The 72,089-nt window shown below is 37.6% G+C and overlaps 3 annotated features.

Moving 5' to 3' along the window:
• Positions 42,142-42,643: an enhancer, noted in NCBI's record as "NANOG-H3K4me1 hESC enhancer chr2:126918657-126919158 (GRCh37/hg19 assembly coordinates)". NCBI's record gives its function as "activates a minimal SCP1, AML or CMV promoter by ChIP-STARR-seq in naive H9 embryonic stem cells {active_cell/tissue: H9 hESC(naive)}" and the evidence as "EXISTENCE:reporter gene assay evidence [ECO:0000049][PMID:30033119]".
• Positions 42,644-43,143: an enhancer, noted in NCBI's record as "NANOG-H3K4me1 hESC enhancer chr2:126919159-126919658 (GRCh37/hg19 assembly coordinates)". NCBI's record gives its function as "activates a minimal SCP1, AML or CMV promoter by ChIP-STARR-seq in naive H9 embryonic stem cells {active_cell/tissue: H9 hESC(naive)}" and the evidence as "EXISTENCE:reporter gene assay evidence [ECO:0000049][PMID:30033119]".
• Positions 64,237-64,782: an enhancer, noted in NCBI's record as "H3K27ac-H3K4me1 hESC enhancer chr2:126940752-126941297 (GRCh37/hg19 assembly coordinates)". NCBI's record gives its function as "activates a minimal SCP1, AML or CMV promoter by ChIP-STARR-seq in naive and primed H9 embryonic stem cells {active_cell/tissue: H9 hESC(naive and primed)}" and the evidence as "EXISTENCE:reporter gene assay evidence [ECO:0000049][PMID:30033119]".

Genomic DNA, 72,089 nt, shown 5'->3' on the forward strand with positions numbered 1-72,089 from the left:
TATGTTGAATAGGAGTGGTGAGAGAGGGCATCCCTGTCTTGTGCCAGTTTTCAAAGGGAATGCTTCCAGTTTTTGCCCATTCAGTATGATATTGGCTGTGGGTTTGTCATAGATAGCTCTTATTATTTTGAGATACATCCCATCAATACCTAATTTATTGAGAGTTTTTAGCATGAAGGGTTGTTGAATTTTGTCAAAGGCCTTTTCTGCATCTATTGAGATAATCATGTGGTTTTTGTCTTTGGTTCTGTTTATATGCTGGATTACATTTATTGATTTGCATATATTGAACCAGCCTTGCATCCCAGGGATGAAGCCCACTTGATCATGGTGGATAAGGCTTTAAAAAAAAAAAAATACAAGTCAAGTGATCCATAGTATCTTGACAGTTTTTAAAAGTAAAGATTTGCTATAATTTAAAAGTCTAACAATAGCTATTTGGTTAACTAAATTATTAGGCGGTCATAGAATAAACTAAAATAGGAGTATCAAATCATGTTATTATTTTTAGCTAATTTTTATTGACTACTATGTACCATAAGTTGTCATAAACATATGATGATTTTTATGTAATTATTTATATATTTTATTATTTGAGCATCTCAATAATCCTATAAGGAATGTATTACTCAAGCTACTATTTTAAAATGAGAAAAATGAAATCAATTTAATTAGAATTTTGTCTAAATCAGATAAAATGTACATGTGAAAGACTCACACTCAAAATCACATTCCTTGTTCCCATGTAGTCTACTATAACAAGAACTTGTTATAGTATAGAGGAAGTATTTAGCTTTAATAAATAGGAAAAATGGCTTTAAACCAGAATTATCATAATTATACAGTACATATATGGAGTATAGAGAAACTCTATAAGGAAATAACCTTAAATGTTAACACATTGTTTTTGATGATAGGATTAAGAATATTTTTTCTCCCTACCTTTTCCCAACACTAAAAAGGTGTTAATTTGTTTTAGTGGGAGAACATTTGAAAGAATTTCTGTGAACTCTTGAAACTGTACAATGTCTTCTACACATTCCAAATAGGTGCTTTGGTTCATGCTGAGCCATTAAGACCAAGGGATACATTTTCCGTTTTCTACTCTATCTTTCTGAGATTTTGAAGCATTCTGCCCTCCATTTGCCCCAATATTTCTTTCTTTTCTTATTGCCAATCACTAACGTAAAGACCCAGGCTCTGCCCTTGTCAAAGACACTCATCTCTGAGCATCTTTGGGCAGCCAAGGGTCTTTTGCCTCTTCAGTGAGTGAAAAGATTAATTCGTTTTCAGAATTCTGGATCAAAATAGGAGCTCCGGCTCAAAATAGGAGATTCTTTCCACTTGCGAGATCAAACCCCACATTCCTCCTCCTTTCATTCTATTATGACTGAAGCCTTTCAAGGTCATGGGATTAAACATGGCTGGAGAAAAGTTGATAGTGTCACAGAATGGAAAATGTATTATGTTTTTAATCATGTGTGGAACAGGAAAGGATTGCCTTGCTGTTGATGTGTGTATATTTGTTTGTGTCTTTTTCCCCTTTGCAACAAGGCCATCTCCAGAAAGCAATGGAAGTTAGATGAAATGGATTTTACTTGAGAAAACCATACTAGAAATAAACAATTTTTTTTTTACTATGGAAAGGATTTATTTCATTTGCCTTCAGAATCTAAAACTTCTAAAAGATATATATATATATGTGTGTGTGTGTGTGTGTGTGCGCGCGTATGTGTATGTACATATGTGTTTATATAGATGCAGATATAGAAATAAAAATAGTAATAGATGAAGATACATGTGTATATATTAGGGGAACACACACACACACACACACACACACACACACACACACACACGGACCTAAACACATAGCTATCTTTTAAATGAGTAATGTATAATGCACTTGTGCAATTAAATTTGTGAGTCTCAGTGGGAAATGAGTAGCATCTTGAATGGCAGCCTTCCCTGAATCTAGAAGACAATTGTGAACTTGGGAGTAATTAACTTGCTGTAGAAGTCACTTTAGGATCAGGACTACCAAAAAGAGTGTAGGCCCCACAGGGTCAGCAATGCTGACAGGGTGAGTGGTTACATGGTATTCCCAGAGAAAGCCTATATCCAGGCTAGGGCACCCAACTTTCATAAGGATGACCTTGACCTGGGTTATACTTTTACAAAAGTATAAGAGACCACGTGGACATGTATATGGGGTAAGTGAACAGTCACTAGTGGAGCAAGACTAGAGAGGTCATTCTGAATGTCACGTGCAGCCTGAGACCACGGAGATCTTCCCATTGACTTTGGACTTCCCATCTGTTCAATAATCTTAGACATTGACAATATATTTGATACTATGTAGTGCAGTGGTTTTCAAACCATGACGCATAGAATTGCAGGGACTCTGTAAAGTACATCAGCAGCTGGAGCTAATTACGCAGGAGGCAGAAAACCCCAATAGAAGGTGGCCACCTTCTATGCAGGCCCCTACACTTGCTTGCACACACCCAGACTTAGTAAAAACGTGATTCATTTTATGTGTTATAAAGGCTAGGATTTTTTTCTCCAAAAATATGATCTTTCATATTTTCCTTAATCACAAAACTATAGATGTTTATTTTAATAATTTAAGCCATATAAAAATATATAAAGAAAAACAGTAGTCCTTTCCTTAATAAGTTTATCCCTGAGGAAACCAGTGTCAATAGTCTGGGGTGTGTCCACTTATACAAATATGTACACATATAATTTTCTGTTTTCTGTCTTTTTCTTTAGATCAGAAATTGAGTCTCATTATTTGTATTACTTTGCAATTTACTTCTTTTATTTATTAATATATCAGATATTTTTCAGATGTATAGAAATGTATTTCAATTGTTCTTTTCTTTTACTCCAATAAATTTTTAAAACTACAATACATTGTTATTAACTATAGTCACCATGTGTACGTAAGCTATTAAACTTATGTCTCCTATTTAACTGCAATTGTGTATGCTTTGACTATCTCTGGGATCTCACCCCACCACCATTCTACTCTTTGTTTCTATGAGAAATTATTATTTTAATTGAATGCTTTATTTTGATAGAATTGTCAATTCACATGCAGGTAGAAAAATAATGTAAGTATCCCATTAGCACTTTATCCTGTTTTCTCAATGTTAACATCTTGCAAAACTATAGTATACCATCATGCTCCCAATGGTAACGTTGACAGATTCAACAAACAGAATATTTTCATCGCCACAAGGATTCCTCATGTTGCTCTTCTATATCTGCATCACTTCCTTCTTGCTTAAACATGCCACTCAATCTTCTAGTAACCACTAATCTTCTCCATTTCTATAATTTTGCCATTTTAAGAACATTATACAAGTGGAATAATATAGTTTGTAACCTTTTTGGCTTTTTTTAAAAAACTCAGCGTAATTCTCTTGAGAATCCTGCAGGTTGTTGCTTGTATTAGTAGCTCACTTCCTTTTATTTCTGAGTAATATTCCTTGTTATGAACATACCCATTTGTTAGCCATTTACCTATTAAAGGTATCAGTGTTGTTTCCCATTTTTTGCTAATGTGAATAAAGATTCTATAAACAGTTTTTTTGTGTGAGTGTAAGTTTTTATTTCTCTGGTAATAATTCCCAAGAATACAACTGTTGGATTTTATGAAGCTGCATGTTGATTTTTGTAAGATACTGTCAAACTGCCTTTTAGGGTTGCTCTGCCATTTCACATTTTCACCAGCAATAGATGAAGCATAAGTTATCCCTGGATGCTTGGTGCTGCCATTAATTTTCAACTTAACCATTCTTATAGGTGTGTCATGATATCTCATTGTGGTTTTAATCAGTTCTTTTTTTTTCCCCTGATGACTGATGATCATTCCATGGGATTATTTTCCACCTATATATTCTCTTTGGTGAAGTGACTCTTCATGTCTTTTTTGTATTTTCTAATTTGATTGCTTTTTAATGTTGAATTTTGTGAGTTATTGATTCTACACACTAGTCTTTTATTAGATAAGCACTATTGTACTTTTTTTTTTTGAGATGGAGTCTTGCTCTGTCTCCCAGGCTGGAGTGCAGTGAAGCCATCTCAGCTTACCACAACCTCTGCCTCCCAGGTTCAAGCGATTCTCCTGTCTCAGCCTCTCAAATAGCTGGGATTACAGGTGTGCATCCCCACACCCGGCTAATTTTTGTATTTTTAGTAGAGACAGGGTTTCACCATGTTGGCTAGGTTGGTCTTGAACTCCTGACCTTGTGATTCACCCGACTCAACTTCCCAAAGTGCTGGGATTAGCCATTGTGCCTGGCATAAGCCACTGCGTCTGGCCACACTATTGTATTCTAGTCTGTAGGTTTACTTCATCCCTTTAACAGGAACTTGCATAACACAAAAAAATTTTTAATTTTAATAAAGTCCAATTTATCAATTTCTCTTTTTATGGTCACACTTTTGGTGTGAAGTCTGAGAACTTTTTACCTAATGCTAAATTTCAAAAACTTTCTTCTATGTTCTTTCCTAAAAGTGTTATAGTTTTATGATTTATGGTTAAGTCCATGATCAATTTTGAGTTAATGTTTGTATAAGCTATGAAACTTATGCTATGACTACCGTTGTGTCCTCATATTCCTCCCAGTGATATTTTTTTTCCCAATCCACTGGGTTCATTGACTGAGGTAAGCCCCCGTGGACATTTAGTGACAATCTCAGATACTACTTATCCTAACTAATAGGAGTATTTTAATCACATTTGGGAAGAAAATTGCTAATACCTAGAAATAACAGAGTTCACATAAAGGATATTCTTTTAAGAATTTTCCCTTTATCTTCACTACCACCCCTCTACTTCTATAGTTATAGACATTATTTCTTCTTGCTCAGCGCATGGTAATTTCCCTTTTCTTTTTGGTAGTACCACATACATTTTTTTCATTCCTATTCTCCTCCCCCGCCCAAATTATCTATCCTTTTTTTTTATTAGCCATCATATTCAACTTTTTGAAACACTGATGTATTATTGTTTTTTATTTTTCTTAAGATAAAATAAAATATTTATCCTGGGGACAATAAAATGAAATTACATTTTTATTTATTTTTTAATTTTAAAATTTTTTTATTTTTATAGATTTAGAGGTTACAAGTGCAGTTTTCTTTTCTTTTTTTTTTTTTCATCACTGGCCATCAGAGAAATGCAAATCAAAACCACAATGAAATTACATTTTTAAAAGGAACCTCAGAAGGCTCTCGTACTCAGCTTCATCTTTCACTACCTACCTTAGGTCTTTGTGCTTCAGCCTTCCTGTCCTGCTTCTGTATCCCAGTAATCCACCCACCGAGGTCATTGGCCTCTTCAGGTACAATTCAATTATCTTGAATACTTCTCAAGCCCTCACACATTCATCCATTTTCCTAGGTAATTTGCTCACTTTCTACGTAGCAGTTAAAGTATCATTTCCTAAGGATGACTTCTTTAACTGCATATTCCTTTTTGCTGTGGAATCATATTCTTTCTTTCACGGCACTTATCTTAGGTGTCATTTTACCTTCATGGGTGTAATAGTTTATGTTCATTTCCTCCACTTTAGGTTCAGCTCCACTGAAATGTTCCAGAGAGGATTTCGCTCCCCATTCAATCTTTATCAACTAATCCAGTGTCCCATATGTAATCCATGTTCAGTAAATGTTGCTTAAATTATTTGGGGAAAGTGGGAATCAAACAAGAAAGAAGAGAAAGAAGGAAAAACAGAGGGTCCAAGAGGAAAGGTGGGAAAAACAAAAACGATAAGAAGGACATGTTATAGTGACCTGTTTTTCAAACATAGTTCTGTTACCATTTACCTGTTAATAAATTAGGTCTCATAGGTCTGTTATGAGGATGATATGAAGTAGCCATTTAAAACACCCATGACAGAGCCTGGAACATTTAATAGTGATACTTAGTCAATGTTAGGTTACTTGCCTCTGTACCTAACATTAGCTGGTAGATTTTCTCTTAGATGATCTTGAATTCAGTGTGATTTTTTTTGTTTAATTTGGGGCCTCATTCATCACACTGAATATTAAATTGTTATACCTTGATAATTTACTACTGCTAAAGCCATTTGATTTTTCATTGACAACAGGCAATACAGTAACGTAACTAAGGGGTGAGCATAAAAATTTTTAGAGGCCCTCAAAGTCTTTAATTATAAAATGATGTGCAATTTTATTTTCAGCTCACTTTCAAAAGTTGAGAAAACATAACCCCCATTTTGTAGGCATCGCACTAAATCTCATGAAATACTGCTTTGATTTTATAATCATTGCCATTAGCAGTTAAGTGTTTATATTATTTTGCTCCCTGATAGTTAGAAAACTTGTTAAATCATTATTTTCTGTGGCTGTGTTCTGCCCCAAGATTTGTTGTCCCTCAAGCATCTCTAAGTTTCAGCAGGTATACTTCTTAGTGTTGACATTTTACTCTGAAAAATTTTTTGGAGTAACACACCTGTCATTGCAGATTTGCTTTTCCAGGCTTATAGTTGCATACACATAATCATTTCACTGGACACAGATAGTGTTGTGTTAAATTAGAGATGCCCAGGCTTTAAGTCCAGACAATCAGGGCTTGAATACCAGATGCATCTCCTTACTGGAGGTATAATCTAGGGAAAATTGTTTTACCTATCAAACCTTCATTTGCTTATTACAATTCCTATTACCCAGGATTATTTTGAGAATCAAGCAAGAAATATATCTAATTTATATTATTTGTGAGATATTTTTCTAAGTGCTAGATACTTATTAGGTCATTTAATCTTTGTCAAAACCCTGAAAGGTTGAAGCTATTATTCTCATTGTACACATGGGACAGTTGTGCGTAGAAGTAACTTGCCACACAATTAGAAAGTGGTCACACAGGACTTGAACTCAGACAGTGGGACTCCAGAGGTTGTAATGCTATTGGCTGTGCTATTGCACCTCTAGAGTACGGACCTCTTATGCACTCGCATGGCCCAGGGCTGCCATAAAATCCTTATGGCCTCCTAGTCCTGCTCTCATACCTGGCATTGGTAAGAGTAATGTGTGAGTGGTGCTTCCTGTCACTGCACATGTCTCAGATTTGGTAGGAGCCAGTGCCCAAGGGCATATCTTTGTATTCTGGCTGAACTTTCATCTGAATGGTGGTGGATATACTTGTACATGCTACAACAATGCACTTTTGTTTGGGTTAGGATGAATTAAGCACTTACAGAATCAGACAACAGTAAAAGGATCAAATATAAAGATCACAATCAAGATAGAATCATGAAGTCTAAGAACTGGATGAGACCATGCAGATAGTAACTGGCAATTATTTCAGTTTTAAGATGAATAACATGCATTTCAAAGACATTTCAAGTGTCTTAGCCCTCATTGCACTTTCCAGGTAGTGAAAGTGTTTTTATTCACATTTTATCATCACAACAGCCCTTTCAGGAAGGCATTGCTAGACTCATTTTAGAGTTGAAAACACTGAGGTCCTTAGAGATTACAAAATTTGACTGAGGATACAGGTAGTAACAGCAAAACTTGGGTTTGAGATCTGGAATTTTCTTCTTCTTCACTGGAGATACATTGTCTTAACAATGCATCCATTTCTCATTATGCCTTTTTTCCTGTGTGTATTCAGGGTGATATAGTGGAGCAGAAAGAGATGACACTTTGGTGCAAAAGAGAGCTGGGGTGAAATACAGAGATATTTCACTGACTTGTCACTTGGCTTAATATCTTCATTTCTCTAGGCCTTAGGATCTTCAGTTCATGAAGTAGAGCCTAACTCAGAGAAATGTGCAGAGCATCTGTGGAACCTCTGCAAAGCAGCTCAGCAAGCAGTACTTTCATTTTTATTTGCATTTATTTACTTACTTTGAAATTTATCCATTACCTTATCTCTCAGAAACTCTGGATGTGACTCTAGACCTCAGAGCTGGAGGCCACAGAGAAAGTGTCTAGAAAGAGCCCCAACTGAAGATGAGCCACAACAAACAGCCCATTCAAATAGCACACAGAGAGAAAGAAACGTGTCTTCTACCAAGGCACGGATAAGTAATGTCTTCCTCAACATTGGAAGCTATGAGGCAAAATAAATGATAATGTAATAATGGGACTTACACACAGGTTTAATGAAAGGTACAGACCTTCTTCAACGGTCCATGCTACCCAAGAAAAGAATCTGAGTATATGCAAGTGGGGTGTGAGGGTAGAAAGATGGGCATGCTCTTATCATGAGAGGCTGTCAAAGGTTTGTTTCCAAGTTTTTTATTTGTTTGCTTATCTTTCCAAAGTAGATAAGATTATCTAATCACTGCCAGAAGACCTGGGCAGGAAACACATATCCCCAATCCCATCAGCTTTCCAAGCGGAAGAAAGGATGGAAGGAAACGCGGGAGCCTAAAGAATCAGAGGCAGGTGCCCATAGAAGATGAGACCATAAGGAAGGCAGTACACCCTTGTGCAAAATACCCAAGCATTTGCTTAAAGCCATTATCTCCCTGCTCAGATGAAAAACTAAAGAGTTCTCTATTTTCATATGCCAAATGAGGTGACATTTTTTCTCTTCTAAATAGATAAAATATTGGGCAAAGCAGTTGACCAGAAGGGAAAATTAGCAGAATCTTTCCAAAGCTAAGAAAGACACAACCACAATGGAAAATAGGCTAGAAAGACAATCTTAATTTTTGAAGGGGGCAAAGGAAATACTGTGTTCTTTAAAAGCTACCTTTAAGGAAATGTCTGCATGTGTGCTTTAGCCCAAAACCTTCTAGGGCTGAATTTGCTGTAGGTGGCACTTAAATACTTTGATTCTTACAGTGGGAAAAAAAAATAAAATGAAGTCTATGATCAATGAAGAAAACCAGGTCAAAGGCCAGGAGACCTCATTCCAATCCTGGCACAAAATAGCTACATAACTATTTACCCAACGGATAAATATCCTCAGCTAGGCACTAGATGCCGTTTATAAATTCTTGATTATAATACTGTCTTTTCTACCTCACAGGGCTATTGAAAAGATCAAATTATATCCAAATACAGCTGTGTAATAATAATGATAATAACAATGGTAATAACAATGCCTGCCATTAGTTTTAATTGTATTTTCAATAACTTCTCAATTAACATGCACATGGAATTGTCATGATACAATATCCAATTTCAGAAAATGACTGAGATGAAACCACCTTAATATATTATGAGAAGGGTTGGAAACAAAAGCCTTTAACAAATATTCATAATACAAGCTGAATAAAAAATCATATGATAATGCAGGTTTGGATTTAAATACAGAATAGTGAGTATCTTTTTTTGGATTTCAAATTTAGTTCATAATAACTGACTTTAACATAAATTCTCAGAGGGGAGTGCTCTCTCTCTGTCTTTGAAACATAGCCCACATGATTATTTTAACTTAATTAGAACTATGTTGGGGCTGAGTAGAAAGTTCCCAGAGACCAATATGGGCATAATTTCCAACTTGTTTATGTATGATTCTTCAATTCTGGGTCTAAATGTCATCAATGAGCAAATAAAAAGTGGATCTGTCAGTCAAATACCTGGTATTTTTAAACCACTTTGCATATAAGTGATTCAAATGAGTGTTTAGTCGTCCCGTTATCCATATGCACATATGAAGACACACACACAGAATAATAACATTGGGTAGTTTCTGTGGACAGAGCTCAGGATGTGTGTATGTGTAGGTGGGTACATGATACTAAGGTTATGGAGGAAGGGTAGGAAGCTCGTCCAGAAACAGCCTTGTACACCAGTCTGAGGACTTTCTCTCTCCCCATGCCTCTTTTCAAACAATGATGCCCCAAAGACACCAAATATTTTTTGATGCCGTGACCGAAAGGAAAAGGATCCCCCTCATGAAGGATAAGACACTGACTGGGATGTGGGTAATAAGGAGGACTATAACACATAGCTATTTGAAGGCTGTTCACTGCCATCCTCACCTTTATGACTTTATTGTTCTCTTTTTATCTTATCTGATTAATCAATTAACCCTCAAGTTCTGGCAAAGCAGTGTCTTAATAGTTGCTGTTTCTTACAGTGGTTTCAGCAAGCTGCCAGGAGCATGCCTGGTGTACAGCAGGCACTCACAACATATGTGTGGAAAAAAAGATGAAGGCAATATCAGGGAAGAAGCATGTTGACTATCAAGTTGTGTTTGAAACACCAAGTACTCTTTCTGATCAGCCATAGACCCAATCCATGCTAGACAATAAGTGCAGTGGGGAATGGAACGTTTTAGGAAAAAATATATAATGCCTGCTCTCAAGAAAGAAAGGCAGGGAAAAAAAGAGGACTCATGGAATTCATACATTCTGCCAGGAACTCAGCTAATGAGTTTTCATATAGTGTCTCATTTAATCCTTGTAACCATTCCATTTGGTGGACATTTTTAACTCCATCTCACAGATGAGGAAAATGAAACTAGAAAGATGAAGTAACTTGCCTAAGATCCAACAGTTAAGAAGTATTAGAGGGAAAATTCTATTTTTGGTCTTTCTGAGTTTAAATCCAACACTCCTTTTTTATAATACCATTTTAATTTTTGAAAGAAGTCAAAATAATTTGGGTAACAAGAGCAACAGGAAATAATTAGAAAACTTCATTATAGAATATAATAAAGGGCCACGTATTTTAGACTAAGAATTGATTCTTGACGCAGTGAGAAGCAGAGAGAACAAGCATTTGTACTGACATGTTTTATTCTACAACACCCCATCAGGTGATAATTCCTGAGGAACAGAAAACTTAAGAAATCTCCACAGTCAAAAGAGTCAAACTCGAGATTAGAGTGACAAAATCCCTGCCACTTACACTCCATTGTGAAGTTTCTGTGTAAACTATGATAAATGTTAGAAATATCAAAATTGTTAGAAATAGATAATGGGTGCTGCAAAAAAAAGTCAGCACGGAGACAAAAGATCTCTCAGCAAGGCCATCTTTGCTTTCAGCAGGAAGGGTGCTCAATTGCAGATGGAAGAATGGCAAGAGCACACCTGAACAAAGGAAAAGCAGATGTATTTATCTCTTACACATTTCGGTAGTCCTTACTGCTGTGTCCTGCGTCCATTGGCTACAGCGGGACCTCATACTCTCAAACTGACACCGAATTTGCTAATATCCTAAAACTTTCCTAAATAGGTAAGTGCAAGGAAGAGCAAAGAAGTTGCTTATGAAAGGTTTAAGGAAGCAGTAACATTTCCAAATAAGGAAGGGGCATAGGCTGTGAGCTGGAATGTACCTGTGAGCATGTCCAACAGTTACATAGGATAGGGCTTAGCAAAGAGTTATTAGCACAAAGCAAGGAAGCTTGAAGAAAGTTCGTCTTTAAAAGAAACTATTATTTCTAACACTTATGATTTATTCTTTAACAAGAAGGGGAACTTTGAAAAGGAAACTTTTTACTTTCTACAGTAAAGAAGGTAACATTGTGATAAATCAGCATATTTGTTAAATAAATCCTTACACAGATGATTCAATGATTAGCATAAAATTAAACACCGTGATAAAGCCTTCCTTGTTTCTTAGTGAGAGGATAGAAATAATTCACCAGATACCACAAAAGATGTATAGTAAGCATGGTTCAATATTGCAACATGGAAATATATTACTATATACAATGAATGAATGAATAAGTAAACACACATACGAACAACAAAAAAAGCTGGCTGAGAATTGCATTAGGATTTTTTAAATGCCTTTACATTATGCTTTCAATTGATTTCTGTTCTTTCAAACTCCCTATCAGATGTTTCATTGTATCTGTGAGCCAATAACAGCAACAAATTACATTGTATTCTGGTTACTACAGCAGACCTTAAAATCCCTAAGTAAACTTATTTTTTAAATGGAGCATCTCTTCATAATTAGAATGCCAAATAATTCTCATTTCAAATAGTTAAACAGATTTAAATAGTTCCTTATCTTTGGTGCTTTCTTTCTCTGTGAAATGTATTCAAAGTCTTATTTATTTATGCATGGATTATTATATCTTTGGGCTAGATGCATAAATTTTTAACAGCTGATTTACTCGTGAAAAAGCTACATACATAAATATGAATAAACATGCACACAAAACTATCAAGTTCTATGACATTTGTACTCATCTTCTAAATATCTTTACCATTTTTTTGGTTTATCTGCTCATTATTGCAAATGAAAACTTGTCAAAAGAAATCTGCTTTTCAAAAATAAAATCATGAGCTAAAGACTTTAAATTACTCAGCACGTATAAATTTTAACTTTACTGTTTTCCCCAAATTAATTAATAGTATTCTAGCACATGTAAGACAGTTCTAAAGTAGTTTCTGTTTTCTGACCGATTGCCTTATTAATTAATGATAGCGTGGGACTTTAGATCTTGTTTTAAAAAGAGTCAGAAATAATCTGAAATACAGTTGTTACAAAGGTAATTTACTGGTTGTGATGAACCAAATCTTTTGAGTTTAACATTAAAGACCAGATAGGCAGTTCACTAATTTAGTCAACAAATGGTCTGTCAGATGCCTCTGGTAGCTTACTACAGAAACTGACCCAAAACTTGTGATGAGGACACTTGGAAAAACTATACTAAGTAAATAATTAAGTAAATAAATATATAAATATAGACAAATATTACTGCATAGAATTCAGGAAAAGAGAAATGGAGAGATACGCCATTATTTGGAATCTCTTTAAGTTTGGAGGCGTTTGTCAAACCTGAAAAAGGCTACTGAGAGTGAGATGATGTTACAAGTTAAACAGAACTTTCAAGAAAAACTCATGAGAAAGGTACATATAATCCAGGAACTCCACTACTAGGTAAATATCTAATACAAAAGTTAACACATGTGAAACAAAACTGAAAATAATGAAAAATTAATTTACCTGTACATTTATGATTTGTGCACTTTTCTTTGCTTATGTAGTTTAATAAGAAAATATTTATTTAAAATTATTGCAATATATATCACATAATAAAATAAAATAAAGGATAAAGTATTAATAGATGCAAAGACATTTAATACATACAAAATACATTTTGAAGAATTTTAAACTAAGAAGGACACAATTTTCTTAAATCTGATACCAGGTAACACTTAGAGCAAGCATATTACTTCAAGGTGAAATACTATGGTTTTCTCTCTGAGTTTGGAAGACTATAAAACAATTACACTCTCAGGTTCTATTCACTATTATGCTGAGAGTGTTCTAATGAGTGCAATCAGGCATGAAATAATAAAACTACCAACATTTTGAGTAACTAGGTTGTTAAAAAAAAAGAGAGAGATAGACACATATTAGTCGACATAACAAGTGAATTTTTAAATGTTACCTGATTAAAAGTCAACCACATATCTGTATTTCAGCAACAATTAGAAGCTGAGATTTAGAAAATAAAAATATTTAATGAAAAGCACTAAATACCTAAGAATAAATAAAAGTTGTGCTAATCCTCTACACAAAAAAATCAAAAGTCGTTATCAAGATACATTGAAAAACACTGAAATTTTCTTTTTTCAATAAATGCTGTGGAGTCTCTTGCAAATCTGTATTAAAAAAACAGCCATTGACAATCTACTTCCTGCCATACATATAAATAAATTCCAGAGGGACTGTATATTTAATTATGAAATAAAAAATACAATAAATTATTTACAAAATAACATAGGATAATAGCTTCATGCCTTGGAGGCAGAGACTTCTTTAACATGATATAAAGAACACTCATGCTAAAAGGAAGTAATTGATAAATTTTCCTACATTAAAATAAGAAACTTTTAATGAAAGCACAATTAGGAAAGTGCAAAGGCCAAGTCATAGAGTATGTATTTAAAACAGACATAATTAATGTGGGGTACGTACATTGAATATATAATTAACCACCATGAAAAACAATAAAAAAAACCCAACAAACCAAAAGGAAAAGGAACAATTTCAACAGATATTTCCCAAAAGCAGATACCAAAATGGTCAATACATACATAAAAGAATGTTTTCTATTATTAAAAATCAGGGAGGCAAAAATTAATTCCGCAGTGAGATATAATAAAAACTCAGCAGAATTGCTAACATTGATGAATTATGTAATATGAAAATTTAATGAAGATATGGAGCTATAAAAACTATCTTTTACTGATGATAGAAATAAAGACTCCTATCTTAGAAAATCTATTTGTCAAAATCTACTAACACTGAATACCAACCCTACGATTTTATTCTTAGGTATGCACCCAATATATATTTGCATTTATGCCCCTAAATCAACAAAAATCTACATAACTTTATCATAATAGTTTAAACTATCCTTTTAAACTATATATTACATTTAAGCAACTATGTTTAAAACTTTTGCATTTAAAACTATTAGGTTTTAAACTTTTAAGTTTTAAACTATTACGTTTTAAAACTTGAAACAACCCAAATGCCCCATCGGCATTATAATGAATACATAAAACAATGTTTTATTTACGCAATTGAAAACTTTACAGAAATTAAAATGAACACACCAGAGCTGTTCATTGTATTTCCTTTGCTCCTTTGTCAAAAGTCAGTTGGCTATATATATGTAAGTCTATTTCTAAGCTATCTATTATGTTGCATTCATCCACTTGCCTTTTCTTTCACCAATATTATACAGTTTTAATTACTGTAGCTTTATAGTAAGTCTTGATGTCAAATAGTGTCAGTCTTCTGACTTTGTTCTTCTCCTACAATATTGTGTTGGCTATTCTGGCTCTTCTGCCTCTTCAGATAAATTTTAGAATCAATTTATCACGATCCAGAAAGTAAAAGGTTGAGACTTTGATTGGAGCTGCCTTGAATTAATAAAGAAAGTGGGAAAGAGCTGCATTTTGTTGATATTAAATTTTTCTATACATGAACATGGATACCTCTCCATTTATTTAGTTTTTCTATGATTCGCTTCATCCAAGTTTAGTTTTCCTCATATAGATATTCCACATATTTTATTAGACATGCCTAAGTATTAAATTGTGAGAGTGCTAATGTAAATACTATTGCGGTTTTAATGTCACATTCTACTTGTTCATTGCTGGTATATAGGAAAGTGATTGACTTTTGTATTTTAATTTTGTATCTGACAACCTTGCTATAATCACTTACTAGTTTCAAGAATTTTTTATTGATTTTTTCAGACTGTCTACATAAACAATTATGTCATCTACTATCAAACGTAGTTTTATTTCTTCTTCTTAATCTGGATATATTCTATTTTCTTTTTCTTTTCTTACTGCATATTTAGGACTTCCAGTATGATGCTGAAAGGGTTTGGTGAGATGACAAAACATTTTTGAAAGAAATGAATGAAGACCTATATGTATGAAGGAGTGCACCATGGTCATGTTTTTCAAGGCAAGTTGTTGTAAGAATAAAAATTTATCTTAAATTAACTTACAGATTCAGTGAAATCCTAATCAATAACCCAGGCATTACTTTTATGTGTACAAAAAAGTGTGATAATTAAAAAGCTGACCACGTATGTATATTTTAATACAAAAAAAGGAACACCACATTAAGACTTATTATACAGTTATAGTAATTAAGACAGTATAATATTGGGAGTACAATAGAGATATATGCAATAGAACAAAAAGAATGAGCTAGAAACAATTATATATATATGGACATTTGATTTATGACATTGTTGATTCTATAAAAATAGTAAAGAAAAGATAATATTTTCAATGTATGGTATAATTTTTATATAAATATGAAAAAAATTTGACATGCACACCACAATATACGTGAAGCAGTTCCAGTGGTATTGTAGATTAAACTATAAAAGCCTAAACAATAAAATGTTTATAAAATAAAGTAAAAAAAATACATTCAAAAATTTGGTATGTGGAAGGATTTTTTAAAATAAGACAAAAACAGTAAATAAGTAAACGTATTGTTACATTTGGCAAAAAAGAATTAGAAAGGTCCTATTATCAAAAAAGAGGGAGAAAAAATACCATAGAATAGAAAACATATTTGAAACACATAAATTGAAAGTGATGTACATTAAAAATATAGAAATATTCTTACAAAAACAGGTAACCTAACTTAAAAATGGGCAAGAAACTTGAATGGTCATCTTTCAAAAAGAAGATGGGCACTTGGCAGTTCAACCTATAAAAAAGTCCTTATTTTATTAGCAATCAGGGAAATAAGAATTATCCACCATGAAATACTAATAGGCACACACTAGTCTGGGTAATCATAAAAAGACTGAGAGTAAAAACCTGTGAGTGAGGAAAGGGAGCAATGAGCAACTCTTCTTTTGCTGGTGAAGACATAAACTAGTCAATCCGTTTTGGAATATGGTTTACTAAAAATGAGCAGTCATATACTAAATAATTCTATAATTTCTCTGCTGTGAAATATTCAACAATAGCACACGCACAAATATACAATAAATGTACAAGAATGTTCGTTATTTGTAATATAAACACTGGAAAAACTGTATCATTGTTAGGATAGATTATCAATAGTAAATTTACTCTTTTTTAACTATAGTTTTTTAAAAATAATGTGATTAAATTTCATAAAAATACTACTAACGGAAAGAAGATATACATCAATAAGTAAATCTAGTAAAATCTCACTTATATAGATTTCAAAAACGGCCACATCTACTTTACTCGGCTAGATTCGAAGTAAGGATGGGCAGTATCTTTGGGAATATGGAAAGAAATAGCAATCGGATTAGAAAATAGGTGTCTTCTAGAGTGCTATTTATTGATCTCTATGGTTGTTACACTGTACAATTATGTTTATATGCTCCTCTTTATGTGTTTTCCTTCAACTAAATAATTCAAAAAATGAATTAGTCTAATTGAGCTAACATGTTTGTTGAAATTTTCTCTCTAGTTCATGGATTACAATCTGATTGGTTATTATAGGAAACGATTTTTTTAATTGCAATAAAAACACAATCTCTAATATATAGTAAGATAAAGGAAACTTGATCTCTGGGCCTCACTTTTCTGAAATAAGGAAGAAAGGAGTTGTATTAAAGAAACTTCAAAGTTCTTCCTTTTGTGTAAGTGTCTATGGAGGACTCATCACTTTGAAATATGTTTGTTTCAAAGTGTTGGATCTCAGTGATCTAATTTCTTCTTTATTCATAGTATAGAAGTATCTGCTTTATATTATTTATTTTAAAATTAAGTTCAGATTTAAATACAGTGAAAGGGTCACACCAATCAAAATATAGAACATTTTTATTACCCCAGAATATTTTCTTATGTCTTGTCCAGGCAATCCCTACTCACTGGAGCTACCACTGCTGCAATTGTTATAATATACATTTGTTTTGCCTCACTATGAATCTGTTATTAATAGAATTAAACAATATGTATACTTTTGTGTCTGACTTATTTCACTGAAAATAAAGTTTTTGAGATGCATCCATGCTATGTATTATATCAGTATTTTATTTTGCTTAATTGATAAGTAGTGCCCATTGTTTAAATATAGCACACAGTGTTTTTCAAGCCGCCTAATGATAGACATTTGGGTTGCTTCCAGTCTGGAGCTGTTATGAATAAAGTTGTTTCATATTTCTCTTGAGCAAATACCTGAGTAGAATTTCTGTATCAAAAGGTAGGAATGTTTAATTTTATAAGAAAAAATTTCAAAGAGATTTTCTAAGTATTTTTACAATTTCGCATTCTTGCCAGGAATATATGATTTCTTTTACTAATACATGAAATAATCAGAATAGGTAAATCCATAGAGACAGAAAGCAGATTAGTGGTTAGGGCTAACAAAAGGAGGGAATGTACCTTAGTGGCTACAGGGTCTCCTTCGGGGTCGATGAAATGCTTCTGAACTAGATGGAGGAAATGGTTGCACAACATTGTGACTGTATTAAACGACACTGAATTTCACGTTAAAATGGTTAATTTTCTGTTATGTGAGTTTTTTGGTCAATGTAGAAGAATTGGAGATAAAAATTAACAATAATAATGAAAAAAGAAAAAATCATGCTGAAACATTATGTATATTTCATTAATTTCCCTATTGCCTCTTAGCTTATACTTCTTTGTATTTTTATATCAGTTGCCATAGGAATTACAATAAGCATACTTACCAAAGTTTACTTACAATTACTATTGTATCACTTCATTTAACATATTTGCTTGACCAGTAAATTTCCATATTCCATCTAGATATTTTTGTATTTTGCATAATTTATTTTCACTGATAAATCTCATAATACAGTATTGTTATTTTATTTTTAATGGTCAGTTGCTTTTAAAGTGGTAGAGAGTACAAGCTCACAAATCTTAGTTACCCACATATTTACTACTTCTGGTGCTCTTTATTTCTTTTTGCAGATCCAAATTTCCACGTGATAGTAGCCTCTGCATTCTAAAGGACAGGTTAATTATTGTTACTTAGATATCTAAGTGCAATCTTACTGTCACATTTCTATATTTAGCATGGCTGTGACTTTAGGTTTGAAATCAAATAGAAAGAGGTAGATGATGAGAAATGATGCTGGAGGAGGAGGAGAAGAATGAAAATATTAAGGTTTCAGATCATGCTAAGGCATGTAAATTCTCTCGTGAGTTCTACAATAACAAAGATCCCTAAAGGTTGATAGCTTTGTATTATCTTAAGAGACCATCAAAGGGCTAGAATTCTGACTCCCTCTCCTCTGAAATGTGTGACTGTTAGTAATTATAGACCTTCTCTAAACCTCAATCTCTTTTGTGGTAAAACAGAAGTAAAATATAATGTTTGTTGTTTGGATTAGCAAACCATTGACATATTATACACTTTTTATGTACACTGGTTCTTTTCCTACTAAGACCAAAAACAAATGACTTGGTGTATCCCCTTTTTAGGAAATGAGTTTTTATTTAGGAGCATTCTGATATAATCTGAAGGGAAGCCTGATTTCAATAGTAGAATTTCAAGTATCATATTTGGCCAGAAAGCACAGACAGAAGAGAAAAAACTGTGTGAAGACCAAAACAATATTAATTGTCACTATCTTCATAATATTTAGGGACTATGAAGACTTTCTTTAACTGCCCCAAACTTGGAGATATAAAGAAGCTATATTAAATAGAAAGTTTATGCTTTAGTTTAGAAAGTCATAGATTAGAATCACCACAGTGACACCATTTAGCTTTAAAAGAAGAATTTTCACATTATGAAAAGCATTTATGGTGCTAATATATGTAAAAACCTAATCCAAATACGTGACTTTATAATTGAAAAAGCACAGAAAACTAGAAGTTGAAGTACAAAGAGCTTCCAAAGTAGAACTTCTATTCATCATTTATTTGGGTATGTGTGGAGGCTGGAGGAAAGGGGGTTCTATTTTCAAATCACCCAGCTTAATATGACAGACTGCATATATCAGAGAATGTGTTATTAAATAAATTGCAATAAAAAAGATAAAATTAATTTTACACTACAGCGCTCCTTCTAAAAACATGTGTGTTTCGTGAAATAATTTGATGCTGCTTTCTGAATAAAAAGTGACTTTTTATTCTTGGTATTCTACCAAGTTTGCATCCTGAGGGAAATTAAGCCGACTGTTCACATTTCGTTCATATGTAAATTCTTGTCACCATACATCGCTGTTATCCACAATAATTTAGCAAGCTTACTAGCCTCTGGTCAGTTGCATCCTCCGGGGTCAAGTAGAGTCTGCTTTAGAAGATTGACCTTGGGTTTGACTGGAGTCTTATGAAAATTTTTAAATGTTAAGTTTAAAATATTTAAAAGTCCTTTTCTTCTTCCTGTAGTTTTATGTTCCCAGATAAGTCTTTCTCTCTGTCCAATAAACAAATAAACAAATAAATAAAATTCTAAATATAAATTATAAATGCAAATATAGCATTATCAGTTTTGTAGTTATACTTGGGGGAACAAGTAGATAAATCAGTGGTTTTGTTTATATCGAAGGACAGAGACTATTATTACATATTTTCTGGAAACGTGTGCTATATTATCACAAAGATAAATATCCCCAGTGGATATCTTCCTTTTTCCTCTGGCACAGGCTGGCTTGGTGAGTTATTTATTATATTATTTATTGTCATAATATAAACTGTGATATTTTGTATTAAATAACATTGCAAAGTGTAAAGCAAAATGCAAATATTTGCTGAAATTAATACTGCACAATTTTCCCTACAATAATAAACTCATAGCAATATTTCAAATCCTCAAAAACATTAGATTGTTACTCCAGAAGGCTTCATTCCTGTACTTCCTTAATTCTCTTTTTTTCCTTTCTTCTTTCCTTCCTGAATTCCTTCTTTCTTGTCTTTATTCCTTCCTTCTTTCCCTCCATCCATTCCTTCATCTCTTATCCTTTTTTAAAGCTTTTCTATCTCTCCCTCTTATGTTCTTCTCTTTCTGTCTTTTCTTCTACTGTACAGAGTCTAAGTCTACAGTGACAAATAAAACAGAGTCCATCCTCAACAATTTCAGGAAATAAAACACTTTCTCTCTTCCCTCTGACGGTTTGAAAATTAAGCCTATGAAATAAACTGACAGCAGGCAAATTAACAGGAAAAAAGATACACAAATTTATTACATGCATTTAGGACATCCCAGGAAAGAAAAGTGAATACTTCAAAACCCAGGATGATCTAGAAGGTTGACTAACCTCTTCATAAGTGAAAAGGAAGGAGTGATGTAGGCAATTTTGAAGATGGTAAATGATTTTGGAAAAGACGAATGGGTTTTTAGAAGAATAGATAATAACCTGTGACAAAGACTGTCTGGGTGTAGTGTCAATGTCCAGTCTCTTCTGTCAGCTAATCTTCCTTGGTTGATGACATTCCTGGGGAGGGAGTTTGTGACAATTAAGTTTCTTTGGGATGATCTACTAAGCAGATAAGGAAAGTTCAGAGAAAGCCCCTTTTTACATTTGCTTTCCCCCAAAGCCCTCAGTTTGAAGTAATTATCATATCAAAGTGGCATACTGAGGGATGGCATGTTCTGAGCTTTTCATTCCCCCTGTCTAAACCTTTCCTAAAACTTCTACACAGTGAAAGCTGAGCTGATGTCGGTGGAGAGAAAAAAAATTGTTGTTATGTAGCTGAGTAGTAAGAGATCTGAAAATAGGTCAGTCCAATTAAAGAGTTGTGTCTCATCTCAGACGGTGACATTGCATGTAGGTTTGTATCAAAGTTAGGCCTCTGTAAGGAAGGAAGTTCTGGCCGGTATCCCAAATACTCCGGTGGCTGAGGCAGGAGAATTGCTTGAACCTGGGAGGGGGAGGTTTAGGTGAGCTGAGATCACTGCACTGAACTCCAGCCTGGGTGACAGAGCAAGACTCTGTCTTAAATAAATAAATAAATTAAGTAAGTAAGAAAGGTGATGTGATTCCTCCAGTTTTGTTCTTTTTGCTCGGGATAGCTGTGGCTATTCTGGGTCTTTTGTGGTTCCATATAAATTTTAGGATTTTTTTTTCTATTTCTGTGAAGAATGTCATTGTTAACTCGATAAGGATTTTATTGAATCTGTAGATTGTTTTAGGTAGATTGCTTTAGGACATTTTAAAAATATTGGTCTTCCAATCCATGAATATAGAATACCTTTCCCTTTTTTGTGTCCTTCTTGATTTCTTAAATAATAGTTTTCACTGTAGAGGTCTTTCACTTCTTTGATTAATCCCCAGGTATTTTATTTTATTTATAGTTATTGTAAATGGGACTGTTTCTTGACTTCTTTTTCAGATTGTTTGATGTTGGCATATAGAAATGTTACTGATTTTTCTATGTTGATTTTGTATTCTGCAACTTTATTGAATCGTTTGTAAGTTCTAACAATCTTTAGTTTTTTTCAAATATAAGATCATATCATCTGAAAACAAAGATAATCTGACATCTTTCTTTCCAATTGAATGCCTTTTATTTCTGTCTTTTTTCTTGCCTGATTTCTCTAGCTAGGACTTCTAGTACTATGTTAAATAACAGTTGTGAAAGTGGGCATCCTTGTCATGTTGCACATTTTAAAGAAAAGGCTTTCAGTTTTTCTCCATTCAGTATACTAGGTGACAGACGGTCAAATATGCTTTTTACGCAGTTTTTTAAGGATTATTATCATGAAGAGATGTTGAATTTTATCAAATGCTTTTGTAACATCAATTCAAATAATCATATAGATTTGTCCTCCATTCTGTTGATATAATCTATCACATTGGTTGATTCGCATATGGTCAACCGTTCTTGCATTCCTGGGATATATCCCACTTAGTCACAGTAAATGAGCTTTTAAATGTATTGTTGAATGCACTTTGCTAGTATTTTGTTGAGGATTTTTGCATGAATGTTCATCTGAGATATTGGTCTGTCATTTTCCTTTTGTTCCTTTTTTTTTAGGCCTTTTTATGGTTTGGGTATCTGGGTAGTACTGGCCTCATTGAATGGGTTTGTAAGTATTTCCTCCTTCTCTATTTTTTGAAATAGTTTGAGTAAAATTGGTATTATTTCTTCTTTAAATGTTTGGTAAAATTCAACAGTGAAGCCATTGGGCCCCAGGCTTTTCTTTGCTGGGAGACTTTTTTTTATAGCTTTAATCTTGTTACTTGTTATTGGTTTGTCCAGGTTTTGGATTTCTTCATGATTGAATCTTGGTAGGTTGGATGTGTCTACAAATGTGTCCATTTTATAAAGGTTTTTCAATTTATTGGCATATAATTATTCATAGTGACCTCTAATGATCTTTTGAATTTCTGTAGTATTTGTTGTAATGTCTCATTTTTCATGTCTGATTTTATTCATTTAGACCTTTTTTTTTCTAGTCAGTTTGGCTGTTTGCTGATATTGTTTGTCTTCTCAAAACACCAACTTTTTGTTTTGTGGATCTTTCGTATTGCTTTGTTTGAATTTCATTTATTTCTGCTCTGAGGTTTATTATTTATATTATTCTACTAATTTTGGGTTTTGTTTGCTCCTGCTTTCCTAATTCTTGAAGATGTAATATTAGATTATTTAGTTGAAGTTTTTCTACTATTCCAATGTAGGCAATGATAGCTATAAATTTTCCTCTTAGCACTGCTTTTGCTGTACCTCACAGGTTTTGGTATATTATGCTTCCATGATCATTTGTTTCAAGAAATTTTTAAATTTACTTTTTAATTTCTTCATTGACTCACTGGTCATTCAGGAACATATAGTTTAATTTCCATGAAAGTGAACAATATTCCAAAATTCCTCTTATTATTGATTTCTGATTTTATGCCATTATGGTCAAAGAAGATGCTTTATATAATTTCAATTCTTTTGAATCTTTTAAGATGTGTTTTGTGGCTTGACATATGGTCTATTTTTGAGAATGATCCATGTTTTGAGGAGAAGAATGTGTATTCTGCAGCCATTGGATGAAATGGTCTGTAAATATCTTTTAGGTCCATTTGATCCATAGTGCAGATTAAGTCCAATATTTCTTTGTTGATTTTTTGGTCAGGATGATCTGTCCATTGCTGAAAGTGGTATGTTGAAGTCTCCAGCTATTATTGTAATGGGGTCCATCCCTCTCTTTAGCTCTAATAACATTTGCCATATATATATATATATAATATATATATATATATTATATATATATTATATACATAATATATATATATTATATATATATAATATATATATATATAGTGCTGAGTGTATATATATTTATAATTTTTACAGTCTCTTGCTTAATTACAAATGTATCATTATATACTAACTTTCTTCTTCTCTTTTTATAGTTTTCTTGAAATCTATTTTGTCTGATTTAAATATAGCTACTCTGGCCATTTTTTGTTTGCATTCTCATGGAATATCTTTTTCATTCCTTTTATTTTCAGTATATGTGTATCTTTTTAGAAGTGTGTTTCTTGTAAGGAACAGATCATTGGTTCTTGTTTCTTTCATTTACGTAGTCACTCTATGTCTTTTGTTGAGGAAGTTAGTCCATTTCCATTCAGTGTTGTTACTGATAAGCAAATACTATATTTTGTTATTTGTTTTCTGGTTATTTTGTAATCTTATCTTCTTTCTTTCATTCCTTCTTTTTTTCATTTTAGTGAAGATGACTTTTTCAGGTGATATATTTTAATTTCTTTCTTTTCATTTTTTGTGTATCTGTTCTATGTTTTTTGACTTGATGTTATCATAAGGCTTACCAATAATATCTTATAATTCATTATTTTAAACTGATGACAATGTAACACCGATTGCATAAACAGACAAGCAAAGAGAAAACTAATAAAAATTATACAATTTAACTTCATCTCCATCCTTTTTCAGTTTTTGTTGTTTCTATCTATATCTTATTGTATTGTCTATGTTTTAAAAAATTATTATAGCTATTTTTGTCACTTCATCTTGATGTCTTTCTATTAAAGAGTGGTCTACACACCACAATTACAATGTTATTATATTCTGTGTTTTTCTCTGTACCTACTATTACCAGTGAGATTTGTACCTTCAGATGATTTCTTCTTGCTTATTAACACCCTTTTCTTTCATATTGAAGAACTCCCTTTAGCATTTCTTTCGAGACAGGTCTGGTGTTGCTAAAATACCTCAGCTTTTGTGTTTCTAGGAAAGTCTTTATTTCTTATTTATATTTGAAGAACATTCCATCATATGACTGCAATATATAATACTTTTTAATCCATCCCTTTCCTCTCTATTAAAATATGCTCTAACAAAATTATTTTATATTAGTAACTTAGTGGAAAATCTAGTTGTTAAGTTGATGACAGGAAGCTCATTATCTTATTCGTCAAATAGCCTTTTTTTTGCTGTTTGAATATACTATTATAGGATTATTTTTTCTTCAGCATTTTAAATATGTCATGCCACTCACTCTGGCATATGTTTCCACTGCACAGTCTGCTATCTGGCGTATTGTTGCTTCATTGTATATTAGTTGTTTCTTTTCTCTTGCTGCTTTAAGGATCCTTTTATTTTCCTTGGCCTTTGAGAATTTGTATAAAAAAAGGTCCTCAGGTAGTCTTATTTGGGTTAAACCTGCTTAGTGTTTTATAATTTTCTTGTACTTGAATATTGATATCTTTCTATCTTTCTCTAGGTTTAGGAAGTTCTCTGTTATTATGTCTTTGAATACACTTTCTACCCATAGCTCTCTCTCTACCTCTTCTTTAAGTCCAGTGACTCTTAGGTTTGCTTTTTGGGGCTATTTTCTAGATATTATAGGCATGCTTTATTCTTTTCCTTTTTCTTTTGTCTCATTTGAGTGATATTTTCAAATAGCCTGTTTCAAGCTCACTAATTCTTTCTTCTGCTTGATCAATTCTGCTGTTAAGAGACTCTGATGCATTCTTCAGTATGTCAGAGTACCATTATTTTTTAACAGAGGAAGACTGAGAGGAATAGAGCAAGATGATATGCTATTCTAGTGAAAAATTATTTGATAAAATGTAGATAATTTTGGAAATTGAGTGATGGCTACCATGTGTATATATCATACTGTTTTTGCTATGTTTAAGTTTGCTTAAAATTTTTCATTCAAACCCTTACATATACATGTTTACACACACACACACACACACACACACACACACACACACACGTCCCCTGAAGTTCAGTGGCTAAAAAAACTTGGCATCATTTAGCCTAGTGTAGTTAATAGTTGTAGTGGCACTCAGTGTGTTTTCAAATAGGTAATGGGGTCATTAAAGAGTAAGAATGTTTGTCCAAACAAATGAAAGTTTTAAAATTGAATGCTTCAGCTAAATAAGGTGATTAAATTCCTAATAGATACATTCGAAGCAAAAAATGAGCTGTTTGAAGAATAAGATAATGAGCTTCTTTTCATCAACTTAGCAACTAGATTTTCCATCAAGTTACTGATGGAAAATAATTTTGTTAGAGCATATTTTAATGGAGAAGAGAAGGATAGATTAAAAACTGTTGTATGGTGCAGCGATACTATGGGATGCAGAGGAAAAAACATAGTAAGCCAGACAGAGACACAAACGATCTTTCCTTTCTTAAGGGGTACGGATCAACTCAACATGCTATGTTCTCTTGTAGACCTTTTTAGAGAAATAATATTATTCTATGGTATTGACTAAGAAAGTGAGGCTACAGTAAGTGGCAAGGTCTACATATGAAATCAAGGATAGCTTATTGAAAACTTAATGCATTTCACTCTGCACTCACTGTTCAAAAGTCCATGAGACATCCTGATTTAGTGGAAGGAAGGATAAGAGCAAGCCATGGGAGGATCGCAGGGACCCAGGGTGAGCCCAGTGCTTCTACTCAAAGATCAAGATCCTGCTTGAATGTGCAGGTGCTCCACTTAGAAGACCTGTTTTCAAACTCTTGCTCTGTATGGATTAATTTAGGTTAATTTTTATCTCTCTAAGTTTTCATTTACAAATTAAAAATTGAGTTTTTATCAGAATAATTTATAATAATTAGGCAATAAACTTTAGCTGTTATATTGTTCTTTTTATTAAAAATACACCTGGCCTTGATATTTCTGATATTTCTGGGCATGTGAGTAACCATGGCTCTAACCAGTGTGTTCTATCCTGGGCTTTGATCATGAGCTCTTTCTAAAAGCTCTGATCTGTTCAGTCCCTTAATAAGAATTGTTTTTGACATAATAAGATCAATTAGATTTTCTTGACATGTGCTTTTTGTCACTAAAGAAGCTTATAGGGAGGTGACAGAAACAATTTTTGCTTTTTCAACAACAAAGGAAAGCTATAATTATCTGGGCTGATAATTATTGATTTATTGATTTATAGATTTTGGTTTTGTAAAACAGTGGCAAGGGCCTCTTTATGTGTACTAGCTGGTTTCGTTAGAGGGACAGAGCCCAATATTCCTGATCAAATTTGACTGGAGGCTGTTGTTAAGGAGCTGCTAATTTTCACCTACTGGTGGTTCCCATGGTAGGTGCTGGCATTTCTTCCTTGGATAATTACTTAAAATACATTTATGGTAATTAACCAAGCTCAAGGCACTCAGCAGCCCACAGGGCCACACTGCCACCCCAGGCTGAGCATGGTCAGAACAGAGCCCATTAGGAAATGACAAAGGAAGGGAGGTGAGGTAGAAACTAAGAAAATGTCATTTATGCATGAAAATCAAGAAAGGCTGAGTACTCAAGCCTGAGGCCCCAAATAAATTAGAGTGGGTGTAATGAAAATCAGGCAGAGGAATTCAAGGAAATTGAATCCTTAGTTTCTGCTGCCTGCCTCTGTTTATGTGTCCCTCCTGTAATTGAGTATTCAGAAGCTGATTTTAGTTTTTCCACTGTCACAACAGTCAATTGCATGGTAATCCATCATCCCATTTCTGACAAAGTCAGTCTGATTCACATTGGATGCTCTTGATTTCAGGCTGTACAGCATAGTCTCCAGTGTCTGCTCTGTCTTCTACTGAGCTTCCCCATCCTGTGGCCCGGGCAAGGTATTTGCCTAAAAAGATCACACTTTCTTGTTGGAAACAAAAGGTGCCAGAATCCCAGAGGAGTTCAAGACCATTAGCAACTAACATCTAGGTTGTGTGTGTCTCTGTGTGTGTGATCAGAAAGAATGAAAGAGCACAGATGAAAAAACAGCTTTAGCCTGACTGTGCAACTCTATATTTTACATTCGGAGAGACTACTTCAATGTCTTTTTCTCCTACCTCTCTTACCCAGGGAACTCACCTGAGGAGGATGTTTATTTTCTCAGTTTTTCTCCAAGAATTCCGAAGCTCACAAACTATGTGGTAGAAGCCAGACTCTCTTTATTCCTGTAGTTGGGCTCACATGTGGTACTTTTTCATGAAAGTTTACGTCTTTTCTCTTCCTAACCTACCCTTAAACCAGCATTCACACATCACCTTCCACAGTCAGTAGCTACTTGATACATTCCTCATCCCTGTGACTCACAACACTTCTACCAAAATATGATGAAGAAATTTCGATAGACTCTGCTCACAGCTGGCTACTTTGAACAGTGTTGCCATAGAGCACGCTACATGGATTTTTCAAAAGAATCTCAATCCAAACATATTCAAGGGTGAGAGCTCACCACCACTCCCTTCTGTCCCTATGTACATGCCCAAACTCCCCTTATCCCCTTGTCACCTATCTCCAATATCTCCAAGCTTGGCATTAACATTTCTCCAAGAGAAGAAGCTGACATTTTTCTAACTACTACTTCTCACTTATCTCTCAATGTCCTTCAAGTCCTATCCATTCTAACTCTTTTTTTTGTGTGTGTGTGAGATGGAGTCTCGCTCTGTCACCCAGGCTGGAGTGCTGTGTTTCGATCTCTGCTCACTGCAACCTCTGCCTCCCAAGTAGCTGGGATTACAGGCACCCGCCACCACGCCCAGCTAAGTTTTTGTATTTTCAGTAGAGATAGAGTTTCACCGTGTTAACCAGGAGGGTCTCGATCTCCTGGCCTCGTGATCCGCCCACCTTGGCTTCCCAAAGTGCTGGAATTACAGGCATGAGCCACCATGCCCGGCCCGTTCTAACTGTTTAATATCAACAGAATTCTTACTCTCAAGGTGCTGTGACCCCCAGGGCATGATCACCCCATTCATTCCTTGGTGCTGTCCATGGATCTTTCTGTAGCACCTTGTATTAGAGTCTAGTATCGTCATCCTGGACCTTGAAAACATTAGTCTGTTTACAAGGTTCTGAGGATAAAGCTCAAACATAATTGATCTGGCCTGTCCGGATCTTGATGCTGTTTAATTTTTTAAATTCCTCTTTTGCTTTATGTCTTATTAATTTCATGATACATTTACAGAAAAAAATATATTTTCAGTTTCTCAAGTTTTTGTTCTCCACCCCCTCTCTTTTTTCCTAAGCTTTGGAACATTCTGCCTGAAAGACACTTACTCTCCTCTGACTTGCTAACTCCTTCTCATAATGCTGATCTTAGTTTGGAGCTCACTCTTCTTGGAAGTGGTCCAAGATTGATTGTTTTGATGTTACACAGCTTACTGTCACATGAATATATCTTTCTGCCGTCCCTGTAGTCATCACTGTTAGCATTCTTGCTTATTTCAATGTCTGTTCCCCTGCTCAGTTATCTTCTCTGTGAGCATGATAATCGGTCTGTACAATTACAGTTGTAACTTCAGTGGTTGGTCCAGGTTTATAATAGGTTTAATTAATGGATGCTGTTACAATTATTCTTTCTTCATATTAAAATACTCTACAAGGTATTACCTTTATTTCCCAGCTTCCAGACTCTTCCAGAAAGTCTGAAGTTAAAGTTAGGAACTGCCCAAGATCAAAAGGTGATTATGTAGTGGAGCTTGTACTAGAGTCAATCTGCTTCTTATTCTAAATTGCACTCTATTTTACTATAATAAACTGCCTTTCTAATCCATGAAGTGGTATACAGTAAATAGCATGTATGGCATGCTGGACTGTCGTCTATCAAAGGTATTCACATCCTCATACCCAGAACCTGTGACTATTACTTTATATGGAAAAGGTACTTTGCAGAGGTGATTATTTTAAGGATTTGGGGATACAAAGAAAATCCTGAATTATTTGGGTTGGTGCTGAATATAATCACAAATGTTCTTGTAAGAGGGTGGCAGAAAGATGTTTTACTATAGCAGAGGACGTAGGAGATATGGTGACAAATGTAAGAGGTTGTAGTTATGTAAGGAAAGGGTCTGAACCCACAATGAATGCAGGTGGCCTCCAAAGCTGGAAAAGGCAAGGGAACAGATTCTCTCTTAGAACCTCCAGGGGGAACAAGCCCTGCCAACACCTTGACTTTATCCTGGTGAAGATGTTTTCACACTTATGGCCTCTAGAGTTGTAAAGTAATAAATTTGTGTTCTTTAAAGCTGGCAAATGTATGGCAACTTGTTACTTCAGCAATAGGAAACTAATACAAAGTACAAAAAAATGCAATATACATATATTTGATGCATATGTAAGTAGCATTCTCATTAAATCCAGCCTAAACAGAAGGCCACAAAATTCACTAAAAAGCTAATCAAAAATTACTTTAAAAGTGTTTGAAATATCAAAATGGCTTATGACTTTCTTCTCATTGTTCTCCAATAACCAATTCCAAAAGAAAGGGGAACAAGAATTGGCCCCTTGCTTTCAAAATATTATTTAATAAGATGATAGGATTAGTCCCTGTTATCTCAATAATTGGTTAAATACAATTTGTGGCTTTAAAATTGCTATTGGCCTCCGTGCTTAATTAGATTTTACTTTGCAGTATATTAAGGGCACTTACTCAGTAAACTTCAATTAAACAGATTTGTGCTGTATGTCACTTAATCACACTGCACCTGTCTGGTGTCCTGTTCAATAAGGATAGTGATATAGTTTATATTCTGAAAGCCTCAGCCTAGACAAGCTGTAGTCTACTATTCCCTTCTAGCTGTGAGCACTGATTTTTAGTCTACATATTGCCTTTCCTACCTTCTCCTTTGCACTTATTAATCTGCCCTGGCTAAGAAACTGAGTGGTACACTCGGCCATTCTTTCTTTAAAACTCCTCATGCATCTCTTCTCCAACTAGTTACCTCCCTTGCCAGTGTCTTAATCAAGAGTTTCTTCCTCTCTTATTTGAATTAGTTTTAAGAACATTTTACCTGATGCTCCAATAGCTCCCTGTGCTCTTAGAAACTCCTTTCAGATACCTCCAAAGCCCTGTATAACTTGTCCCTTATCACACATTCTGGGTCTTGCATATGGTCTCCTGTCTGGATGTGGAGCCCACCATCTTACCTGAAAAATCAAGCTAAAATCATAACTCCCACATTCTCATCCTGCCTTCCTTGAATTATTTTACTATTCATCTTACTCTTAGTGGCACTTATCACATTCCAATATATTACATAGTACTTTTTAAAATAGACTTTATTTTAAAGCAACTTTAGGTTCACAGCACAATTAAGCCAAAGGTACGAGGTATTCCCAAATATCCCTCTGCCCCCACCTACACCCATACCACATTCCGACTATCACCTTCCCTCACCAGAGTAGTACATTTGTTAAAATTGGTGCACCTATGTTGACATGTCAGTCTCACCCAAAGTCCAGTTTATAAGGTTCATTTGTGGTATTGTACATTCAATGGGTTAGACAAATGCATAGTGACAGGTATCCACCATTATAGTATCAAACAGAATAGTCTATGTATATCGTAAAAATTCTTGGTGCTCCACAGATTTATCCCTAACTCCTGACACTAATGATAATTTTACTGTCTCCATATGAATTAGTCTGTTCTCGTGCTGCTATGACAAAAAACTCAAGGCTGGGTAATCTATAAATAAAAGTGGTTTAACTGACTCACAGTTCCACATGATTGAGAGGCTCCAGGAAACTTACAATCATGGTGGAAGGGGAAGCAAACCATCCTTCTTCACATGGTGGCAGGAGAGAGAATGAGTGCAAGCAGGAGAAATGCCCAATACTTTTAAAACCATCAGAGTTCATGAGACTCATTGATTATGACAAGAACAGCATGAAGGAAACCACCCCATGATTCAATAACCTCCACCTGGCTATGCCCTTGACATGTGGGAATTACAGAGACCACAATTAAAGGTGAGATTTCGGTAGGAACACAGAGTCAAACTATAATATTCAGCCCCTGGTCCCTCCCAAATCTCATGTCCTTACATTTCAAAACACAATTATGCCCTTCCAACAGTCCCCCAAAGTCTTAACTCATTCCAGCATTAACCCAAAGGTCCAAGTCCAAAGTTTCATCTGTGACAAGGCAAGTTCCTTCCACCTACGAACCTGTAAAATCAAAAGCAAATTACTTCCTAGATACAATGAGAGTACAGGCATTGGGTAAATACACTCATTCCAAATAGATGAAATTGGCCAAAGTGAAGGGGCTACAGGCCCCATATAAGTCTGAAATTCAATAGGGCAGTTATTAAACATTAAAGTTCCAAAATTATCTCCTTTGACTCCATGTCTCACATCAAGTCCACATTGATGTAAGAGGTGGGCTCCCATGGCTTAGGCACCTCTGACTCTGTGGCTTTCTTGAGTACAGCCCACCTCCTGGATGATTCACAGGCTGTTGTTGAGTGTCTGCAACTTTTCCAGGCACATGGTGCAAGCTATTGGTGGATCTACCATTCTGGGGTCTGGAGAATGATGGCCCTCTTCTCACAGCTCCACTAGGGAGTGCCCCAATGGGGACTCTGTGTGGGGTCTCTGACCCCACATTTCCCTTTGCCACTGCCCTAGCAGAGGTTCTCCATGAAGGCTCCACCCCTGCAGCAAACTTCTGTCTGGGCATCCAGGCACTTACACATCCTCTGAAATCCAGGTGAAGGCTCCCCAACCTCAATTCTTGACTTCTGTGCACCCACAGGCCCAACATCACATGCAAGCTGCCAAGGTTTGGGGCTTGCCCCTCTGAAGCAATTGCCCAAGCTTTACTTTGGCCCCTTTTAGCCATGGCTAGAGCTGAAGCAGCTGAGACGCTGGGCAAAATGTCCCAAGGATGCACAGAGTAGAGGGGCCCTGGGTCTAGCTCACAAAACTGTTTTTCTTTCCTAAGCATTTGGGCCTGTAATGGGAGGGGCTGCTGTGGAGGTCCCTGATATGCCCTGGAGACATTTTCTCCAATTCTTGCTGAATAACATTTGGCTCCTCATTACTTATGCAAATTTCTGCAACAGGCTTGAATTTCTCCTTAGAAAATGGGTTTTTCTTTTTTATCACATCATCAGGCTGCAAATGTTTATGTTCTACTTCTTGAATGCTTTGCTGCATTGAAATTTCTTCTACCAAATATCCTAAATCATCTCTCTCAAGTTAAAAGTTCCATAGATCCCTAGGGCAGGGGCAAAATGCCACCAGTCTCTTTGCTAAAGCATAGCAAGAGTCACCTTTGCTCCAGTTCCCGATATGTTCCATATCTCCATCTGAGACCGCCTCAGCCTGGACTTAATTGTCCATATCACTATCAGCATTTTGGTCAAAGCCATTCAACAAGTCTCTAGGAAGTTCCAAACTTTACCACATCTTCCTGTCTTCTTCTGAGCCTTTTGAACTGTTCCAACCTCTGCCTCTTACCCAGTTCCAAAGTTGTTTCCACATTTTCAGGTATTTAAAGTAATACCCCATTTCTGGTACCAATTTACTCTATTAGTCTGTTCTCACGCTGCTATGAAGAAATACCTGAGAATGAGTAATTTATAAAGAAAACAGGTTTGATTGACTCACAGTTTCACATGGCCTGGAGGCCTCAGGAAGCTTACAATCATGGTGGAAGGGGAAGCAAACATGTTTTTCTTCATATGGCACCAGGAGAGAAAATGAGTGTAAGCAGGGGAAATGCCAGATGCTTAAAAAAATCAGATTTCATGAGACTCACTGATTATCATGAAAACAGCATAGGGTAAACCGCCGCTATGATTCAATTACCTCCACCTGGTCCCACCCTTGACATGTGGGGATTACAGAGATTACAATTCAAGGAGAGATTTAAGTGGGGACATAGAGCCAAACCATTTAACCATAGCTTTGCCTTTTCCAGAATGTCATTTAGTTGGAATCATACAGTATGTAGACTTTTCCAATTGGCTTTTTCCACTTAGCAGTATGAATTTAAGTTCCCTCTATGTCTTTTCATGGCTTGATATTTTATTTCTTTTTTTTAATTTTAACTTTTATTTTAGGTTCAGGGTACATGTGCATATTTGTTATATAGGTAAACTTGGGTCACAGGGGTTTGTTTTACAGATGATTTTATCACTCAGTTACTAAGCCTAGTGTTCAACAGTTATGTTTTTGCTCCTCTTCCTCCTCCCAACCTCAACCCTCAAGTAGGCCACAGTGTCTGTTGTTCCCTTCTTTGTATCCATGTGTTCTCATCCTTTAGTTCCCACTTATAAGTGAGAACATGCAACATTTGGTTTTCTGTTGCTGCATTAGTTTGCTAAAAATAATGAGCTTCAGTTCCATCAATATTCCCACAAGACACAGAATTTTGTTTTTTTTATGGCTGCATAGTATTCCATGGTGTATATGTACTACATTTTCTTTATTCAATCTGTCATTGATGGGTATGTAGGTTTATTCCATGTCTTTGCTATGGTGAATTCTGCTGCAATGAACATATGAGCACAGCGTGCATGTGTCTTTATGGTAGAAGGATTTATACCCTCTGGGTATATACCCAGTAATAGGATTGCTGGGTCAGATGGTAGTTCTGTTTAGCTCTTTGAGGAATTGTCATAGTACTTTCCACAATGATTAAGCCAATTTACACTCCCACCAACAATGTTTAAGTGTTCTCTTTTATCCACAACCTTACGAGCATCTGTTCTTTTTTAACTTTTTAATAGTAGGCATTCTGACTGCTGCAGGTGATATCTCATTGTGGGTTTGATTTGCATTTCTCTAATAATCAGTGATGTCAATCTTTTTCATTTTTGGCTGCATGTATGTCTTCTTTTGAAAAGTGTCTGTTCATGTCCTTTGTCCACTTTTTAATGGGGTTGCTTTTTTTGGAAATTTATGTTCCTTTATAGATGCTGGATATTAGACCTTTGTAAGATGCATAGTGTGCAAAGTGTGCAAATATATTCTCCCATTCTGTATGTTGTCTGTTCAATTTGTTGATAGTTTCTTTTGCCGTGTAGAAGCTCATAAGCTGAATTAGATCCCATTTGTCAATTTTTGCTTTTGTTCCATTTGCTTTTGGTGCCTTCGTCATGATATTTTTGCCCTTTCCCATGTCCAGAGGGGTATTGCCTATGTCGTCTTCTAAGGTTTTTATAGTTTTGGGTTTTACATTTAAGTAATTAATGCATTTTGAGTTAATGTTTGTATATGGTGTGAGGAAGGAGCCCAGTTTCAATCTTCTGCATATGGCTAGCCAGTTATTACAGTACCTTTTATTAAATAGGAAGTCCTTTCCCAATTGCTTGTTTTTGTCAGCTTTGTCAAAGAGCAGATGGTTGTAGATGTGTGACATTATTTCTGGGTTCTCTATTCTGTTCCATTGGTTTATGTGCCTTTTTTTGTACTAGTGCCATGCTGTTTTGGTTACTGTAGCTCTTTAGTACAGTTCGAAATCAGGTAGTGTGATGCTTCCAGGTTTTTTCTTCCTGCTTAGAATTTCCTTGGCTATTAGGACTCTTTTTCTGCTTCATATAAATTTTAAAATAGCTTTTCCTAGTTCTGTAAAGGATGTCATTGGTAGTTTTTGATAGGAATAGCATTGAATCTTAATTGCTTTGGGCAGTATGACCATTTCCATGATGTTGATATTTCCTATCCATGAGCATGGGATTTTTTTTATTTGTTTGTGTCATCTCTAATTTCTTGGAGCAGTGTTTTGTAGTTCTCATTATAGAGATATTTTACCTTTCTTATTAGCTGTATTCCTATTTTATTATTTCTGTGGCCATTGAAAATGGGACTGTGGTCCTAATTTGGCTCTCAGTTTGACTGTTGGTGGTGGTGTTTAGGAATGCTAGTGATTTCTTTTCAGCATGAAATAATACCCTATTGTCTATGTATGAAAGAGCTTATTCATTCTTTCACCAGCTGAATGATATCTTGGTTGCTTCCAAGTTTTAGCAATTATGAATAAACCTGCTATAAACATCCATGTGCAGGTTTTGGTGTGGACATAAGTTTTCAATTTATTTGGGTAAATACCAAGAAGTGAGAATGCTGGACATATGGTAAGACTATGTTTAGTTTTTTAAAGAAACTGCCAAAATGTCTTTCAAAGTGGCTGTACTATTTTAAATACTCAACACCGATGAATGATTATTCTTGTGGTTCCATGTCCTTGCCAGCATTTGGTGGTGTTAGTGTTTTAGACATTTTTTATTCTAATATGTGTGTAGTGGTATTTGTTTAATTTGTTTAATTTGCAATTCCCTAGTGACATATGATGTTCAGCATATTTTCTTCTGCTTATTTGCTATATGTAAATCTTCTTTTGTGAAGTATCTCTTCAGATCTTTCTCCCATGTTTTCATTGTGTTGTATGTTTTCTTCTTGTTGAGTTTTAAGAGTTCTTTGTGTATTTTTGGTGACAGTGGTTTATTAGATATATTTTTGCAAATATATTTTCTCAGTGTATGGTTTGTCTTCTAATTCTCTTGATAATGTCTTCAGCAGAGCAGAAATTTTTAATTTTAATGAAGTCTAGCTTATACATTATTTATTTCATGAATCATGCCTTTGGTATTGTATCTAAAAAGTTATTTTCATACCCACAATTATCTAGATTTTCTCCTATTTTATACTATAGGAGTTTTATGTCTTTGAATTTTAAATTTAAGTCTATGATCCTTCTGGAGATAATTTTTTGAGGTATATAAGGTCTGTATCTTTCTTTCTTCTTTCTTTCTTTCTTTTTTTCTCTTTCTTTCTTTCCTTTCTTCCTCTCTCTTTTCCTTTTCCCTTCCTTTTTTTAACTTGTAGTTTGTCGATCTGTCCCAGATCATTTGTTTAAATGACCATGGTTTATCCAAAGTATCTTTATCATATATTATTAGTTGACTATATCTATAGAGTTTATTTCTCAAAGTTCTATTCTGTTTCAATGACCCATTTGTCTATTTTTTACTAATACCATACTCTCTTGATTACTGTACCTTTATAGTAAGTCTTAAAATGAGATAGTCTCTTTTTCTTCTCCTTCAATATTGAGTTTGCATCTCCACGTAAACTTTAGAATTGGTTTGCTAGTATCCAGGAAATAAATTGTTAGGATTTAATTTAGATTACATTGCATCCACAGATCAAATTGGAAAAAAAAAGTCTTTGATGATTTTGTCAGATCCTTTCTTCTGCATCTATTAACATGAATATGTGATTTTTCCAATTGATTTGATGAACTATAGGAATTTATTTTCTAAGATTGAATCAGCCTTGAATAGCTGGGATATATCCCTCTAGGTCATGGTGTAATTCTTTTTACATACCGTTGGCTTCAATTTTCTAACATTTTGTTGAGGATTTTTGCACCAATGTTTATGAGAGATACTGGTCTGTAATTTTCTCGTATGTCTTTTTCCAGTTTTGGTACTCGGGTAGTGTTGATCTCATAGAATGAGTTGGAAAGCATTACTTCTGCTTTTATCTTCTGGGAGTGATTATAGAGAATTGGTATAAATTTGTCTTTAAGTGTTCAGTAGAGTGTACCAGTGAACCCATCTATGCTTGATGTTTCATTTTGAAAGGTTATTTACTATTGATTCAATTTATTTAACAGATGAACTTCTACTCAGACTGTCTATTTCTTCTTGTGTAACTTTTGGCAGGTTGTCTTTCAAGGAATTGGTTTATTTCATCCAAGTTATCAAATTTGTGGGCATGTAATTGTTCATAGTATTGTTTATTTGTCTTCTAATGGCAGTGGAATCTATAGTGATGTCTTCTCTTTCATTTCTGAGGTGCGTAATTGTATCGTCTCTTATTTTTTCTTAGTTATCCTAGCTAGAGGTTTATCAACTTTATTGACCTTTTCAAATAATCAGCTTTTTGTTGATTTCCCTTTTTCTTTTTTTCTTCCTTCCTTCTTTCTAAAATTGATATATTGTAAGTGTTCATATTTATGGGATACAGTGTGACGTTTCAATACATATCTGTATTATATAATGATTCAGAGTAGTTAGTGTATCCATTACCTTGTACACTTACTATTTTTTTAATTTCTTTTTTCCATTTTATTTAATTCTACTCAAAATTTTATTATGTCTTTTTTCCACTTCATCTATAATTAAAGAATTCTTTTTCTAGTTTCCTAAAGTGGAATCTTTAATCATTGATTTTATATCTGTCTTCTTTTGTAATCTGTGCATTCAATGCTATAAATTTATCTCTTACCACTGATTTTTCTGTATCTCACAAATTTTGAAAGTTGTATTTTCATTTTTTTAGTTAAACAGTTTTTGAATTTTTTTGATACTTATTTTTTGACTCTTAAGTTACTTAGAGGTATGACGTTTAATCTCCAACTTTTTGGAATTTTTCTAGCTATCCTTCTATTATTGATTTCTAGTTTAATTCCATTGTCGACTGAGAGAATACATTTTATGATTTCTATTCTTTTAAATTTGTTAAGGTGTGTTTTATGGGCAAGAATGTGGTCTATGTAGTTTAATGTTCCATGTGAGCTTGAGAAAAATGTACACACTGCTGTTGTTGAAGGAAGTAGTCTATAGACTATTCAATTATATACAGTTGATTGATGGTGTTGAGTTCAACTCTGTCCTTACTGATTTCCTGCCTGCTGGATCTATCTATTTCTGATAGAGGGGTGTTGATGTCTCCAACAATAATACTGGATTAATCTATTTCTCCTTGCAGTTCTGAGTTTTTGCCTAAAACATTTTGACATGTTGATGTTAAAGGCTTTCACATAAAGAATTGCTACATTTTGTTTCAGAATTTACTACTTTATTGGTATTTAATATTTCTCTTTATTCCTCCAACTTTCTTTGTTCTAAGGTCTATTCTGTCTGAAATTAATATAGCGACACCAGCTTTTTAAAAATTAGTGTTGGCATAATTATCTTTCTTCAGTCTCTACTTTTAATGTATATTTGTCTTTACATTTAACACAAGTATAGTCTAGTCATTAGGTCTCAGTCTTATTTTTTTAATACTGTATTCCTAGTTCACTGAAAAGTATCTACGTAATAGGAATGTAAAGATATTGGTTAAATAAACAATCCTGCAACCATTTTTTTTTAACTCAGTGCAATCATATGACACACTTTATCTTTCAAAATAAGCCAAACATTGAAGCTGAGGGCAAACATAATTAGGGTCATCAAATTTTAACCTGCTTCACTTGCTTTTAGCTGGTTTAATAGTTTTGTAATATCACTAAGTCTAAATGTTATGTAGCTAAGCAATGTATCACAAGACTCCCTTCTGCTTCCCTATAGATAACATCTCTGAAGTATGGATAATAATGGTGATGGTTTCCTAAGTTGTTTTTCAGAAACTCGGCGTCAGCTCTTAAGTAGTTCATGCCAGCTGAGACCACTGATCTATCAACTTGGCCTGGATGAATGATGGGTGACCTTTTGATGTCAGAGGGCAGAAAGCTTCACCCTCAGATCATGCTAATGCTGCCATTTTTCAAACACGCATCCTACGAAGAGCTATAAAGTTTAACTACCCTTGGGCAGAACACTGATTACCTCATTTTTTCTAACCTGCAATCACCCTACCCCATGCCTCAGATCACCCTGCTCCTCTATCTCATAAATATCCCTAAACCCCATCTTTGGAGAGGTAGATTTGAGACCTGTTCTGTCATCTCCTTGTTTGGCTGCCACATGAATACACACCTCCACCACTGTAAAACTTGTTATCTCAGTGATTGGCACACTGCACAGCAGGCAAAATGGGCCTGGTTTAGTAACAACATCATCAGTTTCATGTTTGAAATTCCTTGGTGGCTTCCTGTTAGCAAAAAGGCAAAAATCCATGTTTTTCACTTGGATATACAAGTTGCTCTGCAAGCAGACATCAAAACTACCTTCTTGAAGTTTCTCCTCATGACACACACCATCATCCCTTCCAAACCTGCTATATAGCTTTCCCCATTTGCTGTGGCTGCCCCAGACCCATTGTCTGATGTGCTGTTACCCAGTGATTTTGCCCAACAAATTCCTCCTTCATCCTACAAATCAAAGTTTGAAAACCAGCTCTTTGCAACAATGCTGTAACTCTCTAGGATATTAACCGCGATTTTCTTATTATCTCTGCAAAACACCCCCAGATTGCAAGATACTGTATCTGTTTATGCCTGCCTCTCTCAATTAGCAAAGTTCTTCTTAAAAGATTAGATTAGACCTTACTCATTATGTTAGCAAAATGTTTGACATATGTTTAATAAGCAATAATTGATTGAATCGGATGAAGTTAGGAAAGGATTACTTTGGTGCTGATTATTTAGATCAGCTCCCTGACCCTAAACTCTTTTTATGTTTTGGCATACACTGAAAACTTTGTGTGTACTGTCCCAATAATAAGTGAAGAAAGTTGTCCTTGGAGAAGGAGGCCAGCCAGGGTCCAGCCACTCGAAAGGCCAGAACACGAATGCAATCAATATCTCTGCCCATCTGAAGCTCACTTGAAACTCAGTAGAGGAGTCACTCTAGAATGAGAGGCTAAAACTCCAATCGGAACTCATTTCTGTGCTCTCTGTGCTTCACTTTGGTTTAGCAAGGATGAAAATCTTTTCTATGTTGGATCTCAAGTTTCAGAGCCAGTTAGAAACAGAGTCAGGATTTTTTCCAATCTACTCATTTATCCTAGGGCTCTGTGGTCCAGTTCCCTGGGGAACAGCCCCTCATGTAAGAAAAATATATAATTATACTGAAACATGCATATAAATATGTGCATATACATTATATTTATTCAAATTATTTATAAAATATATACATATAAAACCTTATATATATGGTATTCAGATAAACTTAAACTACATATAATAGTGCTGTTTATTTTTTGCCATTAAAAAAGAGGGATTTGCAGAAATATTGTGGAGTTTAGACATGAATTATCTTGGCTCATAACACATTCAGTACATGTGTTCATAAAAAGAGCTGGAGGCCATCATCCTAAGTGAACTAACACAGGACCAGAAAACCAAATTCTGTATGTTCTCACCATAAGTGGGAGCTAAACTTTGAGTACACATATGCATATGTGTACTTGAGGGTGGAGGGTAGAAGGAGGATGAGGATCAAAAAACTACTTATCAGGTACTCTTCTGATTACTTGGGTGATGAATAATCTGTACACCAAACCCCTGTGACACATAGTTTACCTATAAAACAAACATGCACATATATCCCTGAACTTAAATTAAAAGTAAAATAATTATAATTACAAAAAAAAGCTTAAAAACAGAATCCACTTTAAAACTGTCTGAGAGGAAAAACAGGGTTTTATCATTTATTTAAATAATGGGCCAGGAGTAAATAAAATTGAAAAATGCAAAATGGGAATAATTACCCAACTCAAGAGATCTTGCCTAGGTCATTTACAAACACTGTATTTTTTGTAATTACAAATAATCCATTTTTCAGGCAAAATGCAACCTGATTTTTGTATGAATCCTGTCTGAGGGTTGTGGTTGCATTTAACCCTGGATTTTATTTTCTTTACCTTTAATGCCAAGCAAAGAATGCTGTTTATTTTGTGTTAGTCACTCACATTCAAATGAGCTCTGTGACATTTACCAGAATGCTGAATTCCTAGACTGAAGGCTATTATGTAGTTCACTATTACATTTATAAACAACACAGTCTCCAGTCCAAAAAATGCTATTCACTTCTAATTTCCATGTACCTTATTCATTTACATGTATTAATGAAAAAAGCTTAAGACCTGTAGTTACATATGCACAGCAGTAAAAGAGGTTTCACATTTTTCTCTGAGCTCCTGACCCTAATATTATAAATGACCAACTTGTCCCTTAGAGCTGTGTTTTTATTTTTTTGTAGTGTTACTTAAATTTCAAACAAAATATTACAGAGGAATCTAAGATATAGCATGGAAAAAATATTTTAAAAATCAGAATTGTGGTGGCTGGCAAGATGGCCAAATAGGAACAGCTCCAGTCTGCACCTCCCAGCGAGATCAACACAGAAGGCAGGTGATTTCTGAATTTCCAGTTGAGGTACCCGGCTCATCTCATTGGGACTGTTTAGACAGTAGGTGCAGGAGGGCAAGCTGAAGCAGGATGGGGAGTCACCTCACACAGGAAGCACAAGGGGTTGGGGAATTCCCTACCCTAGCCAAGGGAAGCTGTGAGGGACTGTGCCATGAGGAACAGTGCATTCCAGCCCAGATACTATGCTTTTCCCATGGTCATCACAACCTAAAACCAGGAAATTCCCTCCGCTGCCTATACCACCAGGGCCCTGGGTTTCAAACACAAAACTGGGTGGGCATTTGGGCAGACACTGAGCTAGCTGCAGGAGTTTATTTTGTGGCACCTGGAATGCCAGCAACACAGAACTGTTCACTCTCCTGGAAAGGGGGCTGAAGCCAGAAAGCCAAGAGGTCTAGCTCAGCAGATCCCACCCCCACAGAGCCAAGCAAGCTAAGATCCACTGGCTTGAAATTCTTGCTGCCAGCACAGCAGTCTGAAGTCGACCTGGAATGCTCCAGCTTGGTGTGGGGAAGGGTGTCCACCATTACTGAGGCTTGAGTAGGCAGTTTTCTCCTCGCAATGTAAACAAAGCCACCAGGAAGTTCGGACTGGGCGGAGCCAACCACAGCTCAGCAAAGCCACTGTAGCCAGACTGCCTCTCTAGATTCCTCCTCTCTGGGCAGGGCATCCCTGAAAGAAAGGCAGCAGCCCCAGTCAGGGCTTAAAGATAAAACTCCTATCTTCCTGGGACAGGGCACCTGGGGGAAGGGGTGGATGTGGGCACAGCTTCAGCAGCCTTAAACATTCATGCCTGCTGGCTCTGAAGAGAGCAGTGGATTTCCCAGCACAACACTCGAACTCTGCTAAGGGACAGACTGCCTCCTCAAGTGGGTCCCTGACCCCCATGCCTCCTGACTGGGAGACACCTCCTAGCAAGGGTCGACAGACACCTCTTATAGGAGAGCTCCGGCTGGCACCTGGCGGGTGCCTCTCTGGGATGAAGCTTCCAGAGGAAGGTACAGGCAGTAATCTTTGCTGTTCTGCAGCCTCCACTGGTGATACCCAGGCAAACAGGGTCTGGAGTGGACCTCCAGGAAACTCCAGCAGATCTGCAGCAGAGGGGCCTGACTGTTAGAAGAAAAGCTAACAAACAGAAAGGGATAGCATCAACATCAACAAAAAGGACATCCACACAAAAACCCCACCTGAAAGTCACCAACATCAAAGACTAAAGGTACATAAATACATGAAGATGAGGAAAAACCAGCCCAAAAAGGCTGAAAATTCCAAAAACCAGAACACCTCTTTTCCTCCAAAGCATCACAACTCCTCGCCAGCAAGGGAACAAAACTGGATGGAGAATGAGTTTGATGAATTGACAGAAATCGGCTTCAGAAGGTGGGGAAAAACAAACTCCTCCAAGCTAAAGGAGCATGCTCTAACCCAATGCAAGGAAGCTAAGAACTTTGAAAAAAGGTTAGAGGAATTGCTAACTAGAATAACCAGCTTAGAGAAGAACATAAATGACCTGATGAAGCTGAAAAACACAGCACGAGAACTTTGTGAAGCATACACGAGTATCAATATCTGAATCGATCAAGCAGAAGAAAGGATATCAGAGATTGAAGACCAACTTCATGAAATAAAGCATGAAGACAAGATTAGAGAAACAAGAATGAAAAGGAATAAACAAAGCCTCCAAGAAATATGGGACTATGTGAAAAGACCAAAACTACATTTGATTGGTGCAACTGAAAGTGACGGGGAGAATGGAACCAAGTTGGAAAACACTCTTCAGGATATTATCCAGGAGAACTTCCCCAGCCTCACAAGACAGGCCAACATTCAAATTCAGGAAATACAGAGAATACTACAAAGATACTCCTTGAGAAGAGCAACTCCAAGACACATAATCATCAGATTTACCAAGGTTGAAATGAAGGAAAAAATGTTAAGCGCAGCCAGAGAGAGAGGTCAGGTTTCCTCTCTCAGCAGGTTTCCTCTCTCAGGTTTCCTCTCTCAGTGGATCTCTCAGCAGAAACTCTACAAGCCAGAAATGAGTGGGGGCCAATATTCAACATTCTTAAATAAAAGAATTTTCAACCCAGAATTTCATATCCGGCCAAACTGAGCTCATAAGCAAAGGAAAAATAAAATCCCTTACAGACTAGCAAATGCTGAGAGATTTTGTCACCATTGGGCCTACCTTACAAGAGCTCTTGAAGGAAGCACTAAATATGGAAAGGAACAACTGGCACTAGCCACGGCAAAAACATACCAAATTGTAAAGACCATCAACACTATAAAGAAACTGCATTAACTAACCGGCAAAATAACCAGCTAGCATCATAATGACAGGATCAAATTCACACACAACAATATTAACCTTAAATGTAAATGGGCTAAATGTCCCAGTTAAAAGACACAGAGTGGCAAATCAGACAAAAAGTCAAGACTTATCAGTGTGCTGTATTCAGGAGACCCATCTCACATGCAAAGAAACACATGGGCTCAAAATAAAGGGAGGGAGGAATATTTACCAGGAAAATGGAAAGCAATAAAAAGCAGGGGTTGCAATCCTAGTCTCTGATAAAACAGACTTTAAACCAACAAAGATCAAAAAAGACAAAAAAAGGTTTACATTATGGTAAAGGGATCAATGCAACAAGAAGAGCTAACTATCCTAAATATATATGCACCCAATACAGGAGCACCCAGATTCATAAAGCAAGTTCTTAGAGCCCTACAAAGAGACTTAGACTCCCACACAATAATAGTTGGAGACTTTAACACCCCACTCTCAATATTAGACAGATCAACGAGACAGAAAATTAACAAGAATATTCAGGACTTGAACTCAGCTCTGGATCAAGTGCACCTAATAGACATCTACATAACTCTCCACCCCAAATCAACAGAATATACATTCTTCTCAGCAACACATGGCACTGATTCTAAAATTCACCACATAATTGGAAGTAAAACACTCCTCAGCAAATGCAAAAGAAGGGAAATCATAGCAAACAGTCTCTCAGATCACTGTGCAATCAAATTAGAGCTCAGAATTAAGAAACTCACTCAAAACTGCACAACTACATGGAAACTGAACAACCTGCTCCTGAATGCTACTGGGTAAATAATGAAATTAAGGCAGAATAAGTAAGTTCTTTGAAACCAATGAGAACAAAGATACAATGTACCAGAATCTCTGGAACACAGCGAAAGCAGTATTTAGAGGGAAATTTATAGCACTACATGCCCACAGAAGAAGGCAAGAAGGATCTAAAATCGACACCCTAACATCACAATTAAAATAACTAGAGAAGCAAGAGCAAACAAATTCAAAAGTTAGCAGAAGAGAAGAAATAACTAAGATCAGAGCAGAACTGAAGGAGATAGAGAAATGAAAAACCCTTCAAAAAATCAATGAATCCAGGAGCTGTTTTTTTTGAAAAGATTAACAGAATAATTGATCGCTAGCCAGACTAATAAAGAAGAAAAAGGAGAAGAATCAAATAGACACAATAAAAAATGACAAAGGGGATAACATCACTGATCCCACAGAAATACAAAGTATCATCAGAGAACACCTCTATGCAAATAAACTAGAAAATCTAGAAGAAATGGTTAAATTCCTGGACACATACACCCGCCCAAGACTAAACCAGGAAGAAGTCGAATCCCTGACCAATAACAAGTTCTAAAATTGAGGCAGTAATTACAGCCTACCAACCAAAAAAAGCCCAGGACCAGATAGATTGATAGCCGAATTCTACCAGAGGTATAAAGAGGAGCTGGTACCATTCCTTCTGAAACTATTCCAAACAATAGAAAAAAAGGGACTCCTCCCTAAATCATTTTCTGAGGCTAGCATCATCCTGCTACCAAAACGTGGCAGAGACACAACAAAAAAATAAAATTTCAGGCCAATATCCCTGATGAACATTGATGTAAAAATCCTCAACAAAATACTGACAAACCAAATCCAGCAGCACATCAAAAAGTGTATCCACCACGATCAAGTCGGCTTCATCCCTGGGATGCAAGGCTGTTTCAACATACACAAATCAATAAACATAATTCATCACATAAACAAAACCAATGACAAAAACCACATGATTATCTCAAGAGATGCACAAAAGGCTTTCAATAAAATTCAACACCAGTTCATGCTAAAAACTCTCAATAAACTAGGTACTGATGGAACGTATCTCAAAATAATGAGCTATTTATGACAAACCCACAGCCAATATCATATTGACTGAGCAAAAGCTGGAAGCATTCCTTTTGAAAACCGACACAAGACAGGATGCCATCTCTCACCACTCCTTTTCAACATAGTATTGGAAGTTCTGGTCAGGACAACCAGGCAAATGAAAGAAATAAAGCGTATTCAAATAGGAAGAGAGGAAGTCAAATTGTCTCTGTTTGCAGATGACATGATTGTATATTTAGAAAATCCCATCATCTCAGCCCAAACTCTCCTTAAGCTGATAAAGCTTAAGCTAAGCAAAGTCTCAGGATACAAAATAAATGTGCAAAAATCACAAGCATTCCTATACACCAATAATAGACAAACAGAGAGCCAAATCATGAGTGAACTCCCATTTACAATTGCTACAAAGAGAATAAAATACCTAGGAATACAACTTACAAGGGGTGTGAAGGACCTCTTCAAGGAGAATGAAAAACCACTGCTCAAGGAAATAAGAGACCACACAAACTAATGGAAAAACATTCCATGCTCATGGATGGGAAGAATCAATATCATGAAAATGGCCAAAATGCCCAAAGTAATTTATAGATTCAATGCTATCCCCATCAAGCTACCATTGACTTTCTTCACAGAATTACAAAAACTACTTTACATTTCATGTGGAACCATAAAAGAGCCCATATACCCAAGACAGTCTGAAGCAAAAAGAACAAAACTGGAGGCATCACGCTACCTGACTTCAAACTATACTACAAGGCTACAGTAACCAAAACTAGCATGGTACTGATACCAAAACAGATGTATAGACCAATGGAACAGAACAGAGGCCTTAGAAATAACTCCACACATCTACAACCATCTGGTCTTTAACAAACCTGACAAAAACAAACAATGGGGAAAGGATTCCCATTTAATAAATGGTGTTGGAAAAACTGGCTAGCCACATGCAGAAAACTGAAACTGGACCCCTTCCTTATACCTTATAAAAAAATTAACTCAACGCTGGGTGCAGTGGCTCATGCCTGTAATCCCAGCACTTTGGGAGGCAGAGGCAGGCGGATCATGAAGTCAGGAGTTTGCGACCAGCCTGACCCACATGATGAAACCCCATCTCTACTAAAAATACAAAAATTAGCTGGGCGTGGTGGCACATGCCTGTAATCTCAGCTACTCAGGAGGCTGAGGCAGGATAATCACTTGAACTTGGGAGGCAGAGTTTGCAGCGAGCCGAGATCACACCACTACATTCCAGCCTCGGCCACAGAGCGAGACTCTGTCTCAAAATAAATAAATAAATAAATAACTCAAGATGGTTTAAAGACTTAAATGTAAGACCTAAAGCCATAAACACCCTACAAGAAAACCTTGGCAATACCATTCAGGACATAGGCATGGGCAAAGACTTCATGACTAAAACACAAAAAGCAACGGCAAAAAAAAGCCAAAATCAACAAATGGCATCTAATTAAACTAAAGAGCTTCTGCACAGCAAAAGAAACTATCATCAGAGTGAACAGGCAACCTACAAAATGGGGGAAAATTTTTGCAATCTATCCATCTAACAAAGGGCTAATATCCAGAATCAACAAGGAATTTAAACAAATTTAAAAGAAAAAAAACAACCCCATCAAAATGTGGGTGAAGGATATAAACAGACACTTCTAAAAAGAAGACGTTAGGCGATGCAGGCTCTTTTTTGGTTCCATATGAACTTTAAAGTAGTTTTTTCCAATTCTGTGAAGAAAGTCATTGGTAGCTTGATGGGGATGGCATTGAATCTATAAATTACCTTGGGCACTATGGCCATTTTCATGATATTGATTCTTCCTACCCATGAGCATGGAATGTTCTTCCATTTCTTTGTATCCTCTTTTATTTCATTGAGCAGTGGTTTGTAGTTCTCCTTGAAGAGGTCCTTCACGTCCCTTGTAAGTTGGATTCCTCAGTATTTTATTCTCTTTGAAGCAATTGTGAATGGGAGTTCACTCATGATTTGGCTCTCTGTTTGTCTGTTATTGGTGTATAAGAATGCTTGTGATTTTTGTACATTGATTTTGTATCCTGAGACTTTGCTGAAGTTGATTATCAGCTTAAGGAGATTTTGGGCTGAGACAATGGGGTTTTCTAGATATACAATCATGTCATCTGCAAACAGGGACAATTTGACTTCCTCTTTTCCTAAATGAATACCCTTTATTTCCTTCTCCTGTCTAATTGCCCTGGCCAGAACTTCCAACACTATGTTGAATAGGAGTGGTGAGAGAGGGCATCCCTGTCTTGTGCCAGTTTTCAAAGGGAATGCTTCCACTTTTTGCCCATTCAGCATGATATTGGCTGTGGGTTTCTCATACATAGCTCTTATTATTTTGAGATACGTCCCATCAATATCTAATTTATTGAGAGTTTTTAGCATGAAGGTTGTTGAATTTTGTCAAAGGCCTTTTCTGCATCTATTGAGATAATCATGTGGTTTTTGCCTTTGGTTCTGTTTATATGCAAGTCATTCCTAAGCCAAAAGAACAAAGCTGGAGGCATCACGCTACCTGACCTCAAACTACACTACAAGGCTACAGTAACCAAAACAGCATGGTACTGGTACCAAAACAGAGATATAGATCAATGGAACAGAACAGAGCCCTCAGAAATAACATCACATATCTACTACTATCTGATCTTTGACAAACCCGAGAAAAACAAGAAATGAGGAAAGGATTCCCTATTTAATAAATGGTGCTGGGAAAACTGGCTAGCCATATGTAGAAGGCTGAAACTGGATCCCTTCCTTACACCTTCTACAAAAATTAATTCGAGATGGGTTAAAGACTTAAATATTAGACCTAAAACCATAAAAACCCTAGAAGAAAACCTAGGCATTACCATTTAGGACATAGGCATGGGCAAGGACTTCATGTCTAAAACACCAAAAGCAATGGCAACAAAAGCCAAAATTGACAAATGGGATCTAATTAAACTAAAGAGCTTCTGCACAGCAAAAGAAACTACCATCACAGTGAACAGGCAACCTACAAAGTGGGAGAAAATTATCGCAACCTACTCATCTAACAAAGGGCTAATATCCAGAATCTACAATGAACTCAAACAAATTTACAAGAAAAAAACAAACAACCCCATCAAAAAGTGGGCAAAGGATATGAACAGACACTTCTCAAAAGAAGACATTTATGCAGCCAAAAGACACAAGAAAAAATGCTCATCATCACTGGCCATCAGAGAAATGCAAATCAAAACCACAATGAGATACCATCTCACACCAGTTAGAATGGCGTTCATTAAAAAGTCAGGAAACAACAGGTGCTGGAGAGGATGTGGAGAAATAGGAACACTTTTACACTGTTGGTGGGGCTGTAAACTAGCTCAACCATTGTGGAAGTCAGTGTGGTGATTCCTCAGGGATCTAGAGCTAGAAATACCATTTGACCCAGCCATCCCATTACTGGGTATATACCCAAAGGACTATAAATCTTGCTGCTATAAAGACACATGCACACGTATGTTTATTGTGGCACTATTCACAATAGCAAAGACTTGGAACCAACCCAAATGTCCAACAATGATAGACTGGATTAAGAAAATGTGGCACATATACACCATGGAATACTATGCAGCCATAAAAATGATGAGTTCATGTCCTTTGTAGGGACAGGAATGAAATTGGAAATCATCATTCTCAGTAAACTATCGCAAGGACAAAAAACCAAACACCGCATGTTCTCACTCATAGATGGGAATTGAACAATGAGAACACATGGACACAGGAAGGGGAACATCACACTCTGGGGACTGTTGTGGGGTGGGGGGAGGGGGGAGGGATAGCATTAGGAGATATACCTAATGCTAAATGACAAGTTAATGGGTGCAGCACACCAGCGTGGCCCATGTATACATATGTAACTAACTGGCACATTGTGCACATGTACCCTAAAACTTAAAGTATAATAATAAAAATAAAGAAAGAAAGAAAGAAAGAAGAAGACATTTATGCAGCCAACAAACATGAGAAAAACTCATCATCACTGGTCATTAGAGAAATGCAAATCAAAACCACAATGAAATACCATCTCACACCAGTTAAAATGGCGATCATTAAAAAGTCAGGTAACAACAGATGCTGTAAAGAATGTGGAGAAACAGGAATGCTTTTATACTGTTGGTAAGAGTGTAAATTAGTTCAACCATTGTGGAAGACAGTGTGGAGATTCCTCAAGGATCTAGAACCAGAAAAACCATTTGATCCAGCAATCCCATTACTGGGTATATACCCAAAGGAATATAAATCATTCTACTATAAAGACACATGCACACGTATGTTTATCGAAGCACTGTTCACAATAACAAAGACTTGAAACCAACCCAAATGTTCACCAATGATAGACTGGACAAATAAAATGTGGCACATATACACCATGGAATACTGTGCAGCCACAAAAATGGATGAGTTCATGCCCTTTGCAGGAATGTGGATGAAGCTGGAAACCATCATTTTCAGCAAACTAACACAGGAACAGAAAACCAAACACCACATGTTCTCACTCATAAGTGGGAGTTGAACAATGAGAACACATGGACACTGGACGGGGAACATCATGCACTGGGGCCTAGCTGGAGGTTGGGGGCTAGGGGAGGGATACCACCATGGGACATATATACCTATGTAACAATCCTGCACGTTCTGCACATATATCCCAGAACTTAAACTATAATTATAAGTAACAAAAAAATCAGAATTGCAGGCTGGGCTCAGTGACTCACATCTGTAATCCCAGCACTTTGGGAGGCCGAGGTGGGTGGATCACCTGAGGTCAGGGGTTTGAGACCAGCCTGGCCAACATGGAGAAACCCCATCTCTCCTAAAAACACAAAAATTAGCCAGGCATTTGGCAGGTGCCTGTAACCCCAGCTACTCGGGACGCTGAGGCAGGAGAATGGCTTGCACCCAGGTGGCAGAGGTGGCAGTGGGCTGAGATCGCACCAGTGCACTCCAGCCTGGGCAACAGAGCAAGATTCTGTCTTAAAAAAAAATTAGAATTGCTCTGGTAAGTGCAAACATATAGGCCTGTGGCTGGTCCTACTCTGCAGCATCCCGCCTGGGCCCTAGGATTCATAGAAAGAGCCTAACAGAAGCCCTCACGTTTGGGCAGGTGTGCATGGTCCACAGCAAGGAACTAACAGGACGAACGGGGTGCACTAGGATCTGGCGGAATGGCGAACAAGACCAAGTGATTGGCAGGGTGAGCGGGAGCAATGAGAAGCAAATCAGAGCAGCAACAGGGTAGTGGTAAGGTTACCTGAGTTTGTGGAGGGCTGAGATATTGTGCCAGGGACAGGTATACAGTTTTCTGCTTTCTTCACATCCTCAGGCTTCTAAAGCTCAGACACTGCCTTTCTTCCATCAGCTGCCACATTGATTTGGAAAGTTCAACTCCAGGGGAAGCACACCTTAACACTGCTTCAGGTTCTAAAGGAAAAAATTACTTTGTCAAAATGAAAACAGAATAGTATAATGATCATGCCACAGTTGAGACTGACACACTTTCTCACAGTAAGCCAAAGAAGACAGATTTATTTCCAGTGTTGATCAGATTTCTGTTTCTTTAGTTATAGATCAGAACAAGTAGTCAGCTTGCTCCAGGGCAAATGCTCACAATTTCCCCCACCATATGAATGATTATTTTTATTTCTGGTTCTTTTATTTGAGGTGGGAAATCTAGAGTTGCACTTTCCTGAGCTGTGTATCAAAATATGCAAAATTGTACTCCAAAATTGTAAAGGGGCCAGGCGCCGTGGCTCATGCCTGTAATTTCAGCACTTTGGGAGGCCGAGGTGTGTGGATCACCTGAGGTCAGGAGTTTGAGCCAGCCTGGCCAACATGGTAAAACCCTGTCTCTACTAAAAATACAAAAATTAGCTGGACATGGTGGCAGGCACCTGTCATCCCAACTACTCTGGAGGCTGAGGCAGGAGAATTGCTTAAATCTGGGAGGCAGACTTTGCAGTGAGCTGAGATCGCGCCATTGCACTCTATCCTGGGCAATGAGAGAAACTCCATCTCAATAAATAAATAAATAAATATGTAAAGGAGTTCAGTTTCTTAAAATTGAAAAATGAAATCTAACCTTAAGATAGCCCATTATTGGGGCCATTTTCCTGTCTACCTTTTGATAGCTATTTGTTACATATGCAGCCGTTGATTACAGTAATGTTTGCCAGGCTTAGGACATCATCAAAGGAGTATCTCCTAAGCTGCACAGTTCTAAATTGGAACCACATGCAGTTACAGTGAGCAGATCATGAGAAATGTTCAAAGACTGAGAGAAGCTATCTCAGTCAAGAATCAAAATTAACATGCAATGAGAAAAAAAAAATGAGTTTTCAATGAACAAAGCCAGAAATGAGCAATATAGAAGTGTGTGTCTGTGAGAAACAAGATTTGAGTGAAATGGATCTAAATTCAGGCCAAGCGAGGGAAGGTGATCTAAGTAGCCAAAAGATTGCCACGGTTGATGCCAATGGGGCCAACCAGGTTGCGCTCAAAAGGTTGCGCTTATTCCTGGGGCTGGAGGTTGCCATGGATGGTTTAACATGTGTTGTCAAGGGATGTATGGCACCCACCGTGGCTGGAGTGAAGGAAAGTCAGGTGCAGTGTGAAGAGCCAGAGAATCCAAGTGGGAATGTGTTGCTGCCCCAGAGTATGTCTTGGGCACAAGTGCAAGCCAGGAAGCCAGCAGTGACGGTCAAGGCAGAGGGCTGGAAGGTTGTGCTGCTCAGCACCAGGTCTGTCTTCATCTTCACAGCACTGGTGCTGGATGGGGATCCTGTGCATGAGAATGGAAAGCCTGAAGATGCACCGTTCTTCTTGAGAGGAGCCTGATCGTGGAGAGGTTCACCGTCGCAAGAGAAACTGGCTTTGGAGGACAATGTGACTCTCCAGAAGTGTGTGAGCCTGTGTGTGTGCACATGCGTGTGTTACAAGCCAAGTTAAAAACTCTGAGGCTGCACAAACCTGGTGTCCATGGACTGATTTTAGAACTTTCAGAAAAATAATAAACACTCTAAGTTATGGATACCTCAAGTATCTTGATGTGATCATTGCACATTCTATGCATGTAACAAAATATGAAATGGACCCCACAAATTTGTAAAATATGTTTCAATTAAAATTAAGCATATACAAATAGACACACACATTCACACACATAGAAACACACACACACACACACAAAGGAGATTTGAGAGACATACCAGAAGTGCCAGGCAAGGTATATTAGTGACTTCCTACAACTCATATTTTCTCCAATTGCTTAGAAAACAAAAAATGTAGACCCAATCGCGCTTTATTTTTTAAAGAAACATTAAAATAAAAATGACATTTTAAACCAAACAAATAGAACATAATCTCAGCATAAAGGAAAGAACACTTAGATACTCAGTTTACCTATATTTAGCTTCAAGAGCTTAGAAAAATCTTTACTGGAATATAGATATTGATATAGATATAGATATGTGATATATTTGTATTTATCTATTAAATATAGAGGTTTATATTTAATTTTGTGAGAACTTTTTCAAGTCCCGCTTTTTCCTAATTTAAATGACTCGGTTGTAACTGAAGGGCATTCATCTAAATTTTTTTTTTTTTTTTTTTTTTGAGACGGAGTCTTGCTCTGTCCCCAGGCTGAAGTGCAGTGGCGCATCTCGGCTCACTGCAACCTCTGTCTCCCAGGTTCAAATGATTCTCCTGCCTCAGCCTCCTGAGTAGCTGGGACTACAGGCACACACCACCACGCCCGGCTAATTGCTGTATTTTTAGCAGAGAGAGGGTTTCACCATGTTAGCCAGGCTGGTCCCAAACTCCTGACCTCAGGCAATCTGCCTGCCTCGGCCTCCCAAAGTGCTGAGATTACAGGCGTGAGTCACCGCACCTGGCCTCATTCATCTAATCTTATGGAACATTTTCCTCTGGCATCTGAGTGTCTCCTGGAGGACACGGGCAGGGATGCACCAGATTCATAACAAAGAACCAGAACTCATAAACTTGCAGGATCCACCCCTAACTCTCCTCCCTGTCTCTCTCTGGAAATGCTCAATGCTTCTCTCTTTCTGCACACCAGCCTTCCCTGCTGGCCACACTCAGGATAGAAGAGTCTGGACCATCTTCGTGTGGATTCCAAATTCCCAGGGAAGGGGCTCTGACTGCCTCAAATCCTGTGAGGTTTCACACCTGGCTGGCTCTGATAGATAGTAGTGGAAAGAAGGCTACTGGGCATGCCCCATGGCCCTATAACATTTGCTAGGTGGCCTGGGGTGACTCGGTAGATAGGAGAGCTTCTCTCCAGAAGGAAAGCCATGAACTGGACCTACACTGCCCTAAGTACTGGGGGCAATGGACATAGAGAATTTTAGAGCAGATGGAGGTGTCATGGAGACTGGCCTTCTTATCCACTCTCTTTCTTCCTGCCCCAACAGTCTTGCTCCTCATCCTGAAAGGAAGAGGGTTTAAGGATAATACGGTGTTTTTATGCAAAAAAATGAAAATGTCTATATGAGAAATAAACATAAGACAGCACTCTTGGTAAAGTCATTGTGATGGTGGACTAAAGGTACGTGGGCATGTAAGACTGTGAGTGTGGCTGCGTGTGTGCCTGTGGGTGCATCTGTGTGTGTCTGTATGTGCACCTCGATGGAGGCTCTGTGCATGTGTGTAAGGCAGTGTGTGGCTCCATGTATTTGTGTCTGTGTATGTATCTATCTGTGTCTGTATGTGTGGATGTGTGTGTGTGTGTGTGTATCTGTGTCTGTCTGTATCTGTGTGGCTGTGTGTCTTTATGTATACATCTGAATATGTCTGTGAGTGCATCTGTGTCTGTGTGTGGCTATACGTGTCTTTGTATCTGTGTATTTGTGTGTGTCTCGGTGTTTCTGTGTGTCTCTTTGTATGTCCTTGTGTTTCTGTGTGTATGTACTGTGTGTCTATGTGTGTATCTCTGTGTGGATGTCTCTGTGTGTGTGTATATGTGTATGCCCATATGTGTCTGTGTATGTATGTGGCTGTGTGTGTGTCTATGTGTGTAAATGTGTGTATGTGGCTGTGTGTCTATGTGTGTGTGTGTGAGTGTGTGTGTGTGGCTGTGTCTATGCGTGTGTGTTTATGTGGCTGTGTGTATCTATATGTGTGAGTGTGTGTATATGGCTGTTGTATGCGTCTATATGTGTGTGTGTTGGCTGTGTTGTGTGTGTCTCTGCATTTGTCTATGTGTGTGTCTGTGTCTCTGTGTGTATATGACTGTGTGTATCTCTCTGTGTCAGCATGTGTCTCTGCATGTGTCTTTGGGTGTGTCGGCATGTGTCTCTGTGTGTGTCTGTGTCTATATGACTGTGTATTTCTGCCTGTGTCTCTGAGTGTGTCTATGTGTGTATATGGCTGTGTGTATCTCTCTGTGTCAGCATGTGTCTCTGCATGTGTCTTTGGGTGTGTCGGTATGTGTCTCTGTGTGTGTCTGTGTCTATATGACTGTATTTCTGCCTGTGTCTCTGCGTGTGTCTATGTGTGTATATGGCTGTGTGAGTCTCTCTGCGTGTCTCTGCATGTATGTGTGTCTCTGCATGTGTGTCTGCATGTGTCTCTGTATGTGTCTGTCTACGTGTGTATATGGCTGTGTTTGTCTCTGCCTGTGTTTCTACATGTGACTCTGCGTGTATCTGTGTCTGTCTATGTGTGTGCGTGAGGCCGTGTTGTGGGAGGCAGTAGCGAGCTATGCTGGTCCTTAGTGGAGTGAGCTCCATGCAGTAGCAGCAGCACAGTCTCCAGCCATGCTTCTCGACAGGGAGGAGCTGCAGAAGGTGGCATCAGCCGCACTGACAGAGGTGAAATCCTTCACAAGCCTTCATGGGTGACATCAATGAAAGAGACTGTTTAACAGGAGAGAAAGAAGAGTGTTGGGTGTTGTATAGCAGCTTAAGAGACACATTCAGGAAAACTTGGAATTTACTCTTAGAGACTCTGAAATAAACCAGGGGCCTTGGGAGAGTCGGGGAGGTGGAGGACCTGGACATTTTGCACCAAGTGAGCTGCAGAGCCTGGCCCAGGTGGCTTCAGATGAAGCTCAGTGCGCTCTTTCCCTTCTCTCTCTGTTCAACATGGGGCTGGGCAGCTGTGCATCTTCCGGCTGTTCTTTCCTTAATGAGCAACCATGCTTGAAGTTTCTCGCCTTTTGTTCCTGCTCAACTGTTCTTGTTACTTGCTTCTCTTTTGAAGCCTAAAAGAGGCAGATTTTTGTTTTCTTCTCAGCGACAAAGATGAAACACATCCCAGCCCAGAGCAGGTGGTGCACGGCAACATGGAGGTCTTGGAGCCCGGACACAGAGCTGCGGACTGGCAGTCAGCATCTGCGGCTCTGAGATCCTCTCCCTTACCTTGATGACACAGTGGTCAGCTGGAAGATTTTAGTCCAGCTGCCCTTCCCCTCTTTGTCATTTAGGAGAAGTTATTTATTCCTCTGATCCTGAAATTATCCATCTGTAGAGAAACAGTGCTTCGGTTTTCAATATCCTCTCCAAGAAGCATATCTCAAGATCAGGGAATGCTACAGAGGTAGAAGAAATAGTGTCATTGTGCTGAGTCACCCAGCAGTTAAATTTGTTCAGAGAATCTGATGTCCCAAAGCCTCCACAAATGTTAACTCACTTACCAGGTTTTCACAGAAACAAGAATCCTAAACCAAAGTTCACTCTTTTTAAAGAAGCCTGATAGAAGCAAAGCTAGATAAGAGAAAGAGGGGAGGAGCCAAGAAGAGAAGTCCCGGTCCAACAGCTCACCATGGCTGTACTTTTGCTGATGGGACAGAAGATGTTGGGAACACACAACATGGAAGAGGGGGCTATCAGGTGCCTATTTGATTCAAGGAGAAGGAAGAAAACTTAGACTAAGAGTTTAGCAGCTTAAAAACTTAAAGAGCTAGGAGGAAGAATTTTTTGAAAGACAGCCTTTAGTCAGAAAAATAGGAAACGACTATAATTGCTTGAAGCTTTTCATCCTAACAAGCAAAGTTTCCAGAACTTCTCTTGAAGGTTAAAAATACTAGGGTCTTCAGTGAAGAATATACATTTAATTTGATTTTTACCATCACAAGACGACTAGCAACATGAGTGAGAAGGTCATGTGCTCTTTGTATATATGTTTTTATTCTTTAGTTGATGACTCACAAATGTGAGTGGCTGGATATACCCACAGCTAACTTCAAAGGTGCATCTTGGATAAAGGGTTTATCTAACTAAAAATATACAGGCCCTTTTATATTCTTCTTTTATTTTCAACTTTATAGAGAGACAAGGTCAGTTCTTCTGCCACTGACCATAAATCAGTAGCAACTGAGAATAACCCCTTTTTCCAAGTTCCATAGCTACCTGTGCACACACTCAATTATAAAATATTGCAGAAATGTGAAATTAAATATCAGTGATGAAGCATATTTAATAAGCACTTTGATAAAAAGAAATAGATCTACAGAGATTTGATGCTTAACTATAAATATAAGAATGGAAATAAGATTCAGTGGCATTCGTGGGACACATACTTTGTGCCAACTTGTAGTGCTTTTCATGTCACCATATTTATTCCCCTCTACAGAATTGAATAGCTACGTAGCTAATTGTTTCCCTTTCCTAGATAAAAGAATGTTAAGAATTTAGCCGAGGTAACACTACCAGAAAGTCATCTGGTGGAGCCACATCTCACACTTGGGGCTGTCTGACTGCATGTTACACATAGGTTTCCTCCCTGTATGGCAGGGCCCAAGCACACAGCAACTCCTGTGCCAGGTGCCTCCAGCGTAGAACCAGCTCTCAGACCTAATGAGGCCTCACTTTGAATCTCCTGACTTGCCACTGTGAGTCCAGATGTTTGGCATCAGCAATTACTATCTGTAAATTTCTTCTGACCCTAGAAATACCCTAGCTGAGGGACTATCTTCTGATTACAAATGAGCAGAAAATTTAGTAAGAGAATAGCTGTATGTTTTTTCAATGCTTCAGTTTTGTACAACTATTCATCATTCTGGTCCTTTCTTCATGCAACAGTACACTAAAGTTCACAGAAAATAGGGAGGTATGCCCTTTTGCAAAATAGTAGCATATATCAGTTTACTTTGACAGCGTAAACTGAAGCACAACTTACGATGAATATGAATGAAAGCAAACACCTTATAGAGACGCTCTTTGCAGGCTGTAAAGCACAGATCAAGTTAAAATGAGAGTTGCCATCTTCAATCTTGAAGCAGTGTGCCGGGCATGGGTGAACAATAGAAGGTGATGTTTGAAAAAAACATCAAGGAGAAATACATGGCTGGGTCAAAGCACAGAGCTCCCAGGGATCAACAGTTATGTTTTTAAATTGATTCATTCATTCATTCATTCATTCATTCATTTTTTTTCAAATGTCTATTGTCAGATATTGTGCTTGTGTTGAAGATAGAAAAATACATTAGAAATTTTGACTTAAAAACCTCATTGTATGGCAAAAGTGACAGATAAGTATACACACAACAGGAATGAAGCCTCAGAAACATTACAGAGGTAAATCCAAGTACCAGGGCATCTAAATTAAGGGGTGACAATATTGAAGGAGACTTATTCTCCATACTCATGCATTACTCACTGTGACCTCTCTGTGGAAATCAAACCATCACATATAAAACTCTAAAATTATTTTAAAAATTCTGAGCATTATTGAAATATTAATGTGGTGCACTTTTTCCTGCTGGGTTGAACAAGAAAGATGGCAAATGATGAGAAAATCACTTATGTTCCCTGACTGCCAGGGGTTTTTATGTGTACTGAGTATTTTATTCCATGTGCCACATTATCTGCACATTTTTTTCTCATAACTATTAGGAACTATTGAGCATGCTGTGATAATATTCATAGTGGATTTCAGAGGGGATTGGAGAATTGAGATGCTCAAGAAACACGCCACTACCATAAGCCCATGGCACATGGCACCTTTGTCCTGGAAGGAAAAGAGGACAGGGCTAGCAAGCGTTGCTGTGGGAACACAAGCTGGTAAGCAAGCCTCCCTGTCTTAAAATCCTGGTGCTGCCACTTCCTACATATGTGGCATAAGCAATTCACTCAGTTACCCCATAGTAAATAATATTAATAATATCTATATACCAGTATATATGTATAAGTCAATGGAGGTACAGCCATTAGAATACTGCCTCCCACACAATAAGCAATTTATTTATTTATTTTTTTTAATGTTTTCTTTTTTTATTATACTCTAAGTTTTAGGGTACATGTGCACATTGTGCAGGTTAGTTACATATGTATACATGTGCCATGCTGGTGCGCTGCACCCACTAACGTGTCATCTAGCATTAGATATATCTCCCAATGCTATCCCTCCCCCCTCCCCCGACCCCACCACAGTCCCCAGAGTGTGATATTCCCCTTCCTGTGTCCATGTGATCTCATTGTTCAATTCCCACCTATGAGTGAGAATATGCGGTGTTTGGTTTTTTGTTCTTGCGATAGTTTACTGAGAATGATGGTTTCCAATTTCATCCAAGTCCCTACAAAGGACATGAACTCATCATTTTTTATGGCTGCATAGTATTCCATGGTGTATATGTGCCACATTTTCTTAATCCAGTCTATCATTGTTGGACATTTGGGTTGGTTCCAAGTCTTTGCTATTGTGAATAGTGCCGCAATAAACATACGTGTGCATGTGTCTTTATAGCAGCATGATTTATAGTCCTTTGGGTATATACCCAGTAATGGGATGGCTGGGTCAAATGGTATTTCTAGTTCTAGATCCCTGAGGAATCGCCACACTGACTTCCACAATGGTTGAACTAGTTTACAGTCCCACCAACAGTGTAAAAGTGTTCCTATTTCTCCACATCCTCTCCAGCACCTGTTGTTTCCTGACTTTTTAATGATTGCCATTCTAACTGGTGTGAGATGATATCTCATAGTGGTTTTGATTTGCATTTCTCTGATGGCCAGTGATGATGAGCATTTCTTCATGTGTTTTTTGGCTGCATAAATGTCTTCTTTTGAGAAGTGTCTGTTCATGTCCTTCGCCCACTTTTTGATGGGGTTGTTTGTTTTTTTCTTGTAAATTTGTTTGAGTTCATTGTAGATTCTGGATATTAGCCCTTTGTCAGATGAGTAGGTTGCGAAAATTTTCTCCCATGTTGTAGGTTGCCTGTTCACTCTGATGGTAGTTTCTTTTGCTGTGCAGAAGCTCTTTAGTTTAATTAGATCCCATTTGTCAATTTTGGCTTTTGTTGCCATTGCTTTTGGTGTTTTGCACATGAAGTCCTTGCCCACGCCTATGTCCTGAATGGTAATGCCTAGGTTTTCTTCTAGGGTTTTTATGGTTTTAGGTCTAACGTTTAAACCTTTAATCCATCTTGAATTGATTTTTGTATAAGGTGTAAGGAAGGGATCCAGTTTCAGCTTTCTACATATGGCTAGCCAGTTTTCCCAGCACCATTTGTTAAATAGGGAATCCTTTCCCCATTGCTTGTTTTTCTCAGGTTTGTCAAAGATCAGATATGCGGCATTATTTCTGAGGGCTCTGTTCTGTTCCATTGATCTATATCTCTGTTTTGATACCAGTACCATGCTGTTTTGGTTACTGTAGCCTTGTAGTATAGTTTGAAGTCAGGTAGTGTGATGCCTCCAGCTTTGTTCTTTTGGCTTAGGATTGACTTGGCGATGCGGGCTCTTTTTTGGTTCCGTATGAACTTTAAAGTAGTTTTTTCCAATTCTGTGAAGAAAGTCATTGGTAGCTTGATGGGGATGGCATTGAATCTGTAAATTACCTTGGGCAGTATGGCCATTTTCACAATATTGATTCTTCCTACCCATGAGCATGGAATGTTCTTCCATTTGTTTGTGTCCTCTTTTATTTCCTTGAGCAGTGGTTTGTAGTTCTCCTTGAAGAGGTCCTTCACGTCCCTTGTAAGTTGGATTCCTAGGTATTTTATTCTCTTTGAAGCAATTGTGAATGGGAGTTCACTCATGATTTGGCTCTCTGTTTGTCTGTTGTTGGTGTATAAGAATGCTTGTGATTTTTGTACATTGATTTTGTATCCTGAGACTTTGCTGAAGTTGCTTATCAGCTTAAGGAGATTTTGGGCTGAGACGATGGGGTTTTCTAGATAAACAATCATGTCGTCTGCAAACAGGGACAATTTGACTTCCTCTTTTCCTAATTGAATACCCTTTATTTCCTTCTCCTGCCTGATTGCCCTGGCCAGAACTTCCAACACTATGTTGAATAGGAGCGGTGAGAGAGGGCATCCCTGTCTTGTGCCAGTTTTCAAAGGGAATGCTTCCAGTTTTTGCCCATTCAGTATGATATTGGTTGTGGGTTTGTCATAGATAGCTCTTATTATTTTGAAATACGTCCCATCAATACCTAATTTATTGAGAGTTTTTAGCATGAAGGGTTGTTGAATTTTGTCAAAGGCTTTTTCTGCATCTATTGAGATAATCATGTGGTTTTTGTCTTTGGCTCTGTTTATATGCTGGATTACATTTATTGATTTGCGTATATTGAACCAGCCTTGCATCCCAGGGATGAAGCCCACTTGATCATGGTGGATAAGCTTTTTGATGTGCTGCTGGATTCGGTTTGCCAGTATTTTATTGAGGATTTTTGCATCAATGTTCATCAAGGATATTGGTCTAAAATTCTCTTTTTTGGTTGTGTCTCTGCCCGGCTTTGGTATCAGAATGATGCTGGCCTCATAAAATGAGTTAGGGAGGATTCCCTCTTTTTCTATTGATTGGAATAGTTTCAGAGGAATGGTACCAGTTCCTCCTTGTACCTCTGGTAGAATTCGGCTGTGAATCCATCTGGTCCTGGACTCTTTTTGGTTGGTAAACTATTGATTATTGCCACAATTTCAGAGCCTGTTATTGGTCTATTCAGAGATTCAACTTCTTCCTGGTTTAGTCTTGGGAGAGTGTATGTGTCGAGGAATGTATCCATTTCTTCTAGATTTTCTAGTTTATTTGCGTAGAGGTGTTTGTAGTATTCTCTGATGGTAGTTTGTATTTCTGTGGGATCGGTGGTGATATCCCCTTTATCATTTTTTATTGTGTCTATTTGATTCTTCTCTCTTTTTTTCTTTATTAGTCTTGCTAGCGGTCTATCAATTTTGTTGATCCTTTCAAAAATCCAGCTCCTGGATTCATTGATTTTTTGAAGGGTTTTTTGTGTCTCTATTTCCTTCAGTTCTGCTCTGATTTTAGTTATTTCTTGCCTTCTGCTAGCTTTTGAATGTGTTTGCTCTTGCTTTTCTAGTTCTTTTAATTGTGATGTTAGGGTGTCAATTTTGGATCTTTCCTGCTTTCTCTTGTAGGCATTTAGTGCTATAAATTTCCCTCTACACACTACTTTGAATGCGTCCCAGAGATTCTGGTATGTGGTGTCTTTGTTCTCGTTGGTTTCAAAGAACATCTTTATTTCTGCCTTCATTTCGTTATGTACCCAGTAGTCATTCAGGAGCAGGTTGTTCAGTTTCCATGTAGTTGAGCGGCTTTGAGTGAGATTCTTAATCCTGAGTTCTAGTTTGATTGCACTGTGGTCTGAGAGATAGTTTGTTGTAATTTCTGTTCTTTTACATTTGCTGAGGAGAGCTTTACTTCCAACTATCTGGTCAATTTTGGAATAGGTGTGGTGTGGTGCTGAAAAAAATGTATATTCTGTTGATTTGGGGTGGAGAGTTCTGTAGATGTCTATTAGGTCTGCTTGGTGCAGAGCTGAGTTCAATTCCTGGGTATCCTTGTTGACTTTCTGTCTCGTTGATCTGTCTAATGTTGACAGTGGGGTGTTAAAGTCTCCCATTATTAATGTGTGGGAGTCTAAGTCTCTTTGTAGGTCACTCAGGACTTGCTTTATGAATCTGGGTGCTCCTGTATTGGGTGCATAAATATTTAGGATAGTTAGCTCCTCTTGTTGAATTGATCCCTTTACCATTATGTAATGGCCTTCTTTGTCTCTTTTGATCTTTGTTGGTTTAAAGTCTGTTTTATCAGAGACTAGGATTGCAACCCCTGCCTTTTTTTGTTTTCCATTTGCTTGGTAGATCTTCCTCCATCCTTTTATTTTGAGCCTATGTGTGTCTCTGCACGTGAGATGGGTTTCCTGAATACAGCACACTGATGGGTCTTGACTCTTTATCCAACTTGCCAGTCTGTGTCTTTTAATTGCAGAATTTAGTCCATTTATATTTAAAGTTAATATTGTTATGAGTGAATTTGATCCTGTCATTATGATGTTAGCTGGTGATTTTGCTCATTAGTTGATGCAGTTTCTTCCTAGTCTCGATGGTCTTTACATTTTGGCATGATTTTGCAGCGGCTGGTACCGGTTGTTCCTTTCCATGTTTAGCGCTTCCTTCAGGAGCTCTTTTAGGGCAGGCCTGGTGGTGACAAAATCTCTCAGCATTTGCTTGTCTATAAAGTATTTTATTTCTCCTTCACTTATGAAGCTTAGTTTGGCTGGATATGAAATTCTGGGTTGAAAATTCTTTAAGAATGTTCAATATTGGCCCCCACTCTCTTCTGGCTTGTAGGGTTTCTGCCGAGAGATCCGCTGTTAGTCTGATGGGCTTTCCTTTGAGGGTAACCCGACCTTTCTCTCTGGCTGCCCTTAACATTTTTTCCTTCATTTCAACTTTGGTGAATCTGACAATTATGTGTCTTGGAGTTGCTCTTCTCGAGGAGTATCTTTGTGGCGTTCTCTGTATTTCCTGAATCTGAACGTTGGCCTGCCTTGCTAGATTGGGGAAGTTCTCCTGGATAATATCCTGCAGAGTGTTTTCCAACTTGGTTCCATTCTCCACATCACTTTCAGGTACACCAATCAGACGTAGATTTGGTCTTTTCACATAGTCCCATATTTCTTGGAGGCTTTGCTCATTTCTTTTTATTCTTTTTTCTCTAAACTTCCCTTCTCGCTTCATTTCATTCATTTCATCTTCCATTGCTGATACCCTTTCTTCCAGTTGATCGCATCGGCTCCTGAGGCTTCTGCATTCTTCACGTAGTTCTCGAGCCTTGGTTTTCAGCTCCATCAGCTCCTTTAAGCACTTCTCTGTATTGGTTATTCTAGTTATACATTCTTCTAAATTTTTTTCAAAGTTTTCAACTTCTTTGCCTTTGGTTTGAATGTCCTCCCGTAGCTCAGAGTAATTTGATCGTCTGAAGCCTTCTTCTCTCAGCTCGTCAAAATCATTCTCCATCCAGCTTTGTTCTGTTGCTGGTGAGGAACTGCGTTCCTTTGGAGGAGGAGAGGCGCTCTGCGTTTTAGAGTTTCCAGTTTTTCTGTTCTGTTTTTTCCCCATCTTTGTGGTTTTATCTACTTTTGGTCTTTGATGATGGTGATGTACAGATGGGTTTTCGGTGTAGATGTCCTTTCTGATTGTTAGTTTTCCTTCTAACAGACAGGACCCTCAGCTGCAGGTCCGTTGGAATACCCTGCCGTGTGAGGTGTCAGTGTGCCCCTGCTGGGGGGGTGCCTCCCAGTTAGGGTGCTCGGGGGTCAGGGGTCAGGGACCCACTTGAGGAGGCAGTCTGCCCGTTCTCAGATCTCCAGCTGTGTGCTGGGAGAACCACTGCTCTCTTCAAAGCTGTCAGACAGGGACACTTAAGTCTGCAGAGGTTACTGCTGTCTTTTTGTTTGTCTGTGCCCTGCCCCCAGAGGTGTAGCCTACAGAGGCAGGCAGGCCTCCTTGAGCTGTGGTGGGCTCCACCCAGTTCGAGCTTCCCGGCTGCTTTGTTTACCTAAGCAAGCCTGGGCAATGGCGGGCGCCCCTCCCACAGCCTCGTTGCCGCCTTGCAGTTTGATCTCAGACTGCTGTGCTAGCAATCAGCGAGATTCCGTGGGCGTAGGACCCTCTCAGCCAGGTGTGGGATATCGTCTCGTGGTGCGCCGTTTCTTAAGCCGGTCTGAAAAGCGCAATATTCGGGTGGGAGTGACCCGATTTTCCAGGTGCGTCCGTCACCCCTTTCTTTGACTCGGAAAGGGAACTCCCTGACCCCTTGAGCTTCCCAGGTGAGGCAATGCCTCGCCCTGCTTCGGCTCACGCACGGTGCGCACACACACTGGCCTGCGCCCACTGTCTGGCACTCCCTAGTGAGATGAACCCGGTACCTCAGATGGAAATGCAGAAATCACCCGTCTTCTGCGTCGCTCACGCTGGGAGCTGTAGACCAGAGCTGTTCCTATTCGGCCATCTTGGCTCCTCCCTCATTCCACAATAAGCAATTTATAACACTTTGCTGTTGCTACTGCAACTACTACCATTATTATTATCATTATTAACAGAGAATGAAATAAGGAAGTAAATGAATGTCTTATGGCTTTCATATTATGTTTATAGTTTCTATTTTCTAAATGCAAGATAATATGTATATATTCTGAATATATATACTTCATATATATTTACATGTATTTTAACATAAAAAATATAATATAAATTTATTTATATATATTTAGAATATATTTATCTTGCATTTAGGGGAAGAACACCTATATATGTATGTTATATATATATAGAGAGAGAGAGAGAGAGAGAGATGTGTGTTTAAGGCAGGTTCTCTTACTGCTTCTTGATGAAACTCTTCTCTCTTCTACTCATACCCAAGAGATTCTTTCTCTTTTGGCTATTGAGACATATATCTTTATTTTCAAGGGGAAATTGCTGGGAAAAATGGCCCAAGAAGGAAAGCAAAGGGCATGTTATCCTCTAACAGGAGATGAGATGTGGTTGGGTGAAAGCACTATGGATTGTTGGAAAACGGCTTCAGCTTTGAGGATGCTCGAATGTACATTCTTCCACCTATCAATGCATCACCCTTGAAGAGCTCCCCTCCCACCTACCCTGTAGTTGCCTTTTGACCGAGGTTGGGGAAATAGCACCACTTGAGCTTTTCTCTTGAGCTATGGTATGGGTGGTGATAAATTAAACTAAATTTGGCCAAAAAATGCCCATGCACTTTGAGTTCCTACTTAAAAAACTGCAACCTAGCCTCCTACCTAAACTAACAGAAAGCCTAAGTTTGCAGTATATTCCTGTAAGAAGTAGCTGAGTCTCAGCCAATCACACAACAAACTTCAGCCCATCACAGGCTGCCAACTGATCACATCATGTCCAAATAGGGCAACTGCAGAAGCATAACCAATCAAGCTGTTTCTGTGCCTCACTTCAGTTTCCTGTCCATAAACACTGCCTGCTCACTCTGCAGAGAGCAGCTCTCTGATTGTTTTCCAGTTCTGAGAGCTGCCTGATTTGCAAATCGTTCCCTGCTCAATTAAATCCCGTTAAATTTAATTTGTTTAACGTTTTTCTCTGACCAGTGGACATACCACTAAATTACAGTCCTCAGCATCTGGCATACTTTCTGGCATGTAGGAGTTGCTCAGAAATGTAGCGTAGCAGAGGCCGGGTGCCATGGCTCACGCCTGTAATCCCAGCACTTTGGGAGGCCTAGGCAGGCGAATCACTTGAGATCAGGAGTTCGAGACCAGCCTGATCATCATGGTGACATCCTGTCTCTACTAAAAATACAAAAATTAGCCAGGTGTGGTGTTGCATGCTTGTAATCTCAGCTACTTGGGAGGTTGAGACAGGAAAATTGCTTGAACCTGGAAGGCGGAGTTTGCAGTGAGCCAAGATCACACCCCTGGGCAACAGTGTGAGACTCTGTCTCAAAAAAAATAAATAAATAAAATAAAAAGAAATGTAGTGTGGCTGAATTAGCAAGTATATGACTCAATCACCGAAGTTCTCAGTATTTGAAGCTTGGTAAGAGTCACAGAGACCAACCCTAGAATATCCATCTCAAGGCCGTCTTGTGGAGAGGAACCCATAGTTCCGAAGCATGGCTTTTTGGGCGCACAAAGCAGGTAGCACTCAGTCCTCTATTATTGTGGTACTGCATGTGGCAGGGTTTCAGGGTCTGATGTCATCAGATACCTCCAATATTTAGCTTATCCGCCGTATCCTGAGGTCATGATTTTAAGGCAGTTTTTAACAATCGGACCACTTGTGTAACTGATTTATCTGGTTAGGTCTCAGAGTCCAGACCCCTATGATTCCCGAAATAAAATGCTATATTGTTAATAAACAGATGCACATTCTGTCTCACGTATCATTCTCTTATGAGTTGGGTTAGCATGAATCAGTGTTCCCAAGGTCTAGTTTCCTCTACGACATAAAAAGACTTCTGAAATAATAATAAAAATAAATAAATAAAAGTGAACTGGCCACATTTTTGAAGCAGAAAGCCAGACTCTTAGAGATTATATTGTGACGTCTCCGGGCAACGGTTGTGTTGGCCTTCCCCCTGGCAGCACCTTGGTCTGTCCCTGGATTTGTCTTCAAAATACAGAGTGGTCTCTCCATGTGTCCCCTCTATAGTTGTAGGCTTCATGCAACCATGTTGCAAGGGTCTCAGGCTGTGGAGGTATAAACCACCACTCTTCACCACTTGTCCCCTCTTTCTTGGTAGAAAATGGATACCTTAATGACATCTTGGCCAGATTCTATAACTTCTCAGTTACTCTTGGCTTTTGAAAAAGCCTCATTTCAATACTTAGACTCACTTCTGCTCTGTTGAAAGTGTTACTCTCAAGCACAATTGAAAGCCCTTTACTTCTTTACCTGCCCTAATTGCAGCCCCAGGTTAGGCTCAGCTGTTCTGCAGTGCAGTCTCCTGGAGTAGATGAGGGATGGGTTGCAGAATAACCTCTTTACCCTTCTATCCTCCTCACTCCCTCAGATGCACAGGTTGCAGCAGAGAAACTACTCAGGTATATTAAAGCGGGAAGCTTTAAAGCAGGAAATGGCATGTCTTCTTACTTGAGTGAGTGTGAGTTCTCTCCTTCTTAACCAACAGGAATTCACTGGCTAATACTAGATGGCAAGCAGCCAAGCTGGCTCCCTCACAGGGGACAGGCAAAGGTTCTTTGGAGCTTCTTGCAGGGACCAATTCCACGGTCTGATCATGAGATCTAGTCATGGACTCACCTACTCCACTACTTCCTAAGTTCCCACAGTGGTGTTCCATTCTGGTTCCCTTCTGCTGAAAAGTAACTCTTCTGGTTGGGCTACCTGCTTAACTAACTTCTGCAGTGACCACTAAACTCCTGGGAAGCTGCTGGCACAGCAAAGAACATGGCTACATCTGTGCCACAGGTGCTCTCCTTAGCCCTCCTACCAATCAGCAATGTTATTTTCCCTGCTGAGATAGCACAGATTAGGAAGTCCATCACTATATAAATGTCTCTCCAAAAGTTGTCAGTCTCTTAATTACTTTATGAGTAGTTCTTATGCCAGCTCACTCTTTGGCATTGAAGAGGAAAAGATGCCCTTTTTGAGGGAAAATTGCATCAGTGCTTTCTTTTTTCTGTTCCATAGGGGCTGTTTCTAACTGTGTGAATATTTATAAACCTCAAGTATGGAGTCCCTAATGCCTTTTACCCTCAGATTGAAACCCCCTTCACAGGGTAAACAGGAATTACACCTCAGGCTTTCTGCAGAATTGTAGATAGGCACTGAACAGGGTGGGCTGGCGCATTTCAACCCACTTCCCTGCAGCTGCTAACTGAGAGTTGTATAGCAGGCTGACCACCTCCTCACCCATTGTTCCTATAAATAGACTCTCTGACACTGGACCTTGTTACCCAAGAATTGCTTACTGAGTTTTTCAGATCTTGAATTCCAGTAAAATAAGTGATGCCCACCAATCAAAGATGCCCACCAAGGAACTGACATAGCAAAGGAATGCGCTTTCTTCGTCTTCCTGTCCCAGGATATCACCCCTCACTTCTTGACCAATCAGTAATCCTTACGCTTTGGTCCATCACTCATCCCCACACCCCTTAAAAACCCCATCGCCAAACCTCTCTGGGAGGCAGAGTTGACATTTCCTCTCATCTCCTCATTCAGCTGCCCTATGATTATTAGATTCTTTCTCTGCTGCAACCTGTGGTGTCTTGGTGTATTTACTCACCACGCAACAGGCAATGATCCTCTTTCAGCTACAAGATTTAGGTCTCAGCTACAGTTCTGAGTCAATAGGAAAGAATCTCTCCCAGAATCCTGTTACATTCTTTTTGCTACTCTGAAGTCTCTCTTGGAGGCTTATTCCCCTTTGCCATTTCTGACAACCAAATAGCAGGCATGCCACCCCCAGATGTGGCCCGGACCACAGATATCACTCTTATTATTGTTTTTAACACTTTTATTGTTAGGACAATTTAGTCTATCTGAAAAACTGTTTATTAAGCACTAAAACTTACTTTGTTATTGACAACAATTCAGCATACCCTTTTACTCATCCACATATTCCACATACTTACTGAAAATGTGCCATGCAGCAGGCAGTGCGGCTGAAAAGATGCAAGAGGCTGTAGCTATCTAGTTTGAGAAACAGACAAGTGAGGTGTCAAGAGGCCACAGGAGAGGGAGGAGTCTGCCTGTCCCGGAGAGAAAGAATAGGAAGAAAACTTCCTTCCCAGAAGATATGAATAAAATGCTTAACCTTAAAAAAAAGAGGAAGAGAATTTAAAGACAAAACCTTGCATATTAGTAATATTTTAGAGATTTTAAAAAGGAAATAATATCAGTGAAAAAAGAAAAAAGAATAGGAATGTTGGCTGTCCAAATAAGACAGCAGAGTGAATCAAAAGTCAATGAAGAAGAAAGTTTCAATAATCAGAAGGGAAGTTAATAATATTGAGTGTTATAGAAAGGCCAAGCAGCTACAGGTGACTTTTGAGGGAGCAGTTTGGGAGGAAAGGAAGAAGCAAAAAGGTAAACTACACTGGATTAAGGAGCAGTGAGTGGACAGAGAGGAAAAAAATTACTCCTTTAAGCTCCTTTAAGGATTTTGGTAAGATAAGGATGAAAGGATAACACTGGTGAGGTCCTTGTTTTTTCCTTAAATAGTGAAGAAACCTAACATGCTTGAAAGCAGAAGTGAAGGGCCAAGTGGAAATGAACAGATAAAACTGGACTTGAAAGAATGACGTTCTAGAAGGAGCAGGAAGATATGAGATTAAATATAAAGCAATCCTGTTAAGAAGCACGTTTTGGTATTTAAACTACCAAAACCACCTACGTTGCTCTTCAGTAGAAGTAATCCTTGCACTGAAAACTAGAATTGATTTGCATCACTGTTTATCCTCTCAAAGTGTAAACTAAGAGACACCTTCTGCGCTACCCTGCCACTCAAGGTATTAACTTCCAGAAGGCAAATTCTTCCTTATTTTTTATTCCTGTAAAATAAGCATCCTTTAAAATGTGAGTGAATTCATAAGGGCCGCAGACCTCTAGAAGGAAGGCTGACTGAAGCGACCAGTCTCAAGTCAGAGAAGAAGAGAAGGAATAGAAATGTCCGTTCATTTTTGGGCCATGGCATTGTCCTATTTTCTCTGGCTCAGAAGTTTCCAATTTCAATATGGGTGAAGAGAGGCAAGTGCTTACCCAAGCACCAAGTGCAAGACAGGGATAATTACATGACAACATTTTCTCTTTTCAAAGAGCTATGATGAAGCTTTCAGGTCTTAATTCATAGAGCTTGGTGAAAGTAAACAGAAGTGAATACTAGGTCCAAGGTGGCCCCTCCCACATAAAAATTTGTGAAGAGAAAGAAAACAAGAGTAGAGGGCATGCTTTTACTGATAATAACAGATCAGATGTATCTTTGCACCATCCCCTCCGCCACATGATGTATTCAGCTGTTTTGAGGGCAAGAAGCATGAGATAAGACAAATGTGTAATTACTTCTTGACCCACTCTTCTTAGTTTTCCATTTTCATGAGATGCCACAATTCATTATTTGCCTTGATATGTACAGAAGGACGGGGAAGCTTAGTTGATATTCATTTATTCAACAGTCTGTAATCTATATTTAATGGAGTACCAGACTGTGGCATAATAAACCGTTTAGAAAGATAGCTGCTGCGTACACAGGGGTTATTGCTTGCATAACCTGTACTTATTTTTCATTACAAAACTAAAAGAGCAAAGCATAATTCATATAAGCAAATGAAGTTAACATTTAATGGCTTGAAAAATGATAGTATGAGCTTGTATTATGCCAGGTACTGAGTAGCTGTAATATAAAGCAATGGAGTCCCCCCAAAATTGCTAAATAAAAAGCTGCTTTTGAGTGCACTGTGAAATATAGATGCCATAGCAAACAATGGGGTTCTGCTTTGTCAAGTATTGAGTGTCCCCTTGATTGGCCTCACTGGTGGCTCACCCCTCAGAGGCATCCTCTGTGCTAAGAGCATGCATGTGCTAGTAAGTCTAGAAGGGTCTTCCTGCTAGCACAGAACTTTGAAAACCTCATCTTGAGCAGTGCCCTGCTGAATACATACCAGTTCCATGACTGCCTATGGAGCCAGGGGTAGAAATTAATCTCACCAAGAGTCATGAATGAGAAGAATATAAACCCCTGACTCTTGGTGACATACAGGCACCAACATAAGTGTCATGAATTTCAAATGTTGCCCTGTGGAGTAGTGCAAGTCTGGCAAAAACTTTTACAACTATAGCAAAATTAAAAACATAAGGACAACATCATGAGTTTTTCAAGTAGTTCCATGTAATCTATTTGAAGGATTTTCTATTTTCTTTTTAATTTCAGCTTTTATTTTAGGTTTGGGAGGTACATGTGAAGGTTTGTTACATGAGTTTGTTGTGTGATGCTGAGGTTTGGGGTACAAATGATCCTGCCACCCAGGTAGTGAGGATCGAACCCAGTAGGTAGTTTTTCAGCCCCTGCCTGCCTCCATCTCTCCCCAATGTCTGCTCCCATTTTTATGTCCATGAGTAAACAGTGTTTAGCTCCCACTTATAAGTGAGAGCATGTGATATTTCATTTTCTGTTCCTTTGTTAATCTGCTTAAGATAATGGCCTCAGTCTGCATCCATGTTGCTACAAAGGACATGATTTCATTACATTTTTAAGGCTGGGCAGTATTCTATGGTGTATGTGTACCACATATTCTTTATCCAGTCCACCATTGATAGACACCTAAATTGATTTCTTATCTTTGGTATTGTGAATTGCACTGTGATCAATATACTAGTACGGTTGTTTTTTTGGTAGAACAATTTTCTTTTTTCTGGATATATACTCCAAATTGCGTTTCACAATGGTTGAAGTAATTTATATTTCCACTAAAAGTGAATAAGCCTT

This window comes from Homo sapiens, chromosome 2 (genome assembly GCF_000001405.40).
Source record: "Homo sapiens chromosome 2, GRCh38.p14 Primary Assembly".
NCBI classification, from domain to species: domain Eukaryota; kingdom Metazoa; phylum Chordata; class Mammalia; order Primates; family Hominidae; genus Homo; species Homo sapiens.